The sequence below is a fragment of the Sebastes fasciatus genome, chromosome 19, assembly GCF_043250625.1.
Source record: "Sebastes fasciatus isolate fSebFas1 chromosome 19, fSebFas1.pri, whole genome shotgun sequence".
Classification (NCBI taxonomy): domain Eukaryota; kingdom Metazoa; phylum Chordata; class Actinopteri; order Perciformes; family Sebastidae; genus Sebastes; species Sebastes fasciatus.
Window position 1 is genome coordinate 1,023,525 of NC_133813.1, and position 68,665 is coordinate 1,092,189.

Consider the following 68,665-nt stretch of genomic DNA (forward strand, 5'->3'; position numbering starts at 1 on the left):
CAGTCCCTTTTAACTGATCAATTTCTTTTTCACACATTTAATTTGAATATTGATTTAAATATTTATGAATCACATTTAATTTCATCTAAATCTACATTTATTTTAATACATTCCATTTTTACAACTTTATACAAATAAAAAGTGGCTTCACGTTCTCTTAAATTTGCTGTTGATGATATTTCACTCTGTAGATATTCATGTGTGTCGATACTTCTATTATGTATATTTTTAACACAGGATCATGAGGTCATGCTTTCATGCTGGAACAGGATCTGCATTTCTATGGCAACACACAACCACCACGACATTTTGTTCGAAGGCAGGAAGTGACACAAACGTTCAGTCAACACGTGAATCCGACCTTGTGTTGTTGGAAGGTGGATTTCTTTCTGTTTTCATGGAGCTAGGCTAACAGTTCCCCCTGCTTCCAGTCTTTCTGCTAAGCTAGGCTAAACACGATCTGGAGCTTCTACTGAAGAAAATTTGGTGCGATTGCCAGAAAAAACAGCAGAAGTGTGTAACCACTAAAAAGGAGCTGAAGTGTGAGTTGTTATAACATTATAACATGTTGTTATAACATGTTATAATGAAGTTATAGCAACACATCATTATAACATGTCATTATACATGTTATAACATGTTATAATGACATGTTCTTACATTGTAACATGTTATAGCAACACGTCATTATAACATGTTATAACATGTCATTATTACATGTCATTACATGTTACAATGTAAGAACATGTCATTATAACAAGTTATAATGACGTGTTACAATGACATGTTATAACATGTTATAATGACTTGTTATAACAAGTTATAATGACATGTCATAACAAGTTATGACATGCTCTTACAACAACATTATAACATATTTTAGCAACATGTCGTTTCATCTTTTTAACATTTTTCTTGTTGTAAAGAGAAGCTGAGAAAATGTTTTGTTGTCATAGCGACAGAAATAATTTGAACTTTGGAAGTGAGGCTGCGTCTCCATGGTAACGCCTCTAGCTGGCCCTGCCCTCCAGCAGCAGCAGCCTCAGCAGCGTCCTGGCTGCAGCCAGCAGCGCTCCGTGCAGCGCGTACTGTGTCGCCAGCGCTCCGAAGCCGCGGTAAAACCCGGCTGCGCCCTCCTTGCGGCGGATGTTGTGGAGGCAGTCAGAGAAGCCGTCGTACTGCGTGTTGACGGGCAGGACCAACGGGCTGCCGCCGTTTCCTGCGGCGACCACACCGTCCGTGGCGTCGATGATGGTGCGTGTGCCCTGCAGGCTGAGGCGGTGCAGCGCCGTCTCCAGAGGAAACAGCACGATGTCGGCCACCAGAGATCCCGCCCATGCCGCCGCCAGCTCGGGAAAGTAGGCGTCCAGCGGGTTGGATGGGTCCGCCCGCTGCTTCCGGCCCCGCTGGTGCAGCCACAGCGCCACCCGCTGGACAGAGGCGGCGATGGCGTACCGCAGGATGGCGTGCAGCGCGACAGGAAGCAGCAGAGAGCTGAGAGGAAGCAGACGGCGACTGTGAGGAGCGCCGACACCCAACAACCGAGTCAAACCTTCACGCATACAATCCAGCAGCCCGGAGGACGAGTCGTCACGGACGATCTCACTCTGTGGAAACACGAGAGGACGTTCAGCAGCAGAAAGACAGCGGCCCTTTAGTCGCTGTTCTGGAGCTTTCAACAGAAGCCTTCCTCAACCACCTGGTTTCTAATCATATCTAATCATATATATATCTTTAACACGCAAACATTTCCTAACACATAAAACATGTAAGAAGAAGTCCATGAGCTTTTTGGTGGTGAAAGCTTCACAACTGCAACTAAATGGACCCTGTGTGGAGAATGATTCAGATTATTGATCACAGATGACTTCAGATAGAATCAAATCAAAACAGCTCAAAGCAGACAGCTGACTGAAGCTTGATAAAAACATTTGAATGATCAATAATCAATAATAACCTGGACGGTCTCGATGAGGCTGGCACAGTAAAAAGGAAGAGCCACCACAGCCGTTAACCTGCGGTGAGACACAGAGAGAGGCTTCAGATTAAATCTACAGAAATGTAACGGAGGTTCTGCAACTACAACTTTCTTTCATCTTTCATTCAGTAGAAGAAGAAGAAAAAGAGAACTGACCCTTTAAGCAGCAAATGTCCAGCCAGCTGTTTCCAGCTCCACCTGTGAGGAAGCTCCCTACAGACAGAAAACACTCTGTAATACACCAGTAATACACCAGTAATACACCAGTAATACCACAGTAATACCACAGTCTGTGGTTAGTTACCGTGGTAACGGTGTGAACTCGCTGAGGACGCCCTCAGCTCCGAGCGTGATGCCGTGAACGATGAAGGTGCTGCCCATCCCCTTCCACAGAGCCTTCGGACCCTGAACAACAACAACAACAACAACAACAACAACAACACGTTACTGATCCCTGATCAGACTTATTACACCACATGATGACCGACATATTTAAATTTATTATTACAGTTCATATTTTTAACTCTGATGAATGTTTGTAAAATACTGTTTATGCAATTGCCTTAAAATAAAATAATAATTTATAGTGTGTCAATGAACATGTATTATTGGTAATTTAATATTTAAATATATTAAACATATTTCATGTATTATTTTTATGTTTTTTTATTTCAAATATATTTTATCCCTTAAACAGTCTTGATCATTTATCATTGTATTTTTTATATGACTAATATTGTATATTTTAAATATTTCCATTCATTAGGATATATTTTTCAAAATAATAATATGTTATTGTTTTTTTATTTATAATTTGTGTTTCTGCTATGAAATATGAACATATCTGTTAAATGAAATATAAATTTTCGCTGTCAGACTGTTGTCTCACCTGAGCCTTGGTGATGGTGTACATGACGGCGACGGCGCTGAACGGGGTCAGGTGGTAACAGCGGGCGTGGTAGTTCACCTGAGACAAACGGCCAATCAGAAGGCAGGAGGGGAAAAAATAAGGTGAAACATTAATTATTATTAATATGAACTAAATGTGTAACAACTAAATTAAGATCATAAACAAGAAGCTGTAATTATAATAACGTATAATAGTTTATGTTTAAAGTTTGTTGTTCATTATTTTCAATTTCACATTAAACTTTAAAAATATATAAATATTATAAACATGATTCTTTATATTCTCTAGAACGGCTGACTGCTTTACAAACTGCTTCCCCACAGTGATGAGTTAAACTTCCAGGAGAGAAAATACAAAAAGAAAAAGACTGAAATTGTCCTAATTTGATTCATCTCCTCCTGATGCGTCTCAGATGTTCGTTATTGATCAGTTATTGATAAGAAGGTGAGCTGATACCTGACACTGTCTGCGGAAGACGATGCAGGGGTGAGCGAGGACGTTCTCAGTGAACAGACTGCAGACAGACAGACAGGTTTATTTAGAGACATTTATTCTGAAAATCACTGAGAGATACATAAGAAACCATTTATTATACGATTATAATGATATTATTAATAATAAGAATGTATTTCCAACCTGACAAGTCCGATTCCAAATCCTGCAAATCGATTGAGCTGCTCTGCAAGAACAACAACACATCAGCATTAATAAACATTAATAAACATTAACAACAGACTAATAACAGATGTATTAACTCTGCAAGAACAACAACACACAGCATTAATAAACATTAATAACAGAATAATTCATTTAGACTTTTCGTGCTGGTGTCATGAAGACATTATTATACAGAAGTGAGAAGTAGAGGAATAATATTAAAGTTTATTTTCACCAGACAGAAAAAAACAATGAAAATGTTAATATAACAATAAAAATCTAAAATTCTAAATGAATGAGACAGAAAACAGTAAATCTGAATAATAATAATAATAATAACAATAATAACAATAATAATAATAATAATAATAATAGGACATAACATAAGAATAGCGTGCTAACTGACAGTTAGCCTCGTTAGCGGCAATGTTCCATGTACTTTATATACATAGCAAACAATTAGCCTGCTAGCTAACCGACCTACCTGCAGGAGGCTACCTAGAGCTAGCTTTCTGTTCTAGGATTAGCCTGCAAGCTAACGACCCTGTAGCATGATGCGTTAGCCTTCAGTGTGTCTTGTTGACTAGTTAGCCTGCTAGTTAGCCTGCTAGTTAGCCTGCTAGTTAGCCTGCTAGTTAGCCTGCTAGTTAGCCTGCTAGTTAGCCTGCTAGTTAGCCTGCTAGTTAGCCTGCTAGCCTGTTACATTAACTTTTCATTGTACAGTTAGCCTGCTAGCTAACCGACCTACCCGCAGGAGGGACGCCGGGCTGCGGAGCCTCCCAGCCGGCTGCAGCTGCAGCAGCTCCGGGCTCCTCCAGCGGCTCGTCGCTGTAAGGTGTCCGCTCTGCGTGGTGCAGGTTGCGGCTGCCCGGGATGTCCGGCGGCGTGGTGACCCAGTGGTGCTGCTGCAGCTCCACGGGGCCTCCGGCGCTCCTCACCGGGTACCCGGCTCCGAGCAGCGGGTCCTCGCGGCCCCGGTAGCCGAGCCCGTCGAAGCTGTCCGGCCGCCTGGAGGCCATCAGAGGGCTGAGACTCAGATCCGGTTAACGGATACACACATCCACGTCCCGGTAAATAACCGGAGAGATGATTTAATGGTTTAAAGGTTTAAAGATTTAAAGATTTAAAGGAAGATTCGATTGATTTGACCTGAAACACAACAACATCCACCTGTCACCCGGAAGCTCTTCTTCTTCACTTCCGGTAGACTGGCGGTGTTACAGCTCGTTACTTCCCCTACAGGTCAGTTCTGACCGGAAGTCCATATACATACATATATACAGTATATACGTATATATATATATATATATATATTTTTTTTTTTTATTGAAGAAAATTAATTTACAAACATTAAAGGTCCTGTTTGTAACTTGTTCCAGGTATAAATCATTGCGAGTCGGTGTCTCATGGTCTCTCGTGTGTCTCCGCTGTTCAGACTCAGACTCCAACACAAACTCCAGTGAAGCACCAAAACCTCTTGGTTGTATCTGGTGAAGCTGTTAAACAGTGTTGGCCGCGGTCGGAGGACGCGGGGGAGACCGTAGCTTTGGTCTCCAGGACCGGAGTCTCTGCTCCTCTGCTCCTCTGCCTGCCTTCACTCACACACCACGCTCCTTCTCTCTCTCTCTCTCTCCACCTCTCACGTGCATGCTGCTCACTCCACACTGCAGAAGAGTTAGTTTAGCTCTGAGAATATCTAGTGAATGTTCAGTGGACGTTTGTGCAGAAATAACTGCTGCAGCTCCTCCAGACCAACAGAGGTTTCCCGTGTCTTGTGAAGTGACGGGGCTCCGCAGAGAGAAACGTTATCGTCTCCCCCGTTCCCTCCGGCCGCGGTCGGGAGGCTGAGGCGGGAAAAGCTAACACTAGGATCAGCATTGATTCATGGAGAGACCTTGGTCTGGTCAGCTAACATTACTGCCAAGCAGCTGAGATATAGAGTGATATTGTGCTTTTAGCTGACGTGTGTCTCCTCACTGTGTTGAGCGATGCTCCTTCATGTCTATGTAGAGCGAGCACAAGCGCCAGAAGTTATAATATAATAACAAAAATAAAAGACGGGGTAGAAAATAATTCAAGGAACAAAAAAGAAATGCATAAATAAATAAATAATAATAAGACAGCACTCTTCCATAGTAGCTCTATGGGTTATCATCATATACAGTATGTTCAGTTCTTCATCAGCTCTGAGGAGACACTTTGCATGTTGTCCTTTCATTAGTCTTAAAGCATTGAGATGATTGTCCACGAGGTCCCTTTTGAAAACAGAAAATAGGGGTTTCATTTTCCTCCATTTGGATACATGGATGAAAACATTTGCCAGCAGTATCAGATTGTTCAATATCAAGTCACTCTTAATATCCTTCATGTTGATATCAAACACAATATTTTCTCTTGTGAGAGGAGCAAGTAGTTGGATTTTGTTTGACAGCGAGTACAGCGAGAATACCACAGTGTAAAAATACTCGCGTTACAAGTTAAAGACCTGCATTTAAAAACATTAAAAATAAATGTAGCCATTAATTAATTGATAAAATGTGACAAATTTATATTTCTGTTTTAATTTGCTTCTTTATTTATCTTTATATTTATTCCCTTATTATTTACTCTTCCGTTTAATTTTCCCTTTTATTTATGTATTTATTTTTATTCCATTTTTGAATTTATTTATATATTTTTGCATTTATTTAATCATTTTTTGCATTTATTTATTTATTTTTAAATATATTTATTTCTGCACAACTTTCGCTGTGCATTTCACCTCTTTATTTCCCAAAATTTATTTATTTCTGTATTATTTTCGTTTTCATTTCTTTATGCAAATGAGGGGGGCTGTCACTCAACGTGTGTCATGTGGTAAATATCAATTAATATTCTTTTTGCTATTTTTAAATGACATTTATTTATCGAGTCATTTATTTATTTTTGATACGTAGATCTGCTACAGTGAATTATAAGCTCTGTTGTTAAAATGTTTCAACCAACTGTATTATGTTTTTAATTATTAATATTTCTACTGTCTGAGGTTCATTTGCTCTGTACAGACGAGACGACGAGTTTCTTCATAACCTTTATTCTGTGTTTTTTCAATAATTCCAGCATTTGTGACAATTAAAACATTTATTCAGACACTTTAATATTCTGATGAACGGTTTCCTTCACAAACAGTTTTAATCAGAAAGCCTCGACTTCATGTTCAACAACATCAACAGATTCACACTGAGAGATTCAACCCGAGCTGCAGCCTCCATTACAGTCTGACAGGACATGGACAAAAGTCTGTGGACATCTAATAACACTGCATGGAGACACCTGATCACAGCGAACTACATGGACAAAAGTATGTTGACAATTTGTATCTAAAATCCAGTAACTGCAATCTGTCCCCGCAACCTGATTGGTCCAGTTAGTAAACTCCTCCCACCTCTCAGTGTAAATTGATAAAATAAAATCACAATAAATCACAATGACATCTATGGAGGTCAATTTCAGCCAGAAAGAAAAGATAATTAAAGTTAGGAACCAGTCAAAATGTTGACTTCAGGAGTATTTTTGTCTTTTATTTTTGGTCTTTCCTAACAAATCATCGTTTGTCCCTGGAGGACACCGACCTCCACTGACAACACATTTCTTCTCAGACTCAAAAAACTACAAAAGTAAGGAGACAATAGTTTTCAAGTTGTACTAAAGTGAAACCAGCAGAGCTTCCACGTTAACAGACACGTTAATGTTGAACAGCAGCACCTAAAGATCAAACACTGGCCTCATGTCAGTAGTACGTACGTACGGACGTTTGTCAACCACGTTAAGGCAACAGGTGTCGGGTTTAAGGCCGACGGTGGCCGAGAAAAACATGTAAAAAAACACAAAATGGGTTTAAAAAAAAGTATTATTTTAGTAAATTTCATTCATGAAATTTCGTTTGATTCAAGAAGCGGCTCAAAGTTACATGATGTTTTTATTTTAAAAAGAAAACTGAGAAAAAGTTTTGTTTTATACTTAAAAAAACAAAACAAAGAATGTTTTGTAAAATGTCTGAGCTCTGATTGGCCGGCTCGCGGACCAATAGGAGTTCTCCAAAAGAAGATAATCTGAACAAATTTATTTTGAAATTCTTGAAAATAATTTTCAAGATATATCCTTATTTTGAAAATGTAATTCTTAAAATAGAATTTGGCTGATCAATTCTGCTCAATGTTTACTGGAGATGATGTTTTTATTGAACTGCAAGAAAAAATAAAATGTTATTTTTTAATAATTTCATTTAAATGAAAACATCTAAATGTAAAATATCTATTCGCTAATAAATTATATTCAAAATAAATGTTAAAGTACAGTTTTATGATTGAGGGCTAACTTCTAACGAGCTGCTAACAATGCTAACTAAAACATAAGTGTAATGTAAGCTATGGATGCTAACATGTTGGCTAGTAGGAGCTAGCAGTAACCTTCCAGTTGTCATGGCACCAAAGAGGAAGGGTGACGGGATTTGGCCAATCAGAACCTTCTGAGGTGATCCGAGCTGTGATTGGCCGGCTCGCCCACCAGCAGGAGTTCACAAAAACATTTTATTAATCACTAACTACAGACTTTAGTGTGCGTGTTAACCTACAACAAGATGTTACCGTGGTTACCGGGTAACGTTTGTAATATAGTGTCTCGTTTTCTGTGCTAACGTTCTGGGGTTTGTAGTTCCAGGTTGGCTAGCGTGCTAACATAGGGCAAAAGTGTTGTTAGCGTTTTAGCGATTGTGATAAGCAGAAACCAAACCTCCCGATCGGATGCTAACTAGCACGCTAGCTAATGGCAGTGCTCGGTGATGTCGACGACCACGGCTTTCCGCCAGCTGAACAGGAAGTAGCCCATGCCGGCGCCGGCTGCCACGGCGATGCAGAGGTAGGCGTTGTAGGTCATGAAGACGAGCATCAGGAAGTAGCTGACGACCACCTGGACGATGTGCAACAGCGTCTGCAGGAAGTGGGCGGGGCTTAGCATCCGCTGCCTGAGGACGAGACGAGGGGTTAGCATTACTGCTAGCGTTAGCATTTCAGATAATGAGGTTAGTGTTTTTAGCATTAGCACGACCGCTCATCATAAACAATACAGCATGGCACCATTAACACTATCAGTGTTAGCATTAGCTTTCTTTGTTGTTGGTGTTAGCATAGCAACATGTTTTACGAGCTTTAATAACTCATAAACCTTCATAAAGCCATTCCTCCATCTTCAACATGTGATGTAGCTCTAAAGCCATTCCTCCATCTTCAACATGTGATGTAGCTCTAAAGCCATTCCTCCATCTTCAACATGTGACGTAGCTCTAAAGCCATTCCTCCATCTTCAACATGTGACGTAGCTCTACACCGCCGTTAGCTTCAGCATATCATCTCTCATGTTAGCATCGCTGCTAATGTAGCATGTTTAAACTCTGAAAGATGAAATGCACGTAGCAGAGTTAGTGTTAGCGTTTCTGTCCACATACAGGAGGTTTCATATCTGGGTTCAAACACATTTGTGTTACAGTTCATGTTAGCATTAGCCTCAGTGTTAGCTTCAGTGTTAGCATGTTTAGCGCCCAAAAGACAGATCCGTTCACCCGGCCTCCACACGCTTTGAGAAAACTGAAACGTTCCTCTGAAGGGATGGAGATGATTCTTAATGTCAAGGACTTCCTGTGGTGGAAGTATTGAGATGCTCCAATCAGAATCTGTATCAACCATCTGTTCTGGTCTGATCAGAGCACCTCAAACAGCAGGTAAAGGACCAGAACCAGACCCAGAACCAGACCCAGGACCAGAACCAGACCCAGAACCAGAACCAGACCCAGAACCAGACCCAGGACCAAACCCAGGACCAGGACCAGGACCACTACAGTTACCTGATAGAGAGGCTTGAGAGGCGGGACTTTAGTCCAACAGGAAGCTCCGCCCCCTCCAAACACTGACTGTCAATTATTGAGCTGACGGTGAACACGACATTTACATCACATGACTGTGATTTCAGAAACCGTTACATGTCAGCAACAAGCGTCCTTGGGTTTCTTGAAAGGCGCTATATAAATCCAAGTTATTATTATTATTATTATTATTATTATTATTATTATGATGTCATCACTTCCTGTTGTGTATGTGTTGTTGTTAGCATTAGCATTAGCCACCTACCCGACAGTCTTGTGCGTCTCCATCAGCACCGTCCCATCAGCCCCCGGGAGCGGCATGGAGTTGTAGCGGACGTTGACCTGACTGCGACGCAGCAGCGTCTCACGACCCATCTTTAACCCCTCGTACAGGACGGCCAATAGGAAGACACCGATACACGCCCCGACCATCTCTGATTGGACGAGGGGGGAGGGGTTAATGTGGACACACGGCGAGAGGGAACGAATGAACGGGACACTCAAATATCTAAACAAGAAAAATCATGAAAATATAAATATAATAAATATATATACAAGGATAAAAATGTAAATATGTAAAAAAAATACTTGATATAAAACCTATAAAAATATAAATATATTAGTACCTCCAGGTGAGTTGATGAGCAGACCGGTGAACAGCAGCTCCACGTTGTTGTAGCCAAAGTAAAAGGTCATCACCTAGGCAACGACAACGACAACGTTAGCATGTTAGCCCCTCAGTTAGCATTCTAACATCACATGTAGATTGTCTTTATCACATCATGTAGGAGTTAACCACCACGATGCTACTGTCATAGTAACATGACGTAGCATGTAGCAGTGATAAACCCCGCCCCTCACCATTCCCCCGTGTCCTCCGACGTTCCCATCAGTCCCTCCTCCTCCTCCCCCGTGGTCGTGTCCGGTGGTGGCCGGGGCCATGGTGTGATGGTTGTGGTGATCCATGGAGCTGTGATCCATGGAGCTGTGGTCCATGGCTGCAAGAAACAAGTTCATATTCATCCATTTAATCCCTTCAAGTTGTGGAACTTCAGTTCCCATGATGCTTTGGGGGGATGTAAACAAGAAATATAATGCTGCCAATTTTTTGCTGACAAATTTTCTTTAATTTAGCCGGTTTTAGTCAAAGAGTTATTCATCATTCCAATAATAAATCGTACACCAGCAACTTGGTAAAAAAATCTTAGAAATTAAAATTAGTCTATAATGTATATGGTATATAAACATAGAATTGAACTGAATAGATCGGCCCCATTGTCACCGATTCAATACTCATATGTGAATACAGCTCGCCGCCGGGTGACGTTATGAACCCAGACACCACGGCGTTTGGTTTTCTGACATATCTGAGACTTCACCAACATGATCGTGATCGAAGAAGCAACAGAGGTTACTTCCACGGCTGATGGAGGACATGTTGTTGGTATCTATGGAGACGAGCTCCTCGTCCTCTACGGAGCGTCTAGAACACAGATGATACCGGCGGTCCGACTGGCGCGAGTAAAGCGAGGCTAAAATTTGCTTCGTTAGTGCGAACGCAGCGTTACACTTCCCATGCACTCTGATGTCCATCCAGAATAAACGTCCATAAATCCAGTGAGACATCAGAGAGAAGAGACGCTGCAGTGACATCATTCAGCACGACTACATGTAAACAAGTTTCACGTACAGGAGCTGAACTCTTACCTTAGCGACACCTCTTCACTCAAAGTGATGCCGACTCCACCAGAGAGAGAGACAGACTGAACACCGTAACCGTGGTAACAGCCTGACATCACTGAGCAGACGCCCCGCTGTAATCTGATTGGCTCTCAGGCCCTGAGGCTACAGGAGGCAGAACGGACCAATCAGAGCGCTCCGAAGCGCCGTCTGCCATCGGCCAATTAAATCAGACCAACATTAACGGGAAGGTCAGTCGTCGCCGTCGGCAACACTTACTTCCTGTTGTCTGTTTGGACGGGTCAGAATCACTTTGAGTTAAAATATAAACGAGACTCTCTCTCTCTCTCTTTGTCTCTATGTGTTTACAATGTCTCTCGCCCACCCGTTTAAACGCCACTAATTTCTTTAACACATTAACTTGTGATTTTTTAGGTCGTAGCGGCTCAGTTTTAAAGCTAGAGTGAAGATCCTGGTATCATAGTAAACTGTAGAACCTGATGAATCCATCGGTACCAACCAGGTCAGACTAGCTGGTCATGAAGGAGGTTAAATAACACTCCAAACTTACACTAAATGTTGGAGAGGACAAACTGTCATGTCCATTTTCAAAGGGGTCCCTTGACCTCTGACCTCCAGATCAGTGAATGTAAATGGGTTCTATGGGTACCCACGAGTCTCCCCTTTACAGACATGCCCACTTTATGATAATCACATGCAGTTTGGGGCAAGTCATAGTCAAGTCAGCACACTGACACACTGACAGCTGTTGTTGCCTGTTGGGCTGCAGTTTGCCATGTTATGATTGGAGCATATTGTTTTATGCTAAATGCAGTACCTGTGAGGGTTTCTGGATCAATATCTGTTATTGATTTGTGTTGTTCATTGATTTACAATAATAAATATATACATACATTTACATAAAGCAGCATATTTGTCCACTCCCATGTTGATAAGAGTATTAAATACTGGACTAATCTCCCTTTAAGGTTCATTATGAACAGATACAAACTGTATTTTAGTTGATTGACAGCCCTGTTATAAAAACACATTAAAACATGGAGGAAAGTCATTTCTAGTTTTAATGTCATTTAAGGAAACGACAAACAAAATCATGTTCGTCAACAACCGTTGATTGATGATGAAGATGAGACGGTATCAACGTGCAATATCGTTGATGGAGAAAAGACTAAAATGTAGTTTTAAAAACCAACAGGATGAGGTGACTAAATATGATAAAAACTAACTAACTAAGGACATCTGACACAGAACGGAGACTATATCAGGAAACAGCTGACGACATTACCAGTCGTATCGCATCAGTTTCATCTTTGGACCTTTGGGAGGCCTCGAGCCTCGGGTTGGGAAACACTGTGATATAAACTAGATAACAACATGACCTCTGGTGTCTCACTCTTCAGTCTTTATGTTTCCTGTGTCTTTATACTGTTAACCCTCTGAGACCCACAAGAGAGCCATTTTAGTCTTCTTTAGGGGGTCCAGGGGGTCTTTAGGGGAGATAGCAGGTCAACAGTAGAGGTCACATAGAAGTGGTGAACATCCTCTGAATGCTCTAGGTCTCTAGTTTGATCCATCCATCCTCTGAATGCTCTAGGTCTCTAGTCTGATCCATCCATCCTCTGAATGCTCTAGGTCTCTAGTCTGATCCATCCATCCTCTGAATGCTCTAGGTCTCTAGTCTGATCCATCCATCCTCTGAATGCTCTAGGTCTCTAGTCTGATCCATCCATCCTCTGAATGCTCTAGGTCTCTAGTCTGATCCATCCATCCTCTGAATGCTCTAGGTCTCTAGTCTGATCCATCCATCCTCTGAATGCTCTAGGTCTCTAGTTTGTGGCTGTAAAGTTTCATGAGGCTGTGATTATCCTAGAGGTCACCACAGGTCATTTGATACAGTGAGGTCAATGAAATGGTTACTATGGAGACTAACATCATCACACATTAGAAGCAGTGAAAGTATTCTAAATATAGCGTACACTTAAACTGATATTGTCTTTTTTTCTGCTGCTAACCCTAAAACAGAAACAGGAAGTAGAATCCTCTTACCTGGAGAGCAGAGAGCGAGGGGCGATCGAGCGCTGAAGAGACTGTCTGAAAGAGAAAGAGAGAAAGAGAGAGAGTGAGAGGAATGTGTTTAACAGCCAATAAAAACTGATAACAGAACCAACTTCAGCCAATCAGACACTGGAATGATTCTCAGACAGCCAATCAGCTGCCACCCTGTGTCTGCGCTCAGCCAATCAGCAGCGAGGAGGCGTTCTGACAGCCAATGAAACGCTGTGGATTGACAGTAAAGTGATGAGAGCAGCTTCACTGATGACCTCTCACCTGCGGTCACACCTGTTGTCACACCTGTAACGTTCAGACCAGACCAGACCAGTTTACAGGTCACATGATGCTCCTGTCAGGTCAGCAGGTCTCAGGTCAGATTTTATGACCTTAACAGTTCACACAGTTTGAGGACGAACACAGAAAATAACCAGCAGATAATAATGAAAATAATCAGCAGTTGTTGCTCTGACGAAGTCGTAATGATGGTCGATACACATTTGGAAAATTTAAATAAAATTGTAGATAAATCACATGAACTGTTCTCTAAACATCGTGATTATGATGAAACGCTGATCAGAGACGTGTCGGACTGAAAGGGTTAAACTGTCTCAGGTGTGAACCGTCTCATCAGCCAATCAGAGAGCAGCAGCAGGACTGACCCCGAGTCAGCAACGTGTCTGACCTTTGACCTCCACGGCAGTCAGTCACTTGTTCATCTTTGTCACTGATTGACTCGGAGCTGAACTTCACTCACTGTTCTGGGGTCAGTGTACAGGAAGTGATGTCACGTGTAATTAGACCTCACACTCTCCTCATGGCAGGAATTAGGGGTGTCGCAATATACCGGTATTATATTGATATATATATATATATAGATATATATATATATATGTGAATGTGTATCTACTGTGTATTTACTGTATATTTACTGTGTATTTACTGTGTATATCTACTGTGTATATCTACTGTGTATTTACTGTTCCTGTACATTGCCTGGATAACCTGCTGCTGTAACACCATGAAGTCCATCCATCACTGATCTGAGGTCAGACCATCTGTCCTCTCTGTCCTCTCTGTCCTCTCGGTCCTCTCGGTCCTCTCGGTCCTCTCTGTCCTCTCTGTCCTCTCTGTCCTCTCTGTCCTCTCTGTCCTCTCTGTTGTCTCGGTCCTCTCTGTCCTCTCTGTCCTCTCGGTCCTCTCGGTCCTCTCTGTCCTCTCTGTCCTCTCTGTCCTCTCTGTCCTCTCTGTCCTCTCTGTCCTCTCGGTCCTCTCTGTCCTCTCGGTCCTCTCGGTCCTCTCTGTCGTCTCTGTCGTCTCTGTCCTCTCTGTCCTCTCTGTCCTCTCTGTCGTCTCTGTCGTCTCTGTCCTCTCTGTCCTCTCTGTCCTCTCTGTCGTCTCTGTCCTCTCGGTCCTCTCTGTCCTCTCTGTCGTCTCTGTCCTCTCGGTCCTCTCGGTCCTCTCTGTCCTCTCTGTCCTCTCTGTCCTCTCGGTCCTCTCTGTCCTCTCTGTCCTCTCTGTCCTCTCTGTCCTCTCGGTCCTCTCGGTCCTCTCTGTCCTCTCTGTCCTCTCTGTCCTCTCGGTCCTCTCGGTCCTCTCTGTCCTCTCGGTCCTCTCTGTTGTCTCGGTCCTCTCGGTCCTCTCTGTCCTCTCTGTCCTCTCGGTCCTCTCTGTCCTCTCTGTCGTCTCTGTTGTCTCTGTCCTCTCGGTCCTCTCTGTTGTCTCGGTCCTCTCGGTCCTCTCGGTCCTCTCTGTTGTCTCGGTCCTCTCGGTCCTCTCTGTCCTCTCTGTCCTCTCGGTCCTCTCTGTCCTCTCTGTCCTCTCTGTCCTCTCGGTCCTCTCTGTTGTCTCTGTCCTCTCTGTCCTCTCTGTCCTCTCTGTCCTCTCGGTCCTCTCTGTCCTCTCTGTCGTCTCTGTCGTCTCTGTCCTCTCTGTCCTCTCGGTCCTCTCTGTCCTCTCTGTCGTCTCTGTCCTCTCTGTCCTCTCGGTCCTCTCGGTCCTCTCTGTCCTCTCTGTTGTCTCTGTCCTCTCTGTCCTCTCTGTTGTCTTTGTCCTCTCTGTTCTCTCTGTCCTCTCTGTCCTCTCGGTCCTCTCTGTCGTCTCTGTCGTCTCTGTTGTCTCGGTCCTCTCTGTCCTCTCTGTCGTCTCTGTCCTCTCGGTCCTCTCTGTCCTCTCTGTCGTCTCTGTCCTCTCTGTCCTCTCGGTCCTCTCGGTCCTCTCTGTCCTCTCTGTTGTCTCTGTCCTCTCTGTCCTCTCTGTCGTCTCTGTTGTCTTTGTCCTCTCTGTTCTCTCTGTCCTCTCTGTCCTCTCGGTCCTCTCTGTCGTCTCTGTCGTCTCTGTTGTCTCGGTCCTCTCTGTCCTCTCTGTCGTCTCTGTCCTCTCGGTCCTCTCTGTCCTCTCTGTCCTCTCTGTCCTCTCTGTCGTCTCTGTCCTCTCTGTCCTCTCGGTCCTCTCGGTCCTCTCTGTCCTCTCTGTTGTCTCTGTCCTCTCTGTCCTCTCTGTCGTCTCTGTCCTCTCTGTCCTCTCTGTCCTCTCTGTCGTCTCTGTCGTCTCTGTCCTCTCTGTCCTCTCTGTCCTCTCTGTCGTCTCTGTCGTCTCTGTCCTCTCTGTCCTCTCTGTTGTCTCTGTCCTCTCGGTCCTCTCTGTCGTCTCTGTCGTCTCTGTTGTCTCGGTCCTCTCTGTCCTCTCTGTCGTCTCTGTCCTCTCGGTCCTCTCTGTCCTCTCTGTCGTCTCTGTCCTCTCTGTCCTCTCGGTCCTCTCGGTCCTCTCTGTCCTCTCTGTTGTCTCTGTCCTCTCTGTCCTCTCTGTCGTCTCTGTTGTCTTTGTCCTCTCTGTTCTCTCTGTCCTCTCTGTCCTCTCGGTCCTCTCTGTCGTCTCTGTCGTCTCTGTTGTCTCGGTCCTCTCTGTCCTCTCTGTCGTCTCTGTCCTCTCGGTCCTCTCTGTCCTCTCTGTCCTCTCTGTCCTCTCTGTCGTCTCTGTCCTCTCTGTCCTCTCGGTCCTCTCGGTCCTCTCTGTCCTCTCTGTTGTCTCTGTCCTCTCTGTCCTCTCTGTCGTCTCTGTCCTCTCTGTCCTCTCTGTCCTCTCTGTCGTCTCTGTCGTCTCTGTCCTCTCTGTCCTCTCTGTCCTCTCTGTCGTCTCTGTCGTCTCTGTCCTCTCTGTCCTCTCTGTTGTCTCTGTCCTCTCGGTCCTCTCTGTCCTCTCTGTCGTCTCTGTCCTCTCGGTCCTCTCGGTCCTCTCTGTCCTCTCTGTCCTCTCTGTCCTCTCTGTCCTCTCGGTCCTCTCGGTCCTCTCGGTCCTCTCGGTCCTCTCTGTCCTCTCTGTCCTCTCTGTCCTCTCTGTCCTCTCTGTCCTCTCGGTCCTCTCGGTCCTCTCTGTCCTCTCTGTCCTCTCTGTCCTCTCGGTCCTCTCGGTCCTCTCGGTCCTCTCTGTCCTCTCGGTCCTCTCTGTTGTCTCGGTCCTCTCGGTCCTCTCTGTCCTCTCTGTCCTCTCGGTCCTCTCTGTCCTCTCTGTCGTCTCTGTTGTCTCTGTCCTCTCGGTCCTCTCTGTTGTCTCGGTCCTCTCGGTCCTCTCGGTCCTCTCTGTTGTCTCGGTCCTCTCGGTCCTCTCTGTCCTCTCTGTCCTCTCGGTCCTCTCTGTCCTCTCTGTCCTCTCTGTCCTCTCGGTCCTCTCTGTCCTCTCTGTCGTCTCTGTTGTCTCTGTCCTCTCTGTCCTCTCTGTCCTCTCTGTCCTCTCGGTCCTCTCTGTCCTCTCTGTCGTCTCTGTCGTCTCTGTCCTCTCTGTCCTCTCGGTCCTCTCTGTCCTCTCTGTCGTCTCTGTCCTCTCTGTCCTCTCGGTCCTCTCGGTCCTCTCTGTCCTCTCTGTTGTCTCTGTCCTCTCTGTCCTCTCTGTCGTCTCTGTTGTCTTTGTCCTCTCTGTTCTCTCTGTCCTCTCTGTCCTCTCGGTCCTCTCTGTCGTCTCTGTCCTCTCTGTCGTCTCTGTCCTCTCGGTCCTCTCTGTCCTCTCTGTCCTCTCTGTCGTCTCTGTTGTCTCGGTCCTCTCTGTCCTCTCTGTCCTCTCTGTCGTCTCTGTTGTCTCGGTCCTCTCTGTCGTCTCTGTCTCCTCTCTGTCGTCTCTGTCCTCTCGGTCCTCTCTGTCCTCTCTGTCCTCTCTGTCGTCTCTGTTGTCTCGGTCCTCTCTGTCCTCTCTGTCCTCTCTGTCGTCTCTGTCCTCTCTGTCCTCTCTGTCCTCTCGGTCCTCTCGGTCCTCTCTGTCCTCTCTGTCCTCTCTGTCCTCTCTGTCGTCTCGGTCCTCTCTGTCCTCTCTGTCGTCTCTGTCCTCTCTGTCCTCTCGGTCCTCTCGGTCCTCTCTGTCCTCTCTGTCCTCTCTGTCCTCTCTGTCCTCTCTGTTGTCTCGGTCCTCTCTGTCCTCTCTGTCGTCTCTGTCCTCTCTGTCCTCTCTGTCCTCTCTGTCCTCTCTGTCCTCTCTGTCGTCTCTGTCGTCTCTGTTGTCTCGGTCCTCTCTGTCCTCTCTGTCCTCTCTGTCCTCTCTGTCGTCTCTGTCCTCTCGGTCCTCTCTGTCCTCTCTGTCCTCTCTGTCCTCTCTGTCCTCTCTGTCGTCTCTGTTGTCTCGGTCCTCTCTGTCCTCTCTGTCCTCTCTGTCCTCTCTGTCCTCTCTGTCCTCTCTGTTGTCTCGGTCCTCTCTGTCCTCTCTGTCGTCTCTGTCCTCTCTGTCCTCTCGGTCCTCTCTGTCCTCTCTGTCGTCTCTGTTGTCTCGGTCCTCTCGGTCCTCTCTGTCCTCTCTGTCGTCTCTGTTGTCTCGGTCCTCTCTGTCCTCTCTGTCCTCTCTGTCCTCTCTGTCCTCTCGGTCCTCTCGGTCCTCTCTGTCCTCTCTGTCCTCTCTGTCCTCTCTGTCGTCTCGGTCCTCTCTGTCCTCTCTGTCGTCTCTGTCCTCTCTGTCCTCTCGGTCCTCTCTGTCCTCTCTGTCCTCTCTGTCCTCTCTGTCCTCTCTGTCCTCTCTGTCGTCTCTGTCGTCTCGGTCCTCTCTGTCCTCTCTGTCCTCTCTGTCCTCTCTGTCGTCTCTGTTGTCTCGGTCCTCTCTGTCCTCTCTGTCGTCTCTGTCCTCTCGGTCCTCTCTGTCCTCTCTGTCGTCTCTGTTGTCTCGGTCCTCTCTGTCCTCTCTGTCGTCTCTGTCCTCTCGGTCCTCTCGGTCCTCTCTGTCCTCTCTGTCGTCTCTGTTGTCTCGGTCCTCTCTGTCCTCTCTGTCCTCTCTGTCGTCTCTGTCCTCTCGGTCCTCTCGGTCCTCTCTGTCCTCTCTGTCCTCTCTGTCCTCTCTGTCGTCTCTGTTGTCTCGGTCCTCTCTGTCCTCTCTGTCCTCTCTGTCCTCTCTGTCCTCTCTGTCGTCTCTGTTGTCTCGGTCCTCTCTGTCCTCTCTGTCGTCTCTGTCCTCTCTGTCCTCTCTGTCGTCTCTGTTGTCTCGGTCCTCTCTGTCCTCTCTGTCGTCTCTGTCCTCTCGGTCCTCTCGGTCCTCTCTGTCCTCTCTGTCCTCTCTGTCCTCTCTGTCCTCTCTGTCCTCTCTGTCCTCTCTGTCCTCTCTGTCCTCTCTGTCCTCTCGGTCCTCTCGGTCCTCTCTGTCCTCTCGGTCCTCTCTGTCCTCTCTGTCCTCTCTGTCCTCTCTGTCCTCTCTGTCCTCTCGGTCCTCTCGGTCCTCTCTGTCCTCTCGGTCCTCTCTGTCCTCTCTGTCCTCTCTGTCCTCTCTGTCGTCTCTGTCCTCTCTGTCCTCTCTGTCGTCTCTGTCCTCTCGGTCCTCTCGGTCCTCTCGGTCCTCTCTGTCCTCTCTGTCCTCTCTGTCCTCTCTGTCGTCTCTGTTGTCTCGGTCCTCTCTGTCCTCTCTGTCGTCTCTGTCCTCTCTGTCCTCTCTGTCGTCTCGGTCCTCTCTGTCCTCTCTGTCCTCTCTGTCCTCTCTGTCGTCTCTGTCCTCTCGGTCCTCTCGGTCCTCTCTGTCCTCTCTGTCCTCTCTGTCCTCTCTTCAGTTGTTTGTTTGTTTGTTTCGTCTCTCACTGACTTAATTGTTCCTAACCGGTTCTCCCGCTCTGAGATTCCTTTAATCCACAAAGTTATTTAACTAACGACAAAAACAAAGACAGGCTGATTAAAGTGTGATGTATGTGTGTGTGTGTGTGTGTATATATATATATATATATATATATGGATACAGGATGTGTGTGTATGTATTTGACCAGGAATATTTGAAACAAAGCGTTGGAAGGACCCCTGATGTGTCTTTGTGGCTTAACTCCTGTGTTTGCTTTATGCATGTCAGTGCCCTGGATGATAGGATGTACTGTCCCAGACCTCTAACAACTTATCATGACTTATGTTTATTTATTTATCTATTTATTTATATTTATTGTTGTACAACTATTGTCATGGGTGGGATATATATCGAGTCTATACGAGTTGTATTAACAAAATTCAGAAATAAACTGTTTAAAGAGAGAGAGAACTTGTTCTCCTCTCCCATGATGCCAACTGTCGCCATGAAGTGCACGTCACCAGCCTCCAGCTAGAAAACAGCCAACTTTACGCTGCCTTGCTCGTGCATGTGCTCGTGCACGCGGCAGACCTTTAACTCAACACTTGCCCTGTCAGCGCACGAGCTCTCCTGTAGATCGGTGTGCACAGCATCCACCGATCAACTGTTTGGTAAATTTCCTTTTCGAACCAGATCCCCTTTTAAATCTTCTGAAGTTATTCCCGTGCAGCACATGGAGCCGGCGGCAGAGATGACCAGGAAGCAGGTCACATAAGGTGAGGATTTGTGGTAATAAGGACTCTGCAGGTGATGATAATACAAGCCGAATTTACTACAACACCTGTCGTGTTCTGAACCTGTCACAGGTTCGACCCTCACATAAGCCGGTTCTTGGCTATGAGACAGAGAGCATTAAACTGTAGAGTTTCTCTACGGAGTCTGGTCCGGTAGCAGACTGTGCTGGTCGGCAGCAGCAGAGGTCACTGACAGTTACACTTAATACACTAAAAGATCACTAAGAGCTCACCTGGATGACTTCCGGGACTTCTTCTACTTCTTGTCCTCCGTTTTGGCTCCGAAACACGAAACAAAAAAACTTGCAAAGATATAAAACAGAAGAAGAAAAGAAAGAAGAAGAAAGTCGTTCTTCTCTTCTGACTCTCTGCGACGCGACCACTTCCGTCTCACTGCGTCATGACGTCATTACGCAGGATACAGGGGGAGGGGCTAAGACAAAGAGGACGGCAGTTTGGACCAATCGGAAGGCGAGTTTTGAGGTGAGGGGCGGGACTTTGATGGAGCCACGTAAGCGGGTTTTATAGTGGAGAGAGTCAGCTGACCAGACCGGAAACACAACAAAGGCACTTTATTATCATTATTATTTTTTTATTTTTTTTATTTTTTTATTTAAAAATGGCAGTATCCATAGTAACAGCAGAAAACATTAAAAACATTTACATACAGAAGAAGCATAGCGAAAACATAAACAAAGAGCTATGACAAACATAAAATTAAAAAAACACACAATAAAAATAAATAAATAAGTAGATAATAATAAAAAAGACCACGCGAGAATATGACAATAATTTCACTTAAAAACATTAAAGATATTGCATACATTCATTGTTTTCATTGCTTTTTTGTTATGTGAGGAAGAAAAAAATATTTTTAATTTTACCATTATTATTAGATAGATAAATAGATAGTAACTTTATTGATCCTGAGGGAAATTCAAGTTTCCAGCATCCCAGTTCCATGGTGCAAAACATGTTAGTAAAAAGGCAGTAAAAAAGTTAGTAGTGCAAAGTACAAAAAAGTATACCAGATATAAAAATACAAGGAGATGAAGAAAACTGTTAAAAGTGAATATAGTGCAGAGTAAAAGCTGTGATACACCACTATTAGAAAAGTGAGGGTAATAGCTATAATAATATTAATTATTATTATTAATTTATATAATATATATTATTTATATATACTTATATTATTATTAATTATTACTAATATTGATCATATTTCAAATATTACAACTGTACAGAGCAGATTTAATTTGACCACACTGAAAAATTATACTTTATCACTAATTTATACATGAAACAAAAATAACAAATGTAAAGAAAGCCAAATAAGAAACTTCATCTTGTTTCTGTTTTATATATATAGTTTCTATAAAACTCTGATTGAACTTAAAAAATGTGGAAATACTTCAATATATACATATATGTATGATTCTACATACCTGTACATCCTCATGAATATTACAGTATAATATTCTGTTATTACTTAAATGTTTTCTTTATTTTATTTTCATATTACATTGTAACGTATGTGTTTGTAGTGAGTTTTCAGTCTGAGAATGTGCAGAGCTTCAAACAACAAACAGACAGGACTTTGTAGAGCGGTAGCCGGTTCCCTTTGAACCTCATCAAGGACACAAGGTTCCCTTTGAGGTCCTCTGGAACACCTTCAAGGACTTCAACAACTCCCAAAGGAACCCCGGAACACCTTCAAGGACCCGTCAGAACAACTTAAAGGACCTCTAAAACGTTCTCAATGACCTCAGGAACTTCTCCAAGGTACTCCAGGTAAACAGAAGTGCACGTAACCATAGCAACAATACTGATGGTCCACACCGCGTTACCAGTTTCCTCTTCCAGGACCTGAGGGCGGTCAGGTTCAGCACCCTCTGCTGATTTCTACGTGTTGGTTTTAAACATTGAATTTCAGCCAATCACAGAGCTGCAACACAAAGTTTCAGCCAATCAACATTCAGTTTAATATTTTCTGTGTTTTTCATCATCACTTCACAAACATCAACAGGAAGTCATCAGAACAACAACAGGAAGTCACATGGTCAAATACAGGAAACAACCAAAAAAACCTGTGGAAATGCACAAGAGTTTCACAATAAAAGCCTTTCCACTTTCTCCAGCCAATCCGGTTAGAGAGCACAGATAAGTCGTGACTCCTGATTGGAGGAGAGTTCAGCGCTAAACATCCAATCAGCTCGTCAAATCTGATTTCATTTAGATTAATTTATTATTTTATTTGACTTTAAACTGATTTTCTCTTCAAACCTCACAGAGATACAGCGAAGGACGACTTTTATTTTGTTAGATTCAGGAAAGATTTGAAGAAATCTGATATACATATATATATAAATACTTCGTAAACATCAACACAGTAACACAACAGTTATTAACGTCGTCTTTGCTCGGAGCAGGAAAACAGGAAGAGATGAACTTTGCAGTTTCAGATGATTTAGTTTGAGTCACAAAAACTCGACACACTAAACTAAAAAGGTTTTGGCTGTGATTGAAGCTAATGAAGTTAATGTTGCTAACGTCCATGTCTCCTCTGTTTGCCCCGCCCCCTCTGGTCATGTGGCCCCGCCCCTCATCCTGACACGCGGTAGTTGGCGTGAAGCTCAGGCTGGATGTCGCAGACGCGTCGCAGCAGCTCGACCAACACCGCCTCCCGGTTACCGCGGTAACTGGCCTGGATACAACTCATCCGCTCGACCGTGTCGCGGTCCACCTCAACCGCGCTGTTGCCATGGGAACCGAGGGCCTGGGTGGGGGGGGGACAGTTTAATATACAAATGAAGATATTAGAGACGTCAGGAATAACTGGTAAAAATAAAAACAAGATAAAAAATAACAGTAAAATAATGGAAAAATGTAATTAGAAAATACTGACTGATATAAATATATAATAAAAGTATAAATATAAAAAGAAACCAAAAAAAACATTAAAAATAAATATTAAATTTGTTTTAAATTAAGAGGAAGGAAAACATTTGGGCAAAAAAGACAAAGCATGTCAAAATAACATGAAGAAATAATAATATTAATAAATATAAATATTAATAAATAACAGACAATAATAATAACATTCAATAAATACTTTTGAATGAAAATATTTGAAGAAAGGTGAGGTTAAAAGTTATAATAAATATTAGAGAAAATACTAGATGTCCCTAATTTATATAATTTATTAAAATGAAAAATATCAATATAGATTTTTGTAAAGAAGAAGATATTAAACAAAGAAAACTCGGAGCACAATAAAACATTAAGGACTGAGAATATTATGAATAATAGGGAAAGACTAAACAATTAAACATTTAATATTGAAAAAATACAATTAGAAATAACATTTCTAATAAACAGGCTGAATGATGATGAAGAGAAACAGTAGTACAGTAGTAGTAGTATTGTGTAGTGTACTGTGTAGTGTACTGTGTAGTGTACTGTGTAGTGTGTATTGTGTAGTGTACTGTGTAATGTACTGTGTAGTGTATTGTGTAGTGTACTGTGTAGTGTATTGTGTAGTGTACTGTGTAGTGTATTGTGTAGTGTATTGTGTAGTGTACTGTGTAATGTACTGTGTAGTGTATTGTGTAGTGTGTAGTGTACTGTGTAGTGTATTGTGTAGTGTACTGTGTAGTGTATTGTGTAGTGTACTGTGTAGTGTACTGTGTAGTGTACTGTGTAGTGTATTGTGTAGTGTGTATTGTGTAGTGTACTGTGTAGTGTGTATTGTGTAGTGTACTGTGTAGTGTACTGTGTAGTGTACTGTGTACTGTGTAGTGTACTGTGTAATGTACTGTGTAGTGTATTGTGTAGTGTACTGTGTACTGTGTAGTGTATTGTACTGTGTAGTGTATTGTACTGTGTACTGTGTAGTGTACTGTAGTGTGTAGTGTATTGTGTAGTGTACTGTGTAGTGTATTGTGTAGTGTATTGTGTAGTGTACTGTGTAGTGTACTGTAGTGTACTGTAGTGTGTAGTGTGTAGTGTAGTGTACTGTATTGTGTAGTGTACTGTGTAGTGTACTGTAGTGTATTGTGTAGTGTACTGTGTAGTGTACTGTATTGTGTAGTGTACTGTAGTGTGTAGTGTAGTGTGTAGTGTACTGTAGTGTGTAGTGTATTGTGTAGTGTATTGTGTAGTGTACTGTGTAGTGTATTGTGTAGTGTACTGTGTAGTGTACTGTGTAGTGTACTGTAGTGTGTAGTGTGTAGTGTAGTGTGTAGTGTACTGTATTGTGTAGTGTACTGTGTAGTGTACTGTAGTGTATTGTGTAGTGTACTGTGTAGTGTACTGTATTGTGTAGTGTACTGTAGTGTGTAGTGTAGTGTGTAGTGTACTGTAGTGTGTAGTGTATTGTGTAGTGTACTGTAGTGTGTAGTGTATTGTGTAGTGTATTGTGTAGTGTATTGTGTAGTGTATTGTGTAGTGTACTGTGTAGTGTACTGTGTAGTGTACTGTAGTGTACTGTATTGTGTAGTGTACTGTGTAGTGTACTGTAGTGTGTAGTGTACTGTGTAGTGTACTGTATTGTGTAGTGTACTGTAGTGTGTAGTGTGTAGTGTACTGTAGTGTGTAGTGTATTGTGTAGTGTACTGTAGTGTGTAGTGTACTGTGTAGTGTATTGTGTAGTGTACTGTGTAGTGTACTGTGTAGTGTACTGTAGTGTACTGTAGTGTGTAGTGTAGTGTGTAGTGTACTGTAGTGTGTAGTGTACTGTGTAGTGTAGTGTGTAGTGTATTGTGTAGTGTATTGTGTAGTGTACTGTGTAGTGTAGTGTATTGTGTAGTGTAGTGTGTAGTGTACTGTGTAGTGTACTGTAGTGTACTGTATTGTGTAGTGTACTGTGTAGTGTACTGTAGTGTGTAGTGTACTGTGTAGTGTACTGTATTGTGTAGTGTACTGTAGTGTGTAGTGTGTAGTGTACTGTAGTGTGTAGTGTATTGTGTAGTGTACTGTAGTGTGTAGTGTACTGTGTAGTGTATTGTGTAGTGTACTGTGTAGTGTACTGTGTAGTGTACTGTAGTGTACTGTAGTGTGTAGTGTAGTGTGTAGTGTACTGTAGTGTGTAGTGTACTGTGTAGTGTAGTGTGTAGTGTATTGTGTAGTGTATTGTGTAGTGTACTGTGTAGTGTAGTGTATTGTGTAGTGTAGTGTGTAGTGTAGTGTATTGTGTAGTGTATTGTGTAGTGTAGTGTGTAGTGTACGTACAGCAGCCTCTTTGGTCTTGAACTCTTTCTCTCTCTGCAGTCGGTACTGTTCGATCTCAGCCTGGGCTTCTTCTTTAGCCTGCTTCAGACGCCGGTTCTTCCCTGCAGAGACACAGAAATACATTTATATTATATATATTATTATTATTATACATTAGACTGGACTGCACTATACTATTATTATTATTATTATGTGTGTGTCTGTGACTCTTTATCACATGATGTGGTCACCATATCCCATGATGCTCAGCGGCTGACTCACACACTGAACACATGAAGGAAAACATTTACACAACATTTATTACAACGACAGATTCAGTTATTAAGAATGCATGAATGGAAACGTGTCTACTGGTTTCTACTGGTTTCTACTGTTTCCACTGGTTTCTACTGGTGTCTACTGGTGTCTACTGTTTCCACTGGTGTCTACTGGTTTCTACTGTTTCCACTGGTGTCTACTGGTTTCTACTGGTGTCTACTGGTTTCTACTGTTTCCACTGGTGTCTACTGGTTTCTACTGTTTCCACTGGTTTCCACTGGTTTCTACTGGTTTCCACTGGTGTCTAATCATTTCTCCTGGTGTCTACTGGTTTCTACTGGTTTCTACTCATTTCTCCTGTTTCTACTGGTTTCTCCTGTTTTCTACTGTTTCTCCTGGATTCTATTGTTTCTCCTGGTTTCTACTGTTTCTCCTGGTTTCTACTCATTTCTCCTGGTTTCTACTCATTTCTCCTGGTTTCTATTGTTTCTCCTGGTTTCTATTGTTTCTCCTGGTTTCTATTGTTTCTCCTGGTTTCTACTGTTTCTCCTGGTTTCTATTTTCTCCTGGTTTCTCTTGTTTCTCCTGGTTTCTACTGTTTTCTACTGTTTCCACTGGTTTCTAATGGTGTCTACTGGTTTCTATTGTTTCTCCTGGTTTCTATTGTTTCTCCTGGTTTCTATTGTTTCTCCTGGTTTCTATTGTTTCTCCTGGTTTCTACTGTTTCTCCTGGTTTCTACTGTTTCTCCTGGTTTCTATTGTTTCTCCTGGTTTCTACTGTTTCTCCTGGTTTCTATTTTCTCCTGGTTTCTCTTGTTTCTCCTGGTTTCTACTGTTTTCTACTGTTTCCACTGGTTTCTAATGGTGTCTACTGGTTTCTATTGTTTCTCCTGGTTTCTATTGTTTCTCCTGGTTTCTATTGTTTCTCCTGGTTTCTATTGTTTCTCCTGGTTTCTACTGTTTCTCCTGGTTTCTACTGTTTCTACTGTTTCTCCTGGTTTCTACTGTTTCTACTGTTTCTCCTGGTTTCTACTGTTTCTCCTGGTTTCTACTGTTTCTACTGTTTCTCCTGGTTTCTATTGTTTCTCCTGGTTTCTACTGTTTCTCCTGGTTTCTACTGTTTCTCCTGGTTTCTACTGTTTCTCCTGGTTTTACTGGTTTCTATTGTTTCTCCTGGTTTCTACTGTTTCTACTGTTTCTCCTGGTTTCTATTGTTTCTCCTGGTTTCTACTGTTTCTCCTGGTTTCTACTGTTTCTACTGTTTCTCCTGGTTTCTACTGTTTCTCCTGGTTTCTCCTGGTTTTACTGGTTTCTATTGTTTCTCCTGGTTTTACTGGTTTCTATTGTTTCTCCTGGTTTCTACTGTTTCTACTGTTTCTCCTGGTTTCTACTGTTTCTACTGTTTCTCCTGGTTTCTACTGTTTCTCCTGGTTTCTACTGTTTCTCCTGGTTTCTACTGTTTCTACTGTTTCTCCTGGTTTCTACTGTTTCTCCTGGTTTCTACTGTTTCTACTGTTTCTCCTGGTTTCTATTGTTTCTCCTGGTTTCTACTGTTTCTCCTGGTTTCTACTGTTTCTACTGTTTCTCCTGGTTTCTACTGTTTCTCCTGGTTTCTCCTGGTTTTACTGGTTTCTATTGTTTCTCCTGGTTTCTACTGTTTCTACTGTTTCTCCTGGTTTCTATTGTTTCTCCTGGTTTCTACTGTTTCTACTGTTTCTCCTGGTTTCTACTGTTTCTACTGTTTCTCCTGGTTTCTCCTGGTTTTACTGGTTTCTACTGTTTCTCCTGGTTTTACTGGTTTCTATTGTTTCTCCTGGTTTCTACTGTTTCTCCTGGTTTCTACTGTTTCTCCTGGTTTTACTGGTTTCTACTGTTTCTCCTGGTTTTACTGGTTTCTATTGTTTCTCCTGGTTTCTACTGTTTCTCCTGGTTTCTACTGTTTCTCCTGGTTTTACTGGTTTCTATTGTTTCTCCTGGTTTCTACTGTTTCTCCTGGTTTTACTGGTTTCTATTGTTTCTCCTGGTTTCTACTGTTTCTACTGGTTTCTACTGTTTCTCCTGGTTTCTACTGTTTCTACTGTTTCTCCTGGTTTCTACTGTTTCTCCTGGTTTCTCCTAGTTTTACTGGTTTCTACTGTTTCTCCTGGTTTTACTGGTTTCTATTGTTTCTCCTGGTTTCTACTGTTTCTCCTGGTTTCTCCTGGTTTCTACTGTTTCTCCTGGTTTCTATTGTTTCTCCTGGTTTCTACTGTTTCTCCTGGTTTCTATTGTTTCTCCTGGTTTCTATTGTTTCTCCTGGTTTCTACTGTTTCTCCTGGTTTCTACTGTTTCTCCTGGTTTCTATTGTTTCTCCTGGTTTCTACTGTTTCTCCTGGTTTCTATTGTTTCTCCTGGTTTCTACTGTTTCTCCTGGTTTCTATTGTTTCTCCTGGTTTCTATTGTTTCTCCTGGTTTCTATTGTTTCTCCTGGTTTCTATTGTTTCTCCTGGTTTCTACTGTTTCTCCTGGTTTCTATTGTTTCTCCTGGTTTCTATTGTTTCTCCTGGTTTCTATTGTTTCTCCTGGTTTCTACTGTTTCTCCTGGTTTCTATTGTTTCTCCTGGTTTCTATTGTTTCTCCTGGTTTCTACTGTTTCTCCTGGTTTCTCCTGTTTCTACTGGTTTCTATTGTTTCTCCTGGTTTCTACTGTTTCTCCTGGTTTCTCCTGTTTCTCCTGGTTTCTATTGTTTCTCCTGGTTTCTATTGTTTCTCCTGGTTTCTACTGTTTCTCCTGGTTTCTACTGTTTCTCCTGGTTTCTATTGTTTCTCCTGGTTTCTACTGTTTCTCCTGGTTTCTCCTGGTTTCTACTGTTTCTCCTGGTTTCTATTGTTTCTCCTGGTTTCTACTGTTTCTCCTGGTTTCTACTGTTTCTCCTGGTTTCTATTGTTTCTCCTGGTTTCTACTGTTTCTCCTGGTTTCTACTGTTTCTCCTGGTTTCTATTGTTTCTCCTGGTTTCTACTGTTTCTCCTGGTTTCTATTGTTTCTCCTGGTTTCTACTGTTTCTCCTGGTTTCTATTGTTTCTCCTGGTTTCTACTGTTTCTCCTGGTTTCTATTGTTTCTCCTGGTTTCTATTGTTTCTCCTGGTTTCTATTGTTTCTCCTGGTTTCTACTGTTTCTCCTGGTTTCTATTGTTTCTCCTGGTTTCTACTGTTTCTCCTGGTTTCTCCTGGTTTCTACTGTTTCTCCTGGTTTCTATTGTTTCTCCTGGTTTCTACTGTTTCTCCTGGTTTCTCCTGGTTTCTACTGTTTCTCCTGGTTTCTATTGTTTCTCCTGGTTTCTACTGTTTCTCCTGGTTTCTACTGTTTCTCCTGGTTTCTACTGTTTCTCCTGGTTTCTATTGTTTCTCCTGGTTTCTACTGTTTCTCCTGGTTTCTACTGTTTCTCCTGGTTTCTATTGTTTCTCCTGGTTTCTACTGTTTCTCCTGGTTTCTACTGTTTCTCCTGGTTTCTATTGTTTCTCCTGGTTTCTACTGTTTCTCCTGGTTTCTATTGTTTCTCCTGGTTTCTACTGTTTCTCCTGGTTTCTCCTGGTTTCTCCTGGTTTCTACTGTTTCTCCTGGTTTCTATTGTTTCTCCTGGTTTCTACTGTTTCTCCTGGTTTCTCCTGGTTTCTACTGTTTCTCCTGGTTTCTATTGTTTCTCCTGGTTTCTACTGTTTCTCCTGGTTTCTATTGTTTCTCCTGGTTTCTACTGTTTCTCCTGGTTTCTCCTGGTTTCTCCTGGTTTCTACTGTTTCTCCTGGTTTCTATTGTTTCTCCTGGTTTCTACTGTTTCTCCTGGTTTCTCCTGGTTTCTCCTGGTTTCTACTGTTTCTCCTGGTTTCTCCTGGTTTCTCCTGGTTTCTACTGTTTCTCCTGGTTTCTATTGTTTCTCCTGGTTTCTATTGTTTCTCCTGGTTTCTACTGTTTCTCCTGGTTTCTACTGTTTCTACTGAATATTCTCGTTTAATGGTTTTTTCCTGCTGGGTCTCTCCCTCCCTGATTAATCGCAGTCAGGTGTGTATTTATTCCGTTAACAGCTGTGTTACCGTGTTAATGGTCTACCGGACTACCGGTCTACCAGACTACCGTTCTACCGTTCTACCGGACTACCGTTCTACCGGAGCGCTGCTGGCCAACAGGCCGTCTCTCTACTCACGTTTGCGGGCTTCAGCCACCTTCTCGGCGGCTCTCTTCTCGGCCTGCAGCAGCTGCTGGATGCCCTGAGACTGACTCGCCATGTTGGAGCAGAGAGAGCAGAGAGAGGAGGAATCACCAGAATGAAGGTCGACGAGGATCAGGCTGCTTCTTCTTCCTCTGTTGATCAGTCAGCTGATGTCACGTCACGCTGCGGACCGATCACGTGATTTCGTCACGAGGTGCGGGGGATCTTCTTCTTCTTTTTTTCAACCAGCGCGTGAGGCGCATGCGCGTTACCGCATGCGCGTTACCGCCAACTTCTGATACTGAGTGGATCAGATATATTATTATATTTTATCCATTAATTCTGTTTCTCTGACAAGATCAATTAAAATTACATTAATGTAGCAAAAATATTACGAATAAATGTTCCCTTTAATTAATCTATGTATTTATTTTTTAATCTATTTATTATTTTTGCATTTATTTTTAATTAATATATATTAATAATTATTTATTTATTTATGCACTATTTTAAAATAAATACAAAATAAATGCTGTTTGAACAATTAATAAAAATAAATACATAAATGGGAAATTAAACAGAATAGTAAATAAACAAGGGAATTAATAGAGATTAAGAAGCAAATTAAAACAGAAATATCAATTTATATCCCATTTTATCAAATAATTAAAGGTTACATTTATTTATCAATATTATTTTTGCTACATTTAATGCTAATTATTTATTTATTGAGTAATTTATATATTTATTAATTTATTTTGGCAGGTTCCGTCCTCCATAAAATAATTCACAACAGATTATATTATATCCATTAATTCTGTTTCTCTGACAAGATTAATTAAAATTAAATTAAATGTAGCAAAAATATTACAAATAAATGTTCCCTTTAATTAATCTATGTATTTATTTTTTAATCTATTTATTTTTGCATTTATTTTTAAATGTATGTATTTATTTATTTCTGCACTATTTTAAAATAAATATAAAATAAATACAAAATAAATGCTTTTTGAAAAATTAATAAAAATAAATACATAAAGGGAAAATTAAACAGAACAGTAAATAAACAAGGGTATTAATACAGAGATAAAGAAGCAAATTAAAACAGAAATATAAATGTATGTCAAATTTTATCAAATAATTAAAGGCTACATTTATTTTTGCTCAATTTATTTTTATTATTATTTTTGCTATATCTAATGCTAATTATTTATTTATTGAGTCATTTATATATGTATTCATTTATTTTGGCAGGTTCCATCCTCCATAAAAGTGTTCACAACATAGATATTATGTGTAAAATATTTATTAATATTAATTTTATTTAAAAAAGAGACAATTTCAAAATGTATTTCATTTTATTAAAAAAACAAAAAAAACACTGAACATTTGTGAATTTTTCTACATTTTTCAGGAAAAAAACTCCTTAAATCATCTTGACATCACTGTGACATCACCGTGACATCACTCTGACAGCCAGAGTTTGAAGGTCCGGTCGTAGGAGCAGGAGGCGATCAGTTTCCCGTCAGGTGACACGTCGACGCCCATCACCTGGAAATGAAAACACGTTAATGTTCCAGATGTGTCTCCACCAATCAGCAGCAGCGTCTGAACAGACCAATCAGAGCAGAGTGTTTGTACCTTCCCCTCGTGTCCGGCGAGCGTCTTCAGCGGCGTCCAGCCCGGGTGACTCCAAACCTTCGCCATGTTGTCATAAGCTCCGGTAATCAGGAATTGACCGTCTGTGGCTACACACAGTCAGGAAGAGAGGTCAGAGACACAAACAGGAAACACAGACAACAAAGTTGGATGAAAAAAGTAAAAAGAAAAAAGAAAGAGACAAAACAAAAATATGACAAAATAAAAGCATGAACAAAAAGTGATGAAAAATAAAAACTAATAAATGTATTTTATTTACCAGAAGGGAGAAAAAAACAAGTTAAAAAAGGAAATTTCAGACACTAAACACGAAAATAAAATCAATAAAATAAAAAAAGATAGATAAAAACATTCAATTCAATAAACTGAACTAAATTCAAAATAAATAAGGTAAACTAAACTAAAAAATACAATTTTAATTAGAATAAAACAAAATAAGCTTAAAAATAAAATGTAAAATAGATACAAATAAATAAGAAAACAATTTGTTTGGAAAAGTAATCGTACCACAATAAAATATGGAATAAATTTAACAAAAATTAAAAAAAAAATTAATATAAAGTGAAGCATAATAAAATAAACTAAAATAACGTAATATAAAATGAAATAAACAATAATAATAAAAAAAAATATATAAAATGAAACAAAATAAAATAAATAAATTGAAGGTGTGTTTACGTTGGAAGCGGACAGCAGACACTAGGTTCTGGTGGGCGGGGACTGTGTATAGACACTTCCTGTTTCTCAGCTCCCAGACCTTACAGGTGTTATCACCGCTCCCTGTCGCCAGGTGATACCTGAGAGAACAAAAACACACTCAGAAATATTAAAATACTAGAAACATTTGGATTTCCCTTTTTGCATCACAAAAACAAGAAACCTGTTAAAACACACTTTATGTAACAATAATAAAATGAGGTTCAAACATTTACTATCTGAGGACAAAAATATATCACAATAACAATAACTTAATTATTTTTTTGCTGTAAATTTAAATTCTCTTTAAATTTCACTTTGCTCGTCTCTGATTGGCTGTATTCTAAAGTGATCGTCTCTGATTGGCTGTATTCTAAAGTGCTGGTCTCTGATTGGCTGTATTCTAAAGTGATCGTCTCTGATTGGCTGTATTCTAAAGTGATCGTCTCTGATTGGCTGTATTCTAAAGTGCTGGTCTCTGATTGGCTGTATTCTAAAGTGATCGTCTCTGATTGGCTGTATTCTAAAGTGATCGTCTCTGATTGGCTGTATTCTAAAGTGCTTGTCTCTGATTGGCTGTATTTTAAAGTGATCGTCTCTGATTGGCTGTATTCTAAAGTGCTTGTCTCTGATTGGCTGTATTTTAAATAGCTCGTCTCTGATAGGCTGTAATTTAAAGAGCTCGTCTCTAATTGGCTGACCCGTTGGGGGAGAAGTGCACGCTGTAGATCTCCTTCAGGTGTCCCTCCAGGAAAACAACGCAGCGTCCAGTCCGAAGGTCCCACACCCTGCCAAACGAATCCAGTCCTCTGATTGGACGAGAGCAGAGAGGGGGCGGGGCAACACACAGACAGGAGGCGGGGCCACAGAGAGACAGGATTTATAATTCACATTTAATAAAGCACAAACAGATAAATAACAATATAAATATTCAAACGACTGCAGTACTAGTACTACAGAAGATGGAACTGTTAGTACAAAAGTACTACAGAGTAGAGCATATAGTATATTGTGCAGTACAGTGTGTAGTAGTGTATAGTACAATTAATAGTACAGCGTGTGTAGTACAATGTGCAGTACAATGTGTACTATAGTGTGTAGTAGAGAATAAACTACAGTGTGTACTAAAACGTGTACTACAGAGTGTAGTACAGTGTATACTGCAGTGTAGTACAGTGTGTTCTATAGAGTGTAGTACAGTGTATACTGCAGTGTAGTACAGTGTGTTCTATAGAGTGTAGTACAGTGTATAGTGCAGTGTAGTACAGTGTGTTCTATAGAGTGTAGTACAGTGTATAGTGCAGTGTAGTACAGTGTGTTCTTTACCCAGTAGCAGCCAGGGATCCATCGGGGTGGAAGTTGATGTCGTGGACTCCTTTACTGTGACCTTCCTGATGGAGGATTTCCTCCCGAACCTCCAGATCCCACAGACGCCACGAGTTATCATAACTACAGGCAGACAGACAGAGAACTACTACGTGTGTGTACTAGTACACAGAAACACTCTTTCCCAGTGATGGTTGGACACCAGTTTACCTGGTTGTTCCCAGAAACCTCCCAGAAGGATGCCAGGACACTCGGGACACTCGCTCGCTGTGACCTTCGATGTCTGCCACCGGCTCGTCGCTACGGCAACCAGAGACAGACAGAGAGGAAAGAATGACCATATAAGGAGCAGCAGGGAAGCTCATTAATATTCACTTCTTCACACTTCTTCGTGTGTTGGCCTCCTCGCCTCCTCGCCTCCTACCTCTCTAGGTTCCACAGCTTCACGGACCCGTCGGCAGCACACGAGGCCAAGCTGACGTCCGATGAGTCGAGAGTGACTCCCGCCTGCGGGCGGAAGACGACCGAGCCCACGTGGGTGTTATGTCCTTCAGCCAATCAGAGAGCAGGGACAGAGAGGGGGCGGAGTCTCAGTTACTCAGGACATGCTCACGTTAAAACTACTAAAGATTCAGAACGTCAAATAAACTCAAACGTACTAAAAATACAAATCTGAAACACAAACACACAAACTGATAATAAATGTTAATTAATTATAGAGAAACATGAAGCTGCTCACCTCTGAGGGTACGAATCAGGTTGCAGTCGGGGACGGACCACAGCTTACACAGGCCGCTCCTGCAGAACGGGTTGTTAGCATGTTAGCATTAGCATTCAACATGAGCACGTGTAATTCAAGTGTTAGCTGTTAGCTCACGGCTATGCTAACTCCCTATGTGCTAATGTGCTAATGTGGGCGGGGCTCGGTACCAGGAGGCCGTGGCCAGCATCTTGGAGTCGGGGCTGAAGTGGCAGAAGCTGATTGGTCGATCGTCTCCGATCTGACTGCAGAAGTTGTTGAGATTCTGAAGAAGAAGTTTGATGTTTAAGCTCACATTAATACGTTTAGTTACTATATATACTGTATATATATTTACATATATCAATGATATCTACGTTCTCACCCTCAGGCTCTTGTGCAGCTCTTGTTGCCGGATCGCTCTGGTCGCCTCGGCAACCTCCCTCTGGGCGCGTGCAGCCTCCAAACGCCTCATCGCCCTGACGGACCAATCATAACAGGAGCTTGTGAGTCACAGCCAATCAGACTCTTTCCTTTCTTATTCATCACATACACAAACACACTGAGCGAGGACCGCCGGCCCTCCTCTGTCTCTGATTGGTCGGTTGGTAGCTGACTCACCGTGGCAGAGAGTATTTGGCCAACCAGAGGCGAGCGTCCTTCAGGTAGGCGGAGCCTTCGTGGTACCACGTCTGCTGGCACTGTGACGGTCAGAAAGACAGAACATGTTTCATTTTGACAGTTTTATTCAACTCAAAGATATAATGTCATATAATATGTGTGTGTGTGTGTGTGTGTGTGTGTGTGTGTGTGTGTGTGTGTGTGTGTGTGTGTGTGTGTGTGTGTGTGTGTGTGTGTGTGTGTTGACCTCGTCCTGTGACCTCTTGGCTCTCTCTTCATCCCTCCTGGACTTTTTCAGAGCGTCGGGACCGACGACCGACAGAACACTTCGCAGTCTGACCACACAAACAAACAAACACACAGGAAATCTGAATGTTTCTTCAACATTAAAGACATTTAAACTGTCAATGAAAACTCTTTGCGTTTTTATCAGCTCGGTGTGAAATCTGACTTTTATTGTGCTAATCTGATAGATGCTAACATGCTAACATGCTAACGCCACAGAGGCCTGTGGAGGCTTCTGTCTTTGTCCTGCTGAATGTCCTTTATGTCTATTATTACAGACTATAATATCCTGTCACGTCGCCATGGTTACGATGTCTTGAACAATGAGTGTTCAAACCCAGATCCTCCTGCAGCTTCAGTCTGCACTAGTTTCATCCAGGTGGACTCAATAAACCGGAGTGAATGTAACTATTTCTATTTCTCTACTTTGATTTTCATGATTTTAACACATTTTCATAAAATGTAATGATATAATGAGCCACACATCATTTAAATAGATGCAAAGTTTGTGGTGGTTATTATCGGAATTGGAGAATTATTGGAGCGATTAATCAATAGTTGAAATAGTTGCAGATTCATTATTTTTGCCAGTTGTTCAAACTGGTGTAAATTAGTATTATATTGAATTAGTTAAATGTTTGTTTAAATGTCAGTTCGTCTCTTGAAAACTTCACTGAAACATTCAAATAACATTTTTTTATTATAATGTTTTTACCTCTCCCGGCGGTCAGCTGGTCCCTCTCCGAACAACGTGATTGGCTCTCCGAGCGCTCGGAGGCCGGCCTTCACCTCAGCGTCATCGGTGGAGACGGTGATCTGTCGCGCTCGCCGCCGCCGCTCGAAGGCGGCGAGTGCTTCATGCTGCCGCTCGCTACCCCGCTCCTCCAGGTCCAGAGTCTCTCCTGCATGGCATCATGGGAAACAGAGTCTCACTCACACATCACACACGTTTACATCTATCTGTAGTTTACAACGTGAGACTGACCTGACGAGATGTTGATGTTTCCCGCCGCGATCCCCGCCTTCACCGCATCGCTTCCTTTTGTCGTCTCTGAGTTCAGACGCTCGCGCTCTTTTTCCTCCAGGCTTCCGTAGTAAACACGAGTCCTCTTCACGGCCGGAGCCGAATCCTCGTCGTCTGACATTGTCATTCACTTCCTCTTCTTCTTCTTCTTCTACTACTGCTGCTGCTGCACCCCAGAGGCTGCTGGGAAAACTACACCGAGAGAAAATAACGACAAGAAGTAACAGAGAGCGAAGACAAATTAGTAATATTCACAATATAATATTCATTTAAGAAAAAGAAAAACAGCTAAAAGATAAAGGTTAGGTCTTCCTCAAACAAATAAAAGTCAATAAAACTGTTGATATTTTTATTTAATGTCTTTCTAATACGCCTAAATGCTTCAAAACTATTATAGTCTTTATTTATTTATTATTATAAATGATAGTCTTATTGTATGTTTGATGATTTTTAGGCCTTTTAACAGACGTCTCAGTGTCCCACATTTCGGACATCACTGTGCAACATTAGGGAATAATAATTTGTCTGAGAGAACTTGGCATTAGAGTACTGATACGTCTACCATTTCCTTTATGAGTGTGATATCTGCATGTTCTTTTTTAGGTTTGATTAGGACACATCCTGTGGATTTCAGAGTGGTACTGGGTGAGGATTTAATGTACTGACTTCATATCACAATATATTCCACAAGTCTAAAATGCAAAAAATGTCCCGCATCAGGCCGATTCACCCAATAAAACATCCTCATACACAATATTAATGTAAATTAAAAACACGTCTTCAGTGTGACTGAAGAGTTTTCTAGGTTCATATTCTGTGATATTTACTGATCTATCTCTCTTTCTCTGTTTTCTTCACATTATAATCAATATTTACTCCTCAACAGTTAATCAATATAATAATGAACTGAAGTTCTTCTCTCTCACAGCTGCTGCTCAGGTCAACAGGCTTTTACAAGTGCAATCACCTCTGTTTACAGTATATCTATCTTTATATTTTAAACTTCTAGTGCAACACTTCTGTTTATATTTATTTATTACATCTACTTTACCTGTTTTATTTGCTTTATAACTGTGTGTGTTTTACCTGTTCTATGTTTTATCTGCCTCGTTTAGTCTGGTCAAGTATTTGTTTTAAAGCTCTGAACAGAAGTGGAAACTGTGAATCTCGTTGTATTTAATACGATGACAATAAAGCTTTCTATTCTATTCTATAAAATGGTGAAAAATGTGGATCATTTTTTCCAAAGCCAAAGTTGACGTCCTCAAATTTCTGGTTTTGTCAAAGATATTCAGTTTACTGTCATAGAGGAGTAAAGAAACCAGAAAATATTTACATTTAAGAAGCTTGAATGAGAGAATTTAGTCTTTTCTTCCTTAAAAGAATTACTCTAACCAATTATTAAAATAGTTGGTGATTAATTTAATAGTTGATTAATTGTTACTTCTAGTGTAACACTTCTGTTTATATTTATTTATTACATCTACTTGACCTGTTTGATTTGCTTTAGAACTGTGTGTGTTTGACCTGTTATATGTTTTATCTGTCTTGTTTAGTCTGGTCAAGTATTTGTTTTAAAGCACTGAACAGAAGTGGAAACTGTGAATCAGGTTGTATTTAATACGATGACAATAAAGCTTTCTATTCTATTCTATTCTATCAGCTGTGTTTTACATGTTTTATTATTATTAATTGAGCCGAATCACAGAGCGACTCACACAGTTACAGATCTGAGAGAAGTTTAGTTCTGAAGCTGGAGGAACTCTCTCAGTCAGAGAATCCGTCTAGAATTAAACGATTATCCGACGAGGTCTGGTAGAAACAGGAACAAACGGTCAGACAGTAACGAGGTACCACTGCACTATAGAAATATTAGATCTGGTTGCTATGGTTACAGTGACAAAGACAGTCATGCATTTTTTCAAATTAATTTAATTTGAATTCTCTTGAAGTTCCACATTCACAAGTGTACATTTACCAAAAAAAGACTAATTTCTTTGTATTTATGAAATAAATTAAATTATATCTGGCAACAATTTATTCCTCCAAAACAAAAAAGCAATGAAAACAATGAATGTATACAATATCTAAAGTTTTTAAGTGAAATTATTGTCATACTCTCGCGTGGTCTTTTTTATTATCATCTATTTATTTATCTATTTTTATTGTTTTTTTATTTTATGTTGGTTTTGATTCATTTCTGTTCTCCTTTAATGTTTATGTTTATGCTTCTTCTGTATGTAAATGTGTTTAATGTTTTCTGCTGTTACCATGGATACCCTCATTTAGAAATATAAAGGATAGTAACGAGGTACACAGCTACTGCTAGCATTAGCATCAGCATTAGCATCAGCATTAGCATTAGCATTAGCATCAGCATCAGTTCTAACAGCAGAAAGGCGCGTCACGCCGCGTCACACATCACGCCACCTGAGCCGTCACGCGGCGGGTTTGCTTGGCAGCAGTGGAGCGGCTCGTGTCTGTGTGATATGAACGTGTTATTGTAGTTTTAGTTTTAAACTCACCGGATGAAAGAAGCGAAGCAGCGTCTCAGAGCGGAGTGACCCGGATGTACTCACGGCATCAGCTTCCGGGTCAGAGGTTGCTCTTCCGGTTCAACAGAACAGCAGAAACAAACACGAGAGGAAGACCCGCGAAAACACCTCAACTACACACCTGTCAGGTAACTCTACACACTCTGTTACACCTGTTGAAGCTGAGCGACGAACGGTGATCTGTTTCCGGTTCAATTCATTTATTACATGTTGTACTGATGTTAGCACGTTAGCTTAGCTTCTCTTAGCTTCTCTTAGCTTCTGTTCCCCATTCACACTGAATAGAACCACAGTACTACCACTACTACACTAGTACTCTACCAGTACTACCTCAGTACTACCACTACTACACTAGTACTCTACCAGTACTACCTCAGTACTACCACTACTACACTAGTACTCTACCAGTACTACCTCAGTACTACCACTACTACACTAGTACTCTACCAGTACTACCACAGTACTACCACTACTACACTAGTACTCTACCAGTACTACCTCAGTACTACCACTACTACACTAGTACTCTACCAGTACTACCACAGTACTACCACAATACTACCACTACTACACTAGTACTCTACCAGTACTACCTCAGTACTACCACTACTACACTAGTACTCTACCAGTACTACCACAGTACTACCACAATACTACCACTACTACACTAGTACTCTACCAGTACTACCTCAGTACTACCACTACTACACTAGTACTACACTAGTACTCTACCAGTACTACCTCAGTACTACCACTACTACACTAGTACTCTACCAGTACTACCACAGTACTACCAATACTACACTAGTACTACACTAGTACTCTACCAGTACTACCACAGTACTACCACTACTACACTAGTACTACACTAGTACTCTACCAGTACTACCACAATACTACCAATACTACACTAGTACTCTACCAGTACTACCTCAGTACTACCACTACTACACTAGTACTACACTAGTACTCTACCAGTACTACCACAATACTACCAATACTACACTAGTACTCTACCAGTACTACCTCAGTACTACCACTACTACACTAGTACTACACTAGTACTCTACCAGTACTACCACAGTACTACCACAATACTACCAATACTACACTAGTACTCTACCAGTACTACCACAATACTACCAATACTACACTAGTACTCTACCAGTACTACCTCAGTACTCCCTCAGTACTACCAGTACTCCTAGTACTCCTTCAGTACTCACAGTACTCCCTCAGTGTACTCACAGTGCTCCCTCAGTGTACTCACAGTACTCCCTCAGTGTACTCACAGTGCTCCCTCAGTACTCCTAGTACTCCTTCAGTACTCACAGTACTCCCTCAGTGTACTCACAGTGCTCCCTCAGTACTACCAGTACTCCCTCAGTGTACTCACAGTACTCCCTCAGTACTCTAGTACTCCCTCAGTACTGCCAGTACTCTCAGTACTCCCACTGCTGTTATCCAGCTAAGTTTGTGTTTGTGATTGTGATTGGTCGCCTGCAGGTCACCTGATCGTCTGATTTATTAATCACCTGCAGGATCAATAAAGTCTCCAAACAACTTCAATAACTTCAGTTCTTTTCTCAACAGTTGAACAGTGAAACCTGTAATGTGACGTTTAACAACTAATAACATAACGGTTTACTAATTAATGACCCTTTATTAGTGCAGCAGCTTTCAATAATCAATAAAAAGACACAAACAGGATCTGATAGAGTGAAATAAAATAATATGATTCATCCTGTAGCCTGTTCACAGCTGCTAATATTTATAAGACACAACGTTTTATTTAATCACACACAGTCAGTCATTTCATGTTTTTGTGTCTAATTGTTTGTGAAGGTTTCTCTGATATAAACTGAAGATGTTGAGGAGGAAACCGACTCGTCTGGAGCTGAAGATCGACGACACCGAGGAGTTCGAGAGCGTCAAGAAAGAGCTCGAGGTTTAAATCACTTCTATACACCGTATATCTATCAATACTGTCGGTATTCATCAATACTGTCATTATCAATCAATACTGTCATTATCAATCAATACTGTCGGTATCTATCAATACTGTCGGTATTCATCAATACTGTCATTATCAATCAATACTGTCATTATCAATCAATACTGTCATTATCAATCAATACTGTCGGTATCTATCAATACTGTCGGTATTCATCAATACTGTCCGTATCCATCAATACTGTCCGTATCCATCAATACTGTCATTATCAATCAATACTGTCGGTATCTATCAATACTGTCGGTATTCATCAATACTGTCATTATCAATCAATACTGTCATTATCAATCAATACTGTCGGTATCTATCAATACTGTCCGTATCCATCAATACTGTCATTATCAATCAATACTGTCGGTATCCATCAATACTGTCGGTATCTATCCACCAGTATTGATCGATCCTGTCAGTATTGATTGATTGATCTTCTGTTGTATATTATTGATCCCTTCAGCCTGTCAGTTTGATAATTGATCGTCTGCAGCGTGTCGAATGTTTTCTGGAGTTTTATTAAACAACTAAAATTAGTTTCAGTCACATGATCGAGAACGACATCATCATGCGACGAGAGGACAGATCGATCGAAATAATTGATCGTAACCGCAGCGGGAGACGTGACATCATAAAGAGGAAATTAGACTTTTACATCTTTATATAATGTTTAAATATTAATAATAATTTAAACGTCATTTAACGTTTCTATCAGCTGACGTGAAGCGACATCCTGGTAACGCTTGCATCTCTACTGATTATTAATTGTCATTTTTTTTTGCAGGCCAGGAAGCGTCAGCGAGAGGAGGCGGAGTCAGGAGGTGGAGTGGGCGGGGCTTCTGTAATCAGTGTTGACATAATCGGGGGCGGAGCCTCAGCTTCTTCCTCTACGGCGGCGTCGAGGGCGGAGCTAATCAACGAGCGAATCGGCTACAAGCCGCACCCCAAACCGGCCACGCTGCCGACCTTATTCGGAAGTTTACAGTTTTAATAAAAAAAATCATAAAAATGTTAAAACAGAAGGAACGGTTTCACGGGTTTTATTAACGTTCGAATCTGTCTGGACAAATGCAACGTAAATGGTTCCAATAAAGTTGATTCAAACATCGATTACTGATTGAAAACAGAACATATCAGGCTCATTTCCAGATTTCTACTAGAACATGTTTACAGGCTTTAATGTTCAAAAAAGATTTTAATGAATATTTTTGCTGATTCATTTAGTTATAGTTAATAGTTTTGACAAATTAAAACAATATTTAAGTGTTTTCCGTTTATGAATGCTTTATACAAATTAAAAAATAAAACCATCACGTAATGGAAAATAAATATCATTAAAAAGAGAATAATTAGTGTTTACAATTTGTACTTGTTTTATAATAATATATTATTAATATTAGTCAGATAAAAACTGCAGACCACTTTTTTCCCTCATATTTAAAATTTGTTATTAATTAAAAAAATCTTTATTGGAAAAGATTTAAAAACAAAAATAAAAATAAAATCGTTAGAAATGACACACATCAGGTTTGTTCATATGTTTTATTTTCATAATAAATGCTACGATAATATTTTTTTATAAAGAAACAAATATAAAAGACAAACAGACGATTAGTGTTTGAATACTGTAAAAACAACAGAAAAACAAACTGTAAAAACATCTTGAATTTATTTACAGGAACAGTAGGCGGCGCTCTGGAGCTCTGACATCACCAACATTTAGGCTCCGCCCTCACGCAGTCCAGGAAGTGATTCTGACCAATCAGGACTCACGATTCATTTACACAGATATTTGTAGTTTATACATATTTATATTAAACATTTTTTTTTTTAAACATTTTAAAGTGGTCCAACATCATTTCAGTTTCCATGACAACCAGGAAACATACTGAGTAAGTGCTGATGATTTTTTTAATACATTTTTTTAAGAATTGTTTTGGAGTCTCGTCATTGGAGAATGTTTTTTGTTTACTTTGGTTTAAAAATAATAATAATAAACTGAATAATAAAATGCTTAAATTTCAATTAAATAAAGATTTTTTTTGCTTGTTTTAGTTATTTTTTCAGTTGACAACAAAATACTTTAAATCACTGATTGGTCAAAAACATTTCCTAAAAAAACAAAACAGAGTGGGCGTGGTCTGTATGATGATTGACGGTTTTTCAGAATAAAGGTCAGTTTGTAATTTTTTGACAGTTGAGCTGCTGTCAGAGAAGAAACATTAAAATCATAAAAACAATAAATAAAAATAGAAACTAACTGTAAAGATGTAAAAACAGTTTAGTGTTAACAGCTGATTGGTCCTCAGATGTGGAAACGTTTTTAGTGTTCAAGCTATTGCCATGGTTACAGTAGTGACAGGTAGCGTGACCGGGGGGGGAGGGCATGGCGTAACGTCTGACGTTGCATCGTTACATTTTTAGCTTATTTTGTAATTGTTTTTAAACAAGCCGCAGAACGTTTTAAACAGACAGGAAACAAAAGATTTTCACAATAAAAACAAATAATTAATGTCAATATTTAATATGAGTCAAACGTGCTGAACAGAAGTTTTAATGAAGCGTTCAGTCTGATTATTGTTAGTGTGTACACCCGGTCTGTTAACTCTTCTCTCTCTGTGTGTTAACGTGAGATACAGACAGACTTTTATTCTGACGACTGTGGAGACCGAACGAAAATGTTATTTACGTTAAACGTCACTGGAAATAAAACTGTGTAAAGACCTTTTCTCTCCGAGGACGAAATGATTAAATAACAAAACAAAAATATGGAATATTCATTGATGATTTTTTTGCGTGGTCTGTGTGATGACTGACAGCCGGGTTTTCAAAATAAAGGTCAGTTTGTAATTTTTTGACAGTTGAGCTGTCAGAAACATTAAAATCATAAAAACATAATAAATAAAAATAGAAACTAACTGTAAAGATGTAAAAAATAATTTAGTGTCAACAGATGATTGGTCCTCAGCGGTGGAAACGTTTTTAGTGTTCAAGCTGTTGCCATGGTTACAGTAGTGACAGGTGGTGTGACGTATGTTCAGCGCGTAAACATAAGACATGATCTCCTGTTGTGTGTGGGGGGAACCCCGAGGACAGCCGATGACGCCGTCACGTGGGAAAGAAGGACAGCCAATAGAGAACCGAGCTGACTGAAGAAAAGGAAGGACAACCACCGCCGTCATGGCGGCCGCGGCTAACGCACGAGCTAATGCTAAACGTGAAGAAATAAAGTAGTAGTGAGATGGAGCTCAGAGATGGAGGAGCAACTTGTTGATTAGTGTTTATTTAACATGTCGCCATGACTTCATCCATCCATCCTTCCTCAATGTTCAGAACAAAGTCAAAACTAACATCTAATACTTCCTGTCCGTCGTCGGCCATGTTTGTTTTCACTAAAGTCACGTCTGATCTCAGGTTTAGATTCACGGGTTCTTTAGTGGGACTCTTGTTGTTGATGAATGAATCTGTTAGTTTGATGTTGCGGTTTCTCTAAACTGTTAGATTTAACAGGACATGTGGTTATGAGTGGGCTCTCTCACATCTTACACATCTGGTAAGATTTGAAACATCTGTCAGCGTGGGCCGGCCTTTATGCAACCATTGATGCATAAGTTGCTCGTTTAACTTCCTGTTTGACCAACAGGGTTTTACAGTTTTCAGTCGACTGAGAATTATGAGCTTATCTGAAGTAATTACAGACAGCTACAGTCATGCTAACGTCTACACGGCGTTCCCACCCGTCGGTAGTGTTCGGTCGAGTCACGCTGTAGTTAAACGAGTTCAAACATCAGCAGCTGAACGCAGCGAACACGTCTGTGGTTAAATGTTTAACATGTTGTAGCTCAGTGTGTTTGTTGTGACTTCAAACAGCTCAACGGTTTCTGGTTTTACCTGAAAAGACGTTTCTGCACCACGCCGACCTGATGACCACGCCCACCTGATGACCACGCCCACCTGATGACCACGCCCGCCTCCAAACAAAAACAAATTCTTCTTTGCTGATGACACTGTGCTGTGGTCTCTGATGTCATCACTGCTTAATGGTGGTGAGGTCGTGTGATGATGTCATCGCTTCTTCTTGATTGCGGCAAGGTCATGCGATGATGTCATCACTACTTCTTAACGGCGTTGAGGTTGTGCGATGATGTCATCACTTTTGCTGGCGGAAAGGTTGTGCGATGATGTCATCACTTCTTGCTGGCGGCAAGGTCGTGTGATGATGTCATCACTTCTTGATGGCGTCAAGGTTGTGTGATGATGTCATCACTTCTTGATGGTGGCAGGGTCGTGTGATGATGTCATCACTTCTTGATGGCGTCAAGGTTGTGTGATGATGTCATCACTTCTTGATGGTGGCAGGGTCGTGTGATGATGTCATCACTTGATGGCGGCAAGGTCATGTGATGATGTCATCACATCTTCTTGATGGTGGCAAGGTCGTGCGATGATGTCATCACTTGATGGCGGCAAGGTCATGGGATGATGTCATCACTTCTTCTTGATGGCGGCGAGGTTGTGCGATGATGTCATCACTTCTTCTTGATGGCAGCGAGGTGGTGCAATGATGTCATCACTTCTTCTTGATGGCGGCGAGGTCGTGTGATGATGTCATCACTTCTTCTTGATGGCGGCGAGGTCTCGCTGCAGCTCAGAGAACTTGGGTCGGTCTTCAGGGTTGTACTGCCAGCAGCGCTGCATCACTTTGTACACGTCGTCAGGGCAACGCTGAGGACACGCCATCCTGTAGCCTAGCAACCATGAGGAGGGAGACACGTTGTCATACATCAGAGAAGCAGACAACGTCACATAAATACATTAACAACTTAACGATTATCAAGATGGAGATTATTCTTCTGACAATTGACAAATAATAATAATAATAATAATAATAATAATAATAATAATAATAATAATATTAATAATAAATCTTCGGTTTCATATTTTTATTGATTTTGGCGCTCCCTGTGGCGCTCCCTGTGGCGCTCCCTGTGGCGCTCCCTGTGGCGCTCCCTGTGACGGTCCCTGTGACGGTCCCTGTGACGGTCCCTGTGGCGCTCCCTGTGGCGTTCCCTATGATGCTCCCTGTGGCGCTCCCTGTGGACCAAAGCGGTGGCGTTTCTGAGCACCAGACTCCCTTTAGAAAACCTGTAATTTTACTGCAGCAGGGTCCGACAATCTGCCCCGCTCTTTTCTGGTTCTGGTTCTCCTGTACCTCCCTTTCCTCCAGTGGGCCCAGCGATACGGTCTGAGCCTCCAGTGGCGTGGTGTCGGTGTCGGTGTCGGCTCCCAGCGGGGACCGACAGCGCAGCGAGGTGCTGCTGCTGCGGGGCGCCGAGGTCTTTGCCTGTGTCAGTGTGCTGACTTGACTATGACTTGCCCCAAACTGCATGTGATGATCATAAAGTGGGCATGTCTGTAAAGGGGAGACTCGTGGGTACCCATAGAACCCATTTACATTCACTGATCTGGAGGTCAGAGGTCAAGGGACCCCTTTGAACATGGACATGACAGTTTAGTGTCAGTTTGGAGCGTTATTTAACCTCCTTCACGACAAGCTAGCATGACATGGTTGGTACCGATGGATTCTTTAGTTTTTTTTCGGGCATTTTAATCGAACATTTTATTTTCAAAATGTATCTGACTTTATTTCCGACATTTTTTCCAAAAATTTACCGGACTTTATTTCCGACATTTTTCTGACATTTACGAAAACTTTTCAGACTTTTTTTTTCAAAAATCATTGGACTTTATTTCCTATATTCTCCCGACATTTTTCAGATTTTTTTTTCAAAATTTACCGGACTTTATTTCCGACACTTTTCTGACTTTTTTTTCAAAATTTATCGGACTTTATTTCCGACATTTTTCTGACCTTCGAAAAAAATGTCAGACTTTTTTTTTGGGACTTTTTTTCCAGACATTTTTCAGACGTTTCATTGGACATTTTTCAGACATGTCTGACAAAATCCCTCGCACATCCACATATCTGGACGTCAGAGGTCAAGGGACCCCTTTGAAAATGGCCATGCCAGTTTTTCCACACCAGCATTTACCTTTCTCCACCTGCTCTCGGGCCTGCTGATTGGTCAGCCCAGGATAAGGACACACCCCCAGACTGAAGGTCTCCCACAGCAGGATCCCATAACTCCACACATCGCTGTCGGAGCTGTAACGACCTGCAACAGCCAATCACAGAGCAGGAGACATCAGCGACCAATCACAGAGCAGGAGACATCAGCGACCAATCACAGAGCAGGAGACATCAGCGACCAATCACAGAGCAGGGTGTCAAACAGGTGTGAGACAGGTGTGAGACAGGTGTGAGGCAGGTGTTACCGTAGTTGAGAGCCTCTGGAGCGGTCCATTTGATGGGAATCTGTTTGAGTCCAGATGAAGAATAAATACCATCGTCCTCCTGACGACTCATCCCAAAATCACTGATCTTCAACACACTGCCATCGCCCACCAGACAGTTCCTCGCCGCCAGGTCCCTGACAGACAGACAGACAGACAGACAGACAGAGCGTTAAGTGGAGGCAGAATAACTCTCTGAACACGTTAGCTACCGCTGGCTAACAAGTATTGTTGTCTTGTCTCACACTCTGGTCACGGCGTAGGAAAGCACCGTGCTATCACCAGATGAGGGACGACTTTGTTCACCTCATTTTCTGTGTTTCATGACAGCATGGTGGAATTGACAGCATGGTGGAATTAGTGAGCTAAGCTAGCTAAGTAGCCTTGCGTTCGACCAGCGGGCTGGTGGCCAACGTGAACACATCACCTCCATGAGCTGCAGGTGATGTGTTCACAGTCTGTTGGACACTGCAGCGCTCTGGTTGTTTCTGACAGTGAAACAGCTGTTAATAATTTACCTGTGGATACAGTTCTTACTCTCCAGGTACGCCATGCCGGCAGCAGCATCGACAGAGAAGCGAACGAGCTGCTTCGTCTTTAACTCGTCCTTCTTCTTCCTCAGAAAGGACAGGAAGTCTCCACCTGAGGAAGAAAACCGGCCAATAAACAAACAGAGGACAAACTGAAAGTGACTGAAGCGTCGCTCAGTGAATAAGCTCCACCCACCAGGAACCAGCTCCATGACGATGTAGATCGGCTGTCGCTGCGTACAAACACCAATCAGCTTCACGATGTTCGGGTGGTCGTACTGCTTCAGGATCCTGCAGCCAATCACACACAGGCCAATAAATATATATATATATAAATATAAATATAAATATAAATATAAATATAAATATATATAAATATAAATATAAATATATAATAAAATCAATGACATATAAAAATATAAATATATAAATATAAATATATATAGATAAATATATATACAGTATATATATTTATATTTATAAATATCATTGATTTTATTATATATATATATTTATATATATATATATTTATATTTTTCTTGTGTGTGTTTAGTGTATTTGTATTTTGGCATATATTATTGGTATTGATTTTATATTTTACATGGTTTATTTTCCGTGTATTTGATATTTTTCTTGTGAGTATTTTGTATTTTCCTGGTATGTATTTTGTTTATATACTTGTTTTATATTTGTCTTGTATGCATTTATTTACAAATCTAACAACTACATGCTGTTTTTAAAGAGTTGTAAACAATGACCTGATTTAATTTCCCGTTCTTTAATGAGCAGTTAATGATTGATTGATTGATTGATTGATTGATGCTGACCTGGCCTCAGACAGGAACCTGATCTTCAGCTCTGGAGGTAAATCTTCTTTACACGTTTTGACGGCGACCGGCATTTTGTCACGCTGCAACGTCCCTATAAAGACCTCGCCGAAGTTACCCTGGCAACCAGCAGACAGCAGGGCATGATGGGACATGGAGGCAGAGAGAGAGAGAAGAGAGAGAGAGAGAGAGAGAGAGAGACATGGGCATAGATAGAGAGATAGAGAGAGAGAGAAAGAGAGCGATAGAGAGAGAGAGAGAGAGAGAGAGAGAGAGTGAGAGAGAGAGAGAGAGAGAGAGAGTGAGAGTGAGAGACAGAGAGAGAGCGAGAGATGGGCATAGATAGAGAGAAAGAGATAGAGCGATAGAGAGAGAGAGAAAGAGAGCGATAGAGAGAGAGAGAGAGAGAGAGAGAGAGACATGGGCATAGATAGAGCGATAGAGAGAGAGAGAAAGAGAGCGATAGAGAGAGAGAGAGAGAGAGAGAGAGAGTGAGAGAGAGAGAGAGAGAGAGTGAGAGTGAGAGACAGAGAGAGAGCGAGAGATGGGCATAGATAGAGAGAAAGAGATAGAGCGATAGAGAGAGAGAGAAAGAGAGTTACTGTTAAAAATGTTACAATCTGAAATGAAACCGTTTCAGAACAGAACTGTGGAGCGGTTTGATAACAGGAAACAGGAAGTGAGGTCACCTTTCCCAGCAGCTCCCCCAGCACCACGTCCTCATGGTTCAGGATCCATTTCTTATCCTGCAGGCACAAAAACAAAATCAGCCTCTGCCCAGAGACTTCTGATGGAAATGAGCTTTTAGATATATCAGAAAATACATTGTGTATTGTCCCTGTTAAATAAACGTATTATTATTATTATGTTAAATAAACGTATTATTATTATTATTATTATTATGTTAAATCAATACAAAATTAATTAGATTTAAAAAGATGTGCGTCCTGCACTATAGTTATAAAGTATCAATAATTATCAATACGGATGCTGGAACTGATCAATAAAAGCCTAACCATACCCAGTATCCTCAGTAATATGATGTTATGTGTGTAAATATATAAATATATAGTGGTGGTTGCCTTGACGACGGGGTTGAGCAGCACGACTCCAGACTTCTTGGTGATGACTTGTTTGGTGGAGAAATGATGCTCGATGAGCTGAGGGATGGTGGAGAAGCCCGTCCCTTCAAAACGGTACTGACTCTACCAGAGAGAGAGAGAGAGACGTTCATCTTTTACAGTGTATTCTCTAATATATATTATATATTAACAATACACTTAAGAAAGTTTAAATGTTTATTTGTTCATTCACTTACATATTTACCTTCAATATACAGTATACTATCAAAGTTCATCTTAAACCGCTAATCCGATCGGGTCGCGTCACAGTATACTATATTATATATAAATAATTACCTGCAATATGTACTATATTATATATAAATAATTAACTACAATATATACTAGATTATTTATAAATAATTAACTACATTATGTATAAATATTTACCAACAATATATACATTATATATAAATAATTAACTACAATATATACTACATTATATATAAATAATTAACTATATTATGTATAAATATTTACCTACAAAATATTCTACATATTATATAAATATTTACCTACAATTTGTACTACATTATATATACATATTTATCTAGAATATACTGTATACTACATTATACATATTTAATTACAACATAGTATATTATATATAAATAAAAACCTATAATATATACTACATTATACTGTAGATATATGTGTGTGTGTGTGTGTGTGCGCGTGTGTATACGTACATCGGCGTACTGGATGATGAAGTGTCGTCTCTGCTCGTCAGAAAACACCGACAGGACGTACTCGCCCGGTTTACCGTGGCTCTCCCTCACCAGGAAGTCTCCCTGTTGCCGTAGTAACTCCTGAGCCTCAGTGCGGGGGATGGCGCCGTGATACCACTCCTGGTCCGCCAGGGGGCGCTCTGACGTCGGGATCACATCGAAGAACTGCTGCAGGGAGGAACAAACTGTGTCAAAGGTTCACTCTGAATTCAAATGATCTTTATTGACAAAGAGTATGATGACATTAGGATGTAGTAACTATTGGACCCCAGCGAGGGTTTCTGTTAACAGGTGATGAACCTCACCGAGCTGGAGGAGCCCAACATGGCTTTAGGAGACCGAATCATACCGGCCAGAGAGTGACGCAGAGTGTCGAAGCGAGAACTCCTGTCCTTCGTTTTATCCTGAAAACACACAGATGAGGTCTCTCAGTGGGAAACTGTTTACTGTTATAATGTTATAATGTTGAGTCTGTTCTGTAAGGAAAACGATGCCATTATTTTGAAAGGGCAGCTCTTCCTGCCAGCTGTGTGCAGACCTCAGATTAGACATAATCAACAATCAATAATTGAATGTTTACAGTGGATCCGACGGAGCGGGAGTCGTCCTCGTACGGCAGCGCGGGGGGAGGCGGCGGCGGGGGCGGCGAGGCGGCAGCGGCAGCCATCTTGGCGTCCAGCAGGGCCTTCTGGGAGGCGAGGCGGGCCTCGGAGCCGCGCAGGGATTGAACGGCGTGATGAAGCTCGAGGAGAGAGAGTTTCTGACTGAGCAGCAGGACACAGCTGAGGGCGAGAGACACCGACAGTCAGTCAGGAGAGATTCTTCTTCTTAATTTATTTGATTCTTTGTCTTCTGACTCACTCGCTCTTCCTCTCGGCGCTCTGCTGACTCGTCTGGATTTTGGTATCGAGGTCGTCGGCCAACGCTTCCTTCGTCTGCAGGTTCTGTTGAGTCAACGACAGCTCCTCCGTCGCTGACGACAACCTGGAAAAACAACAGAAAGAAATAAACAAACAGATAATACTACTTGGTAGCGGGATATTACGGTCGATACCGAGAGCGCCACCGCCAGGCACACAGGCATCACACGCTGTACGCCGTTACCTCGCAGTGAAGACAGCTCAACTTTGGAGCGATATTTAGCCTCTTTCTCAGTAAGATAGCAGGACATGGTATCGGTATCAACCACGCCCCCAGGAAGAGCGCCAGTCGTTGATGCCAATTCTCCATCACAACAAGCGAGTATGACATGGTCGGTGCCGATAGATTCATTAGGGTTTTATTTTCTGTCATTTTTCGGACATTGTCTGGACTTTTCTTACTGCCTTTCTTTCTCCTTGTTTGGCCATTTTTCAGTCATTTTTCGGTGATTTTTCAGATTGCTCTTCTGCCTTTTTTCAGACATTCTTGGGTCATTTTACGGTCATTTTTCTGACTGTTTTAGGACATTTTTCTGCCTTTCTTTGGTAATTTTTCAGACATTTTTTGGATATTTTACAGTCATTTTTCATACCGTTTTAGGACCTTTCTTCAGACGTTTTTCTGCCTTTTTTTCAAACATTCTTCGGTCATTTTTCAAACATTTTTGGGATATTTTACGAACATTTTTCGGACCGTTTCAGGACAATTTTTCTACCTTTATTTCCACTTTTTCCCCCCGACATTTTTCTGCCTTTTTACCGACATTCTTCGGTAATTTTTCAAACATTTTATGGATATTTTAAGGTCATTTTATCGGACCTTTTTTCGATCATTTTCATATGATACCAGTATCTTCACTCTAGCTTTAAAACTGAGCCGCTACAACCTAAAAATCCCAAGTTACGTTAAAGAAGTTAGGTGTTAAAACGAAGCGTTAACTTTGACAGCCGTACTTTATGTTGTTTAAACCTGGGGACTTTTACTTTGACAGGCAGCAGGAAACAGTGAGGTTTATTTTGTAGTAGCTCACATGGCTTGCAGGCTGTCGGCCGTCAGCGTGTTCCAGAGGATCTCATTGGCCGGCAGGTTGTCCGTCTCGTCCAAAAGAGACGCATCGAACTCCACGTTCGCCTCCGGAGTCTCCGGAGACCTGGCGGAGGGGGGGATAGACACCGTTACTACGGTAACCATGGGAGAGACAGACACGCTGTTACTACGGCAGCCACCGTCTGACTGATGTGAGGTTATTTTCTGACCTGTAGGCGTCGATGAAGTGTTGGTACTCTGCCAGCGGGTCGATCTGCTCGACAGCTGCTGAGATCTCCTGATGAACTTTAACGATCTCCTCCGTCAACAGACTGCTGATCTCACAGTACTCCTCCAGGATACTTTTACTGTAGTAATACACAGGAAAATACACAGAGATATATCACTCAGACTGTCAGCGGCGTGTGAGACAGCGTGTGAGACAGCGTGTGAGTTAGAGTGTTGGCGGTCATGTGACTCACAGGGCGAGCGTCATGTCCTCCTGCATCCTCTGCAGGGCGTCGAGCAGAGCGGGTGCGGCGCGGCGGCGGTGTTCGTCCTGCTGCGTTCGAGCGCCGCACACCGCCAACACGTACTGGTTGTGAAGGTTGTGGAGCTTCGCCGTCGCTTTGTCATAACGTTCCCGAGCACGCTCCGCCTCCCGGCCTGTGATTGGACGAGAGGGGCCAGGGTTTCATGTTCACGTTCTTCAACATCTGATTTTTAAATTGATAAACTTTCAGCTTTTTAAAATAGATGTTTTAAACCTTTAGCGAGCGCCTCTCGGTATTTCTCTTTGGCGTTGTTAGCGTCGCGGCTCAGCTGACGATACGTCGCCTTCAGTTTGTCCAGGTCAGTCCTGGTTACCTGGCAACAACAAAACAACAAAGACAGTTACTGGAGGAACAGGAACATCTCCAGCCTCAGTACTTCATCATTTTAGCTCATATTTCCCAGCATACCTTGTGGTTGTGGCTCTCCAGCTGATGATGAAGACTCTGGTAGCTCTTCTTCACCTGCTGCTTGTCTCGGATTAGCGTGGCCAGACGGTGCAGAGGACCAGAGTTCAGATCATCGGCGTGACTCCTCATGACTCGACCCAACGCCTCTGTCTGACGAACCACCTGAGACCAGGACTAAGACAGAGAGACCAGGACTGAGACAGAGACAGAGACTGAGACCAGGACTGAGACAGAGACAGAGACCAGGACTGAGACAGAGACAGAGACAGAGACTGAGACTGAGACAGAGACAGAGACAGAGACAGAGACTGAGACTGAGACAGAGAGAGAGAGAGAGACAGAGACAGAGAGAGAGAGAGAGACTGAGACAGAGACAGAGAGACAGAGAGAGAGACAGAGACAGAGAGAGAGAGAAAGAGAGAGAGAGAGAGAGAGAAAGAAGAGAGAGAGAGAGAGAGAGAGAGAGAGAGAGAGAGAGAGAGAGAGAGAGAGAGAGAGAGAGAGAGACTGAGACAGAGAGAGAGAGAGAGACTGAGACAGAGAGAGAGAGACACTGAGACCAGGACTGAGACATCTGGACTGAATCAACAGGTGAGTCCACTCACCTTGTTCACAGTGCTGACGTAATCGGCAGCCTCCTGTTTCTCCGTTTGCTGAGTCATGCTGAGCAGCAGAGCGGCGTATTCTTTATCGCTCTTCACTCTCAGTGTCATGAAACGCTTCACCGTCTCCAGCAGCTAGAGGGCGACAAACAGAAATGTTGACGTAGTTTCAGAGTACCTGAGCAGGTTGTATACTACCTGCTCAGGTACTCTGTATACTGAGTACCTGAGCAGGTAGTATACAGAGTACCTGAGCAGGTAGTATACAGAGTACCTGAGCAGGTAGTGATCAGAGTACCTGAACAGGTAGTAGAACAGAGTACCTGAGCAGGTAGTAGAACAGAGTAAAATGGTAAATGGTAAATGGACTTGGACTTATATAGCGCTTTTCTAGTCTTCCGACCACTCAAAGCGCTTTACACTACATGTCAGTATTCACCCATTCACACACATTCATACACTGATGGCAGAGGCTACTAAGGTGCCAACTTTGCCCATCAGGATTTAATCTAAATACTCATTCACACACCGATGGCTATGCCTCCGGGAGCAATTTGGGGTTAAGTGTCTTGCTCAAGGACTCATCGACATGTGACCCGGAGCAGCCGGGGATCGAACCACCGACCTTCCGATTGGTGGACAACCTGCTCTACCCTCTGAGCCACAGACGCCCGTGAGTACCTGAGCAGGTAGTGAACAGAGTACCTGAACAGGTAGTAGAACAGAGTACCTGAGCAGGTAGTATACAGAGTACCTGAGCAGGTAGTGAACAGAATAGTGTGAACTCTCCCTTTTGGTTTCTGATTTTTTTTCTCAAAGAACAGGAAGTGATTTACGGAGCATCTTTTGGTAGCAAACAATAAACCTAATTTAATTTCAGCCTGACTTTAATCCAGAACACATTGTGGTGATCTTCTTGGAGGCTGAACGGTTACAGCACATAACTGTCGTACCCTCCCTCGCCTGTCTGTGTGTAGAGAGTTGTACCTTTAACTCCCAGTCCTGCAGCTTCAATAATCCCTCGTGGGAATTCCTCAGATCCCGACCGAACCCCATCCTGGATCACACACACTCTCTCACAATCATACACATACACACACACTCTCTCTCTCTCTCTCTCTCTCTCTCTAACGGCGAGGGCGAGCGGGGATTGATTGCATGGTCGTCTGCGGAGAGAGAAAGCAAAGATCATTAGAGTAAAGAGACAGAGATGAGTAACAGTCCTCATATTAATATATCCATACTAAGGCTGTCAAAGTAACGCGTTGTCGTTTTAACGCCACTAATTTCTTTAACGCAATCAATATTTCCGAGGTTGTAGCAGCTCAGTTTTAAAGCTAGAGTGAAGATCCTGGTATCATAGTAAACTGTAGAACCTGATGAATCCATCGGTACCAACCAGGTCAGACTAGCTGGTCATGAAGGAGGTTAAATAACACTCTGAACTGACACTAAATGTCGGAGAGGAAAAACTTGTCATGTCCATTTTCAAAGGGGTCCCTTGACCTCTGACCTCCAGATCAGTGAATGTAAATGGGTTCTATGGGTACCCACGAGTCTCCCCTTTACAGACATGCCCACTTTATGATCATCACATGCAGTTTGGGGCAAGTCATAGTGAAGTCAGCACACTGACACACTGACAGCTGTTGTTGCCTGTTGGGCTGCAGTTTGCCATGTTATGATCAGAGCATATTGTTTTATGCTAAATGCAGTACCTGTGAGGGTTTCTGGATCAATATCTGTCTTTGTTCTGTGTTGTTCATTGATTTACAATAATAAATATATACATACATTTACATAAAGCAGCATATTTGCCCACTCCCATGTTGATAAGAGGATTAAATACTTGATAAATCTCCCTTTAAGGTTCATTTAGAACAGATACAACATGTGTGATTAATCAGGATTAAATATTTTAATGGATTGACAGCCCTAATCAGTACATTTAGATAATACTTTCTCTGAAGCAACATTATGCAGCCCATTTAGTTGTAATGTAATATTTCTACATTGTGTTATTGATATTTTACCAAAGTAAATGCTCAGAATGCTTCTTTAAAAACCTCCAAACATCCTCTTCTATCAAAACATCCACATTCTCCCAAGAACACTCATTTCCAAACCACTCAACATGTCGAAGCCTTTAAATCTCTGTTGATGTAGTAAATAAGAGTAACAATGTTTATTTTATGTTTATGTTTTAATTATGAAAATAACCATCAACGCTGATTAAAATCACTTCTTAGATTAACTAAAAACCATCAAATCTGACCTCACATCTGTTATAAAACTATCCTTAAACTGTCCTTAAACTATCCTTTAAACTATCCTTAAACTACCCTAAAACTATCCTTAAACTATCCGTAAACTATCCTTTAAACTATCTTTTAAACTATCCTTAAACTATCCTTAAACTACCCTAAAACTACCCTAAAACTATCCTTTAAACTATCCTTAAACTACCCTAAAACTATCCTTAAGCTATCCGTAAACTATCCTTTAAACTATCTTTTAAACTATCCTTAAACTATCCTTAAACTATCCTTAAACTATCCTTTAAAACTATCCTTTAAAACTATCCTTAAACTATCTTTTAAACTACCCTTTAAAACTATCCTTAAACTATCCTTTAAACTATCTTTTAAACTATCCTTAAACTATCCTTTAAACTATCTTTTAAACTATCCTTAAACTATCCTTAAACTACCCTTTAAACTATCCTTAAACTACCCTTTAAACTATCCTTTAAAACTATCCTTCAACTACCCTAAAACTATCCTTAAACTACCCTAAAACTATCCTTAAACTACCCTAAAACTATCCTTAAACTACCCTAAAACTGTCCTTAAACTATCCTTAAACTACCCTAAAACTATCCTTAAACTACCCTAAAACTACCCTTTAAACTATCCTTTAAAACTACCCTTTAAACTATCCTTTAAAACTATCCTTTAAAACTATCCTTAAACTACCCTTTAAACTATCCTTTAAACTATCCTTTAAACTATCTTTTAAACTATCCTTAAACTATCCTTAAACTACCCTTTAAACTATCCTTTAAAACTATCCTTCAACTATCCTAAAACTATCCTTAAACTACCCTAAAACTATCCTTAAACTACCCTAAAACTATCCTTAAACTACCCTAAAACTGTCCTTAAACTATCCTTAAACTACCCTTTAAACTATCCTTTAAAACTACCCTTTAAACTATCCTTTAAAACTATCCTTTTAAACTATCCTTAAACTATCTTTTAAACTACCCTTTAAAACATCCTTTAAAACTATCCTTAAACTATCCTTAAACTATCCTTTAAACTATCCGTAAACTATCCTTTAAACTATCTTTTAAACTACCCTAAAACTATCCTTAAACTATCCTTTAACTATCCTAAAACTATCCTTTAAAACTATCCTTTAAACTATCCTAAAACTATCCTTAAACTATCCTTTAAAACTATCCTTAAACTATCCTTAAACTATCCTTTAACTATCCTAAAACTATCCTTTAAAACTATCCTTTAAACTATCCTAAAACTATCCTTAAACTATCCTTTAAAACTATCCTTAAACTATCCTTAAACTATCCTTTAAACTATCCGTAAACTATCCTTTAAACTATCTTTTAAACTACCCTAAAACTATCCTTAAACTATCCTTTAACTATCCTAAAACTATCCTTTAAAACTATCCTTTAAACTATCCTAAAACTATCCTTAAACTATCCTTTAAAACTATCCTTTAAACTACCCTAAAACTATCCTTAAACTATCCTAAAACTATCCTAAAACTATCCTTTAAAACTATCCTTTAAACTACCCTTTAAACTATCCTTTAAAACTATCCTTTAAACTATCTTTTAAACTATCTTTTAAACTATCCTTAAACTATCCTTAAACTATCCTTTAAACTATCCTTTAAACTATCTTTTAAACTATCCTTAAACTATCCTTAAACTATCCTTTAAACTATCTTTTAAACTATCCTTAAACTATCCTTTAAACTATCTTTTAAACTATCTTTTAAAACTATCCTTTAAACTATCCTAAAACTATCCTTAAACTATCCTAAAACTATCCTTAAACTATCCTTTAAAACTATCCTTAAACTATCCTTAAACTATCCTTAAACTATCCTTTAAAACTATCCTAAAACTATCCTTTAAACTATCTTTTAAACTACCCTAAAACTATCCTTAAACTATCCTTTAACTATCCTAAAACTATCCTTTAAAACTATCCTTTAAACTATCCTAAAACTATCCTTAAACTATCCTTAAACTATCCTTTAACTATCCTAAAACTATCCTTTAAAACTATCCTTTAAACTATCCTTTAAACTATCCTTTAAAACTATCCTAAAACTATCCTTTAAAACTATCCTTTAAACTATCCTAAAACTATCCTAAAACTATCCTTTAAAACTATCCTTTAAACTATCCTAAAACTATCCTTAAACTATCCTAAAACTATCCTTAAACTATCCTAAAACTATCCTTTAAAACTACCCTAAAACTATCCTTAAACTATCCTAAAACTATCCTTAAACTATCCTTTAAAACTACCCTAAAACTATCCTTTAAACTATCTTTTAAACTACCCTAAAACTATCCTTAAACTATCCTTTAACTATCCTAAAACTATCCTTTAAAACTATCCTTTAAACTATCCTAAAACTATCCTTAAACTATCCTTAAACTATCCTTTAACTATCCTAAAACTATCCTTTAAAACTATCCTTTAAACTATCCTTTAAACTATCCTTTAAAACTATCCTAAAACTATCCTAAAACTATCCTTTAAACTACCCTTTAAACTATCCTTTAAAACTATCCTTTAAACTATCTTTTAAACTATCTTTTAAACTATCCTTAAACTATCCTTAAACTATCCTTTAAACTATCTTTTAAACTATCCTTTAAACTATCTTTTAAACTATCTTTTAAACTATCCTTAAACTATCCTTAAACTATCCTTTAAACTATCTTTTAAACTATCCTTTAAACTATCTTTTAAACTATCTTTTAAACTATCCTTAAACTATCCTTTAAACTATCTTTTAAACTATCTTTTAAACTATCCTTTAAACTATCCTAAAACTATCCTTAAACTATCCTAAAACTATCCTTAAACTATCCTTTAAAACTATCCTTAAACTATCCTTTAAAACTATCCTTAAACTATCCTTTAAAACTACCCTTTAAACTATCCTTTAAAACTATCCTTTAAACTATCTTTTAAACTATCTTTTAAACTATCCTTAAACTATCCTTTAAACTATCCTTTAAACTATCTTTTAAACTATCCTTAAACTATCCTTAAACTACCCTTTAACTATCCTTAAACTACCCTTTAACTACCCTTAAACTGCCCTTTAACTACCCTTAAACTGCCCTTTAACTACCCTTAAACTGCTGTCAGTTCCTGTCAAACATCCTTCTTCTTTCTCACCAAGACTCAAACAAAACTTTACAAACTTCTTCTCAAACTGCTCAAAAACCTTCTTTAACCTTAAATGACATCAAACACTTTAAATGAGTTGTTTTAAAACCTGTGAAAGTCTAAACCTTTAAATTCCACCAGAGCTGCTGTGAAACTGAAGCTAGGCTAACGCTAGCCGCTTCCCATTGAAACCAATGGGAACTGGATGTAGCATGCTAGCAGGCTAGCGGCTCCTCTGGAGGAACACGGAGCTAACAGGCTGGTTAAAACAGCCTTTAACAAACTAACACAGTGAACTCACTCACAGGCTGCGTGTCCGCGCTGGGGCTGCTTCCTCCGGTAAACAGAGAGCCGATGAGGCGGTGGAGGAGGAGGAGGTGGAGGAGATGGAGGAGGTGGTGGAGGAGGAGGAGGAGGAGGAGGTGCAGCGGAGGAGAGTCTGGAGGAGGTTCAGTGTTTTCCAGGCTTCTCTGTGCTGAGGCGTTCAGCGGGTTGATTCGGCGGCAGACTCGCTGTCCGGTCACCGCGGTCCTCTGCCGTCCTCCGCCGGGCTCATTCCCTCCTCTGCTCGGTGTTTTGATCTCTTCTCCGGGGTTTTATCTCCTGTTTCCCGGTTTACTCCTCCGGTCGTCCGGCTACTGAGCTAAGCGGCTAACGGCTAACAGGGAGGGGCTTCCGCCGGAAACGGAAAAGGGGGAAAAGGAGGGGGGGTACTTTATTGTCTTTTATTTTATTTTATTTTATTTTATTTTATTAAAGAACAAGAACATATATTATATATATTATTATACATTTATATCCAACGTTACTATTTAGCATTCATATTAAACATTTAAGAGTAAGGTAGCACCTGCCTGGGTACTTTATTGTCCCTTTTATTTTATTTTATTTTATTTTATTTTATTTATTTATTTAATTTTATTAAAGAACAAGAACATATATTATATATATTATTAGCAATAATATTTACCTTTAACGAGTAACTAAACCCCCAAACAGGGAATGAAACTAGCACCTGCCAATTACAAGCTAAATGTTGTTGGCTGTGGCAGGTAAAAAATCCAGGCCACCTGTAACCTGGGTACTTTATTATCCCTTTTATTTAATTTAATTTAATTAATTTATTTATTTTATTTTATTTAATTCGTTTATTTTATTTTATTAAAGAACAAGAACAAGAACATGTATTATATTTATTATTATACATTTATATTCAACGTTACTATGCAGCATTAATATCTAACATTAAAGAGTAACTAAACTCCCAAACAGGGAATGAACACCTGTTAGCACCTGCCACCTGTCAAATACAAGCTTAATGTTGGCTGTGGCAGGTAAAACATTATCCCTCTTATTTTATTTATTTATTTTATTTATTTTATTTATTTTATTTATTTTATTTATTTTATTTATTTTATTTATTTTATTTTATTTTATTAAAGGACAAGAACATATATATATATATATATTTAGTAGTGTTGTTTATGAACTCTGCTGAAAATGTTGCATATGCATAGTGACTGCCCTCTACTGGTTGAAATCCAGCTTTTGCATTTTAATTTTTCTTTCGGCTGATCTGGAGGCCGGTGACGTAGATGGAGGCAGCGTTCATCACCAACCAATTAATCAACAGTATTTGACAACTATAGAATTATGGTCTTGATCATAACAACCAGCATCTTCTTCTTGGATGGAGGTCCCTGAAGTGAAATGTGATCAGATGTGTGTCTGTGACCAATAGAGCTCTATTTAAACGATCCATAGCTCCTGGTCTAAAGTGCATTTAGGACACGTACAACTCCACTTTTGATAGTTAAACGGCGCAAAATCTGGGCGCAAAGTGAGGCACAAGGGGCAAAGGGGTTGTATTTAGTTTCTTAATTAATCATAGGTAACTTATATCATAACTTCTGACTTTATTCTCATAATATTATGACTTTTTTCTCGTAAATTTATGAGTTTATTCTCATAATATTATGACTTTATTCTCATAATATTATGACTTTTTTCTCGTAAACTTCTGACTTTGTTCTCATAATATCACGACTTTTTTCTCGTAAACTTATGACTTTATTTTATCATATTATTACGACTTTTTTTCTCTTAAACTTCTGACTTTATTCTCATAATATTACGACTTTTTTTCTCTTAAACTTCTGACTTTATTCTCATAATATTACGACTTTTTTTCTCTTAAACTTCTGACTTTATTCTCATAATATTACGACTTTTTTTCTCTTAAACTTCTGACTTTATTCTCATAATATTACAACTTTTTTCTCGTAAACTTATGACTTTATTCTCATAATATTAAAACTTTTTTGTCATAAACTTCTGACTTTATTCTATAATATTACAACTTTTTTTCTCGTAAATTTATGAGTTTATTCTCATAATATTATGACTTTTTTCTCATATTACAACTTTTTTTCTCGTAAATTTATGACTTTATTCTCATAATATTACAACTTTTTTTCTCGTAAATTTATGACTTTATTCTCATAATGTTATGACTTTTTTCTCGTAAACTTCTGACTTTATTCTCATAATATTATGACTTTATTCTCATAAACTTCTGACTTTATTCTCATAATATCACGACTTTTTTCTCGTAAACTTCTGACTTTATTTTATCATATTATTACGACTTTTTTTCTCTTAAACTTCTGACTTTATTCTCATAATATTACAACTTTTTTCTCGTAAACTTATGACTTTATTCTCATAATATTAAAACTTTTTTGTCATAAACTTCTGACTTTATTCTCATAATATTATGACTTTATTCTCGAAATTTCAGATTTGTTCCCCTCAATGTGGCCCTAATACTACGTCATAATGTATATATGGCAGTAAGGAGACTTGTAAAATCCAGCCAATGGGAGCAGAGTGTGGGCTGGGCTTGGAGCCAGAAGAATGAAACCAGAGTTTCTGTCTAACCGGTTCCGGCTGTCAGAAGTGTAGAAGAAGAGTTTATTTCAAGGTTTCCTCAAACTCTCCTTGTGTTGATATGGTTCTGTATTTACTGCTGAAATGAAGTAATTAACTGAATATGATCAAACACTCCTGAGGGAGACAATAATTAATAATAATTATAATTAATATATCAAATATAATCATGACAATTATATGTTACAAATTATATTAATTGCTAACACAATCAAAGAGTAACATGTGGAAAACATTAAAACTAATTTATTTAAATGGAGATAAACATCATAAAACAGAACAAATAATTAAATAAATAATTTGATTTAACACATGTAGATAAATGAAGAGCTGATAGAGCACTTCATTATTCAGACGTAATATTTATTCTACATTAAAATAAAAGCGGATAAGATAAATATGTAGAAAGTTACATAATAGAGAGAGAGAGAGGTGGAGCTCCGTGGAGAGTCAACAGCAGAGAGAGGAGTGTCAGCAGGTAGAACAGGTCTGGGCGAGGCGGGCGAGTGAGCTCCACACACACAGTGAACAGGAGAGAGAGAGAGAATCAGATTTGTATTGTCTCCTTCAGTTTGTGACTTTATTTAAACACAATCTGTCGACCAACAGAGAAGAAGGAGAAGAAGAGGAAGAAACAGGATAAAGACAGTTTGTGTTTTTCTCCAGACAAAGATCCAGAAGAAGCTGCAGAGCTGAGAACAGGTGAGTCGGAGTCAGGTGAGACTACATTCACAATCCTCCTGTTTCTAGGTTTCCTTCAGTTTCACAGTGATCCAGTGATCTAGTCTGTAGATCTACGAGTCCACTGAGACCGGAGCTGATCTAGATCATTCAGCTCTGTTAACGGAGTCACTTTGACCACATGGCAACTATTACAGACCATAAACCTGTCTGTTAGAGAGCAGCACCTCCATGCTGCTGACGTCACTACAGACCACCTGATCAGCTGCTACTGGGTCTCTATGGTCCTATAGGCCAGACCTGGTCCACTTCTCCTGGTCTCTATGGTCCTATAGGCCAGACCTGGTCCATCTCTCCTGGTCTCTATGGTCCTCTAGACCAGACCTGGTCCACTTCTCCTGGTCTCTATGGTCCTATAGACCAGACCTGGTCCACCTCTCCTGGTCTCTATGCTCCTATAGACCAGACCTGGTCCACTTCTCCTGGTCTCTATGGTCCTCTAGACCAGACCTGGTCCACTTCTCCTGGTCTCTATGGTCCTCTAGACCAGACCTGGTCCATCTCTCCTGGTCTCTATGGTCCTCTAGACTAGACCTGGTCCATCTCTCCTGGTCTCTATGCTCCTCTAGACTAGACCTGGTCCATCTCTCCTGGTCTCTATGCTCCTCTAGACTAGACCTGGTCCATCTCTCCTGGTCTCTATGGTCCTCTAGACTAGACCTGGTCCATCTCTCCTGGTCTCTATGGTCCTCTAGACTAGACCTGGTCCATCTCTCCTGGTCTCTATGGTCCTCTAGACTAGACCTGGTCCATCTCTCCTGGTCTCTATGGTCCTCTAGACTAGACCTGGTCCATCTCTCCTGGTCTCTATGGTCCTCTAGACTAGACCTGGTCCATCTCTCCTGGTCTCTATGGAACAGGCCTCTGTGGTGTTAGCATCATTAGCATGTTAGCATCTATGAGATTAGCAACAATATTTTCACAATAAAAGTCAAATAAAATGTAGCAGAAGGAAAAAACTCAGATTCACGAAGAACAGTTCACAGAAACAACGTGGATGAAATGTGTGTGCAGTAAAGTGAAGTAAAGTAAAGTAAAGTAAAGTAAAGTGAAATGAAGTAAAGTGAAGTGAAATACATTAAAGTGAAATACATTAAAGTGAAATTAAGTGAAGTGAAGTGAAGTAAAGTGAAATGAAGTAAAGTGAAGTGAAATACATTAAAGTGAAATAAAGTAAAGTGAAGTGAAGTAAAGTGAAGTGAAATAGAGTAAAGTGAAATAAAGTGAAGTGTAGTGAAGTGAAGTGAAATAGAGTACAGTGAAATGAAATAAAGTAAAGTGAAATCAAGTGAAGTGAAATCAAGTGAAGTAAAGTGAGGTAAAGTAAATTGAAGTAAATGATTGTTATTTTGTGAGTTTAGTGAACGCTATGTGTTCAAAAGCATCACAGTTAATCATTCTCTCTCTCTCTCCTCAGAGTTCTCTCGCTGTGGCTGTTTGGACGACTGTCTGTTTGGACGACTGTCTGTTTGGACGACTGTCTGTTTGGACGACTGTCTGATTGGACGCCTGTCTGATTGGACGCCTGTCTGATTGGACGACTGTCTGTTTGGACGCCTGTCTGATTGGACGACTGTCTGTTTGGACGACTGTCTGTTTGGACGACTGTCTGATTGGACGCCTGTCTGATTGGACGCCTGTCTGATTGGACGACTGTCTGTTTGGACGCCTGTCTGATTGGACGACTGTCTGTTTGGACGACTGTCTGTTTGGACGACTGTCTGTTTGGACGCCTGTCTGTTTGGACGACTGTCTGTTTGGACGCCTGTCTGATTGGACGACTGTCTGTTTGGACGACTGTCTGTTTGGACGACTGTCTGTTTGGACGATTGTCTGATTGGACGCCTGTCTGATTGGACGCCTGTCTGATTGATTGATCATCTTACGCCCCGCCCTCCGGTAACGTGTCGCCATGTCATCAAACATCAACGTCTCCCCTGACAACCCGTACGGTCAGGTGAGCATCCCCAGGGCCAAGCTCCGCACCTCCGATGACATGGCCACGGTGATAGCCAACCCGGGCGCTCTGAGCAGTATTGACGGGAACTCGTACAGCGTGTCGAACCCGGCCCCGCCGCCATACGTGGTGAAGGAGGCCGGGGGCGAGGAGGAAGGGGGGAGGTGCCCCGCCTGGTGCTACCGCTGCAGGAGGAGGAAGTGATGTCACAGCAGCAGGAGGATTGTGATTGGCTTCATTTACTTTCCTTTCAGCTGAGGAAGTGAAGAAGAAGAAAGAAGAAACGGTGCTTTTCACTACGCTAACGTGTCTACTCGCCTCCCTCACTCGCGTCTCTTCCTCGTGTCCTAGCTCGTGTCCTTGGAAGAGACGCGAGGAAGAGACGCGAGGACGAGACGGGAGGACGAGACGTGAGGACGAGACGGGAGGACGAGACGTGAGGACGAGATGGGAGGACGAGACGTGAGGACGAGACGGGAGGACGAGACGTGAGGACGAGACGGGAGGACGAGACGTGAGGACGAGACGGGAGGACGAGACGTGAGGACGAGACGGGAGGACGAGACGCGAGGACGAGACGCGAGGACGAGACGGGAGGACGAGACGCGAGGACGAGACGGGAGGACGAGACGTGAGGACGAGACGGGAGGACGAGACGCGAGGACGAGACGGGAGGACGAGACGCGAGGACGAGACGCGAGGACGAGACGGGAGGACGAGACGCGAGGACGAGACGGGAGGACGAGACGTGAGGACGAGACGGGAGGACGAGACGTGAGGACGAGACGGGAGGACGAGATGTGAGGACAGAGGAGCCGAAGTTGCCAAATGAGAAATCCTCGGTTCCATGGCGTCATTCTTCAAACTGTGTGCCACACGTGGAGGTGCTGCATTTATACGTCACGCCACTTGATAAAAGACTTCCGTGTAGGATACACCGGCGTTTCCTTGCTCTCAGCTCCTCCAGAAGCCTCCTCGTCTCCTTGTCTCCTCGTCTCCTCGAGGTGCATTTAAGGGATTGGAGGATCCTCCATGACGGCGGAGTGGGAAACGTTTTCCGGGTCGCGGGAGGAGAGAGGACGTGAGGAAACATAAGTTAGCGTAATGAAAAGCACCCACAGAGAAATAAAGAAGGAAGCTGTTTCTTCAGTAGCGGCCATCTTGTGTCTCCAACCAGCTCGAAATAGAAACACTAAAAAACGTTTAAACTTCCTGTTTGAGTTAAAAGAGAAAATGTATTTAAAGTTTTAAAGAGTCACATGAAACATTTAAAAAACTCTGTATTATTATTATGATGATGTTGACAATAATAATAATAATAATGATACTACTACTACTACTACTACTAATAACAATAATTATGATAATTATAATAAATATAATAATACTACTACTAATAATAATATTAACAATAATTATGATAATTATAATAATTATAATAATACTACTACTGCTACTACGACTACTAATAATAATAATGATGAACAGTGTGACAGGATGATGAGGATCTGATTGGGATTAAAAATGAGAATGTGAGATCAATAAAGATATTTATCAGAAAACACATGTAAGATTATTGAATAAACTAAAATGTTATTTATCATTATTATTATTATTATTATTTATTATTATTATTATTATTATTGTTTATTTCAACACATTTTACTAGATATTTAAAAAGACAAAACATTAAAAAATTTATTGTTATATTGTTAATAATAATAATAATAATTATTATTATTATTATTATTATTTTTATTATTATTGTTCAACTGATCCACAGAAAAAATATTTATGAATATTAATAGACACAAAAAGGCCGCTGCTGAACTGTGACGCTCCGGTTGTGTTGTGTTTCTCTGTTGTTGCCATGACAACCACACAACAACAATCAGATGCATTGATGCCGTTTGTGACATCACACCGACACAATGAGTAAAATATGAATTATTGATTTATTATTGGAAAATGAATCAGCTGATTAATCACTACATCTGTAATTAACAGATTATGAAATAAAATACCTGTAAAATGAAGTGTTTCTACAAACTGTATAAAGTTTATAAATCCATAATGTTTAGTGATATTCTATATAAATATGAATCTAATGATCAAATGAAGGTATTCTGCTAACGAACAACTTGTGATGTTTTTTGTATTGTATATGTATTTTATATTTTATCCAGTTTTTCCTTCTTTAGAGGAAATTATTTAGATTTTTCAGGACGTTTCCATAAAGTATTTATATTTTTTCACAACAATGATTTTGAACATTTTAGTATGAAGGAGTTTTTAAAGTTAAAATACAACACGTGGAATCAAATCAGAAAATGTTGCTGTTAATTTTCTGTAAAACACTTGTTGATGAAATAAAGACGATGAATATTATTGAGTGTTTCACATCATATTATTTATGATATTATATTTGAATATTTACTACAAACAGCTCTGATCTTTGACTCATGTTTAAATGTAAATATTAACATCGAAATTAATCAAATTAAATTTTTGTAAACTCATAATTAAACTTATTTCTCATTATAAACATTATTATTTCTCATAATTAAACATTATTATTTCTTATAATTAAACAATAATATTTCTCGTAATAAACAATATTATTTCTCATAATTAAACAATATTATTTTTCATAATCAAACAATATTATTTCTCATAATTAACCATTATTATTTCTTGTAATTAAACAATAATATTTCTCGTAATCAAACAATATGATTTCTCATAATTAAACAATATTATTTATCATAATTAACCATTATTATTTCTTGTAATTAAACAATATTTCTCGTAATCAAACAATATTATTTTTCATAATTAAACAATATTATTTCTCAAAATAAACATTATTTCTCATAATTAAACATTATTTCTCATAATCAAACAATATTATTTCTCATAATAAACATTATTATTTCTCATAATTAAATATTATTATTTCTCATAATTAAACTAATATTTCTCATAATTAAACAATATTATTTCTCAAAATAAACATTATTTCTCATAATTAAACATTATTTCTCATAATCAAACAATATTATTTCTCATAATAAACATTATTATTTCTCATAATTAAACATTATTATTTCTCATAATTAAACTAATATTTCTCATAATAAACATTATTATTTGTCATAATTAAACATTATTATTTATCATAATTAAACTTTATCTCTCATAATTAAACATTATTATTTATCATAATTAAACTTTATTATTTCTCATAATTAAACTTTATCTCTCATGATTAAACTTTATTATTTCTCTGTTTTATTCTCGCTCTGTGTCTCTGTTGCTAGGCGACCTCAGCCAGTCCCACTGAGCTGTAACCTGATAGGCCGACACCAGCGGCCAATAGAAACCTGAGAGCAGCTCCACTTTCTATTGGCTGATCAGGTTACAGGTCAGATTATTGATCATTTAAACTTTGAATGATATTTTAATGTGATGGTATTAAATGATATACTGTGTAGTAAAAGTTAAATCATTATTGATAAGTTATCGATTGATACTTTATGTTTTATTTACACATTAAATGAATCTTATTTACATACATATTAATGTTTATATTTTATTGTGGATAATTTATATATTTAATTTGTACATTTTATAGGAAATATTTTAAATTTTTGTTATTGTATGTTTTGTAAATTGTTATAATTGTTGTTTTTGTTCCTTTTTATTTTTTATATTTTAAATATTGAAGTGACACATTATGGTTTATGTAATAAGACAAATAAAAGTGATGTTTACGTACGATATATAAATAATAAGTGACATTCAGTGTCTGCTGTCGGCCGAGCGAGGCTGAATTATTGATGAAGGAGACTCTCTCTTTCTCTCTCTCTCTCTCTGTCTCTCTTTCTCTCTTTTTCTCTCTCTGTCTCTGAGGCAGAGAGAAGAAC

General features: G+C 40.4%; 7 protein-coding genes and 2 long non-coding RNA genes across 10 annotated transcripts in view; 3 read left to right on the top strand and 6 right to left on the bottom strand.

Annotated features, from left to right (window-relative positions):
- slc25a46 (solute carrier family 25 member 46) overlaps positions 1–4,741 on the bottom strand; it is a 4,976-nt gene extending 235 nt beyond the window's left edge. Inside the window, exons 1-8 of the mRNA XM_074616821.1 lie at positions 4,294–4,741; positions 3,525–3,567; positions 3,345–3,402; positions 2,868–2,945; positions 2,283–2,383; positions 2,135–2,191; positions 1,958–2,015; positions 1–1,607 (exon numbers count right to left, since the gene is read on the bottom strand). The exon at positions 1–1,607 is cut by the window's left edge and continues 235 nt beyond it. Of these exons, the coding sequence (XP_074472922.1) occupies positions 1,011–1,607; positions 1,958–2,015; positions 2,135–2,191; positions 2,283–2,383; positions 2,868–2,945; positions 3,345–3,402; positions 3,525–3,567; positions 4,294–4,564 (1,263 nt within the window). The 5' untranslated portion in view covers positions 4,565–4,741 and the 3' untranslated portion in view covers positions 1–1,010. The remainder of the gene's footprint in view (positions 1,608–1,957; positions 2,016–2,134; positions 2,192–2,282; positions 2,384–2,867; positions 2,946–3,344; positions 3,403–3,524; positions 3,568–4,293) is intronic.
- Positions 4,742–6,602: 1,861 nt separating this feature from the next.
- On the bottom strand, positions 6,603–20,319 carry slc31a1 (solute carrier family 31 member 1). 2 transcript variants are annotated; one of them, XM_074618576.1, is made up of 6 exons: positions 20,228–20,319; positions 13,189–13,233; positions 10,303–10,439; positions 10,068–10,140; positions 9,707–9,875; positions 6,603–8,547 (listed from the first exon to the last, which is right to left on the bottom strand). In XM_074618576.1, exons 3-6 carry the CDS (start codon positions 10,435–10,437, stop codon positions 8,346–8,348), a joined length of 579 nt encoding a protein of 192 aa, XP_074474677.1. In that variant the 5' UTR covers positions 10,438–10,439; positions 13,189–13,233; positions 20,228–20,319; the 3' UTR covers positions 6,603–8,345. The 2 variants fall into 2 exon arrangements, with proteins under 2 accessions (XP_074474677.1, XP_074474679.1); XM_074618578.1 differs by lacking the exon at positions 20,228–20,319 and having other exon boundaries at positions 10,303–10,413; positions 13,178–13,230.
- A 1,633-nt stretch (positions 20,320–21,952) lies between these two features.
- atp6v1g1 (ATPase H+ transporting V1 subunit G1) lies at positions 21,953–29,853 on the bottom strand. The gene is made up of 3 exons (XM_074618579.1): positions 29,662–29,853; positions 25,224–25,324; positions 21,953–22,770 (listed from the first exon to the last, which is right to left on the bottom strand). The coding sequence occupies exons 1-3, from the start codon at positions 29,741–29,743 to the stop codon at positions 22,597–22,599; spliced, it is 357 nt and encodes a 118-aa protein (XP_074474680.1). The 5' UTR covers positions 29,744–29,853; the 3' UTR covers positions 21,953–22,596.
- On the bottom strand, positions 25,333–26,438 carry LOC141757772 (uncharacterized). Its single transcript, XR_012591754.1, has 3 exons — positions 25,926–26,438; positions 25,750–25,867; positions 25,333–25,602 (listed from the first exon to the last, which is right to left on the bottom strand). It is a non-coding gene; the product is annotated as an uncharacterized LOC141757772 (long non-coding RNA).
- Positions 29,429–29,882, top strand: LOC141757771 (uncharacterized). The gene is made up of 2 exons (XR_012591753.1): positions 29,429–29,546; positions 29,587–29,882. It is a non-coding gene; the product is annotated as an uncharacterized LOC141757771 (long non-coding RNA).
- Positions 29,883–31,006: 1,124 nt separating this feature from the next.
- prpf4 (pre-mRNA splicing tri-snRNP complex factor PRPF4) lies at positions 31,007–38,668 on the bottom strand. Its single transcript, XM_074618746.1, has 15 exons — positions 38,543–38,668; positions 35,979–36,209; positions 35,709–35,895; positions 34,956–35,043; positions 34,709–34,788; positions 34,473–34,566; positions 34,279–34,373; positions 34,088–34,146; positions 33,773–33,896; positions 33,559–33,648; positions 33,349–33,471; positions 32,724–32,831; positions 32,005–32,123; positions 31,309–31,415; positions 31,007–31,218 (listed from the first exon to the last, which is right to left on the bottom strand). The coding sequence occupies exons 2-15, from the start codon at positions 36,142–36,144 to the stop codon at positions 31,132–31,134; spliced, it is 1,527 nt and encodes a 508-aa protein (XP_074474847.1). The 5' UTR covers positions 36,145–36,209; positions 38,543–38,668; the 3' UTR covers positions 31,007–31,131.
- cdc26 (cell division cycle 26 homolog) lies at positions 38,563–41,595 on the top strand. Its single transcript, XM_074618747.1, has 3 exons — positions 38,563–38,700; positions 40,418–40,520; positions 41,362–41,595. Exons 2-3 carry the CDS (start codon positions 40,440–40,442, stop codon positions 41,566–41,568), a joined length of 288 nt encoding a protein of 95 aa, XP_074474848.1. The 5' UTR covers positions 38,563–38,700; positions 40,418–40,439; the 3' UTR covers positions 41,569–41,595.
- A 2,791-nt stretch (positions 41,596–44,386) lies between these two features.
- Positions 44,387–54,814, bottom strand: fer (fer (fps/fes related) tyrosine kinase). Its single transcript, XM_074618745.1, has 22 exons — positions 54,636–54,814; positions 53,652–53,783; positions 53,047–53,220; positions 52,852–52,951; positions 52,567–52,750; positions 52,315–52,452; positions 52,089–52,208; positions 50,999–51,121; positions 50,718–50,919; positions 50,443–50,541; positions 50,099–50,305; positions 49,371–49,493; positions 48,978–49,034; positions 48,289–48,407; positions 47,658–47,752; positions 47,450–47,573; positions 46,914–47,068; positions 46,631–46,753; positions 45,154–45,325; positions 44,973–45,033; positions 44,532–44,937; positions 44,387–44,497 (listed from the first exon to the last, which is right to left on the bottom strand). Exons 1-19 carry the CDS (start codon positions 54,702–54,704, stop codon positions 45,189–45,191), a joined length of 2,481 nt encoding a protein of 826 aa, XP_074474846.1. The 5' UTR covers positions 54,705–54,814; the 3' UTR covers positions 44,387–44,497; positions 44,532–44,937; positions 44,973–45,033; positions 45,154–45,188.
- Positions 54,815–64,976: 10,162 nt separating this feature from the next.
- Positions 64,977–68,665, top strand: part of rnf224 (ring finger protein 224) — a 5,730-nt gene continuing 2,041 nt past the window's right edge. The window contains exons 1-4 of the mRNA XM_074618471.1: positions 64,977–65,095; positions 65,512–65,820; positions 68,060–68,163; positions 68,656–68,665. The exon at positions 68,656–68,665 is cut by the window's right edge and continues 366 nt beyond it. The gene's annotated coding sequence lies outside the window, so the exon portion shown is untranslated. The remainder of the gene's footprint in view (positions 65,096–65,511; positions 65,821–68,059; positions 68,164–68,655) is intronic.

Excerpts from the sequence above, each read along its gene's own strand:
- prpf4 (XM_074618746.1), bottom strand. The coding sequence starts at position 36,144 with ATGACAATGTCAGACGACGAGGATTCGGCTCCGGCCGTGAAGAGGACT. Across the intron at positions 35,044-35,708 it reads CCAGCTGACCGCCGGGAGAG|ACTGCGAAGTGTTCTGTCGG; the intron begins GTAAAAACATTA and ends TTGTGTGGTCAG. Across the intron at positions 34,374-34,472 it reads AGCTGCACAAGAGCCTGAGG|AATCTCAACAACTTCTGCAG; the intron begins GTGAGAACGTAG and ends CTTCTTCTTCAG.
- fer (XM_074618745.1), bottom strand. The coding sequence starts at position 54,704 with ATGGGGTTCGGTCGGGATCTGAGGAATTCCCACGAGGGATTATTGAAG. Across the intron at positions 52,209-52,314 it reads CACTTCATCGACGCCTACAG|GTCTCCGGAGACTCCGGAGG; the intron begins GTCAGAAAATAA and ends CCCCTCCGCCAG. Across the intron at positions 50,920-50,998 it reads AGCGCCGAGAGGAAGAGCGA|CTGTGTCCTGCTGCTCAGTC; the intron begins GTGAGTCAGAAG and ends TCTCGCCCTCAG.
- slc31a1 (XM_074618576.1), bottom strand. The coding sequence starts at position 10,437 with ATGGACCACAGCTCCATGGATCACAGCTCCATGGATCACCACAACCAT. Across the intron at positions 10,141-10,302 it reads TCGGAGGACACGGGGGAATG|GTGATGACCTTTTACTTTGG; the intron begins GTGAGGGGCGGG and ends GTCGTTGCCTAG. Across the intron at positions 8,548-9,706 it reads GAGACGCACAAGACTGTCGG|GCAGCGGATGCTAAGCCCCG; the intron begins GTAGGTGGCTAA and ends TCTCGTCCTCAG.
- cdc26 (XM_074618747.1), top strand. The coding sequence starts at position 40,440 with ATGTTGAGGAGGAAACCGACTCGTCTGGAGCTGAAGATCGACGACACC. Across the intron at positions 40,521-41,361 it reads GCGTCAAGAAAGAGCTCGAG|GCCAGGAAGCGTCAGCGAGA; the intron begins GTTTAAATCACT and ends TTTTTTTTGCAG.
- atp6v1g1 (XM_074618579.1), bottom strand. The coding sequence starts at position 29,743 with ATGGCGAGTCAGTCTCAGGGCATCCAGCAGCTGCTGCAGGCCGAGAAG. Across the intron at positions 25,325-29,661 it reads GGTGGCTGAAGCCCGCAAAC|GGAAGAACCGGCGTCTGAAG; the intron begins GTGAGTAGAGAG and ends GTGTCTCTGCAG. Across the intron at positions 22,771-25,223 it reads TCAAGACCAAAGAGGCTGCT|GCCCTCGGTTCCCATGGCAA; the intron begins GTACGTACACTA and ends CCCCCCACCCAG.